The sequence below is a fragment of the Micropterus salmoides genome, unplaced genomic scaffold (assembly GCF_014851395.1).
Source record: "Micropterus salmoides isolate LMB-PRFRI ecotype aquatic unplaced genomic scaffold, ASM1485139v1 Ms_hic_scaffold_12, whole genome shotgun sequence".
NCBI lineage: Eukaryota > Metazoa > Chordata > Actinopteri > Centrarchiformes > Centrarchidae > Micropterus > Micropterus salmoides.
The window spans coordinates 12,177,847-12,249,935 of record NW_024040263.1 but is presented as its reverse complement, the minus strand read 5'-3'; the positions used below and the strand labels follow the sequence as shown (position 1 = coordinate 12,249,935).

At 42.0% G+C, this 72,089-nt stretch overlaps 2 protein-coding genes across 2 annotated transcripts; both read left to right on the top strand.

Annotated features, from left to right (window-relative positions):
- Positions 1-26,410: 26,410 nt before the first annotated feature.
- LOC119899178 (mucin-5AC-like) lies at positions 26,411-42,439 on the top strand (the record flags this gene model as incomplete). The annotated part of the gene is made up of 4 exons (XM_038713647.1): positions 26,411-26,541; positions 27,985-28,036; positions 28,127-28,162; positions 37,686-42,439. Coding segments are annotated over exons 2-4 (4,824 nt in total), but the record flags the coding sequence as incomplete, so codon positions are not given.
- Positions 42,440-42,576: 137 nt separating this feature from the next.
- Positions 42,577-58,626, top strand: LOC119899017 (mucin-2-like). Its single transcript, XM_038713394.1, has 13 exons — positions 42,577-43,256; positions 43,364-43,671; positions 48,763-48,827; positions 48,920-49,059; positions 49,185-50,213; positions 50,261-52,085; positions 52,176-52,464; positions 55,983-56,047; positions 56,140-56,279; positions 56,447-56,766; positions 57,358-57,422; positions 57,507-57,652; positions 57,874-58,626. The coding sequence occupies exons 1-13, from the start codon at positions 42,587-42,589 to the stop codon at positions 57,975-57,977; spliced, it is 5,166 nt and encodes a 1,721-aa protein (XP_038569322.1). The 5' UTR covers positions 42,577-42,586; the 3' UTR covers positions 57,978-58,626.
- The last annotated feature ends 13,463 nt before the right edge of the window (positions 58,627-72,089 follow it).

Sequence of the window (72,089 nt, the reverse complement as noted above, 5' to 3'; positions counted from 1 at the left end):
CTACATTAGCAAAGAGCTAGGCTCATTGACATAGTACTCAGAGTGCATGCTCATAGTAATGCTGCTTTCTTCACACAGTTTTCTCCTTCACCCTGTTTCAGGTAAACTACTTGGGGCTAATTGGTGGGACTGACGTACGTGACTGTACATGGCGTGTCCTTCGGCAGCTATTTGCCAACAATTTGGCAAAGCAGCTCAACTGGAGGGCGGTCAATGGCAAAATGTCTCTGGCCTCCCTTCAGTTGAAAGATGTTGTCATCGATAAGAATATTCTTTTGGATATAATGTATCTCTCAGATGACGTGTTTAAATTATGCTAAAGACATCATATTGACCTTATTACAATATATTAATTTACACTTTAGCTGCTGTTTGGAGAAACCCCTTCACCTCCAGTGCTGCTGAGAAAGAGGTAGAAGGGACAATGAAGAGGTGGCTTCAGCTGGCTGCTGACCGAGAGGGCGGGAGGAAAAGGAGGCTCCTTTCAAAAGAAAATGTATAGTGTGTCTGTCTTTGAAATCAGTGTCTTTAAAAATCAGTTTTTATGTTGTTGTTGTCTGCATTACTTTTGTTAACTGCAAATACAATTATTTTTTTTAAATGGATAACCAGTTTTGAATTTGTGTTTATTTTATAAGTACATTTGGAAGTGTTTTGTATGGGCCACATTTGGCCCGGGGACCAATCGACACTCAGCTGACACTCAGCCAGATCAGTTTTACAGTATGCGGGCCAGATCTGGGCCAAATAAATAAAAATAGTCTTTTTACAGTGTGTGGGCCAGATCTGGGCCAAAAGTCACAATAGTAGTAGTCATTTTACAGTGTGTGGGCCAGATCTGGGCCAGAGCAAATTATTTGAATCAGTTTTCAGTGAGTGGGCCAGTTTTGGGCCGGGGACCCAGCCAGCAGCGGGCCAGATTTGAAGCAAGGGTACGGCCCAGAGGTGGGCCGAACAAATTTTGCTATCTGGGATGCTTTTGTTGCGCCGGCCCGAACTCTTAGGGCGTTGCCGGGAGAGGGGGGGCATGCTGAGCGCATGCCGAAGAGCCATTGAAGAGCCCGGAACAAGCAGGGGACCAGAGCGAAGAGAAGAGTGGAAAAGAGTGAACACGCATGTGTCGCTGTTTTGTCTGTTGGGGCGTGGTTCCCAGGGGGCAGTCCTTCTTTTCCCTGGCTTGTTTCCGGTTCCCGAGGGACTGTCTTTCTTTAGACATATTAAAGCTCCTCCTTGGGGGTGCTTGACTGGGGGGGCTGGGCCCCTGTCCGGGGATAAGATCGGCCTAGGGGGCTGCTGTCACTGCCTGCACTGTAGGGAGGGATGCCTCTGGCTGGGCTGGGGGACCGTTGGCTTGGTTCTCCCGCGTTATTGCTCCCTAGCGGCAGGGAGCTTCCCGGCACGGCTTTCTGCTGTTCTTCCTTGGGGCGGGGTACAGCTTCCCCTGGGACATGCGGTCTGGGGTCCTTTGCGCTTTGGGGGGTCGCAGGGTGCCCTGGCTTCTGGGGGTGAGGGTCTCTGCGCGGGTTGATCCGATTGCGGTTTGGTGGCCTGCGGTGGGATTGTGGGGCGATTGTCGATGCATCTTGATGCATTATGCTTTTTCCCTGGGCAGGGTCTCTGAATGGCTGCTGGGCGTTTAGTTTGTGCATTGGAGTCCGGGGGAGGCATTTCCTCGTTGGCTTGGAGGGACCTGTTTGCGTCCCTGTTTTGCTTCGTTGGCCTCGGATCCATGCTTCCCCATTTCTCTGTCGGCCAGTTGTTGGACCCCTCTGGATACTGAGGTATATAGTTAGTTTTCGGGATGTGCAGTGTGGGTGCGGGGCAGGGCTGTGCTCCGGTTTGTTCTGGGTTTGTGCCTGGATTTCTCGGCCCTTGACGGGTGGGTGGGTTGTTGGTGGCATGCAGCTGAGCTAGTTGATTTTGCCTCGTTGCTGGTTTGGCTGGTGTTGCACGGTGGCCGGGGGGCGTGCTGGGCATGGGGGATGTCTGCTGGCGCCGGCGGCCTTAGTTTTTTCCAGCGGTTGGGGGGACGGCGGACTTTTATTGGCGGGTGCATGGTGACCTGTGCGGCGCGTTTGCTGCCGGGCTGGGACTTGCTGCTGGTGTTTCTCTCCGCTAGCTTTCGCTGTTGTGTTGTTCCGTTTGCTCTCTCTCGTTTGCCCGTCCTCGCACGCGGGATTCGCGGGGGGCTGCTGGGCATTGGGTGTCGCCGTGCTCGCGCAGTGTGCGCGTTGGGCTTGTCACTTGTGCATTGGTGTTGATGATTGCGTGGCATTTGGGCATTTTGGTTGTTCGCTGCGCGGCGGTGGGGTGCTGGGTGGGGGGGCACTGGTCTATGTTGTGTGCGCGCCGCGGTCGGTCCGGGCGCTGCTCTTCCATGGGTTACGCTTTTTGCGTTCCGTCGGCATTACGTTGTCAACTGGCATTTGGGTCGGGGTCTTCTGCGTTTGCATCGCGGTGCATCTGGGAGTCTTTGTTTTTTTTTTTATTGATTTATTCTTTCTTCTTATTCTTTCTCCCACCCCTATTGGCTACTGGGGTTCTTGCCTACCGGTTGCTGGGGTAGGTGTGGCACAGTCGTGGCATCCCACTCTCACTAACAACTACATTCTTTAACAGGCTTATGCGCACACACGTACACACACACATACAGACACATTCACCCACACACACACAGACACAATCAGTCTCACACATAGACACAAACAAATTTAGGTTGTCCCTGGAAGAATTATTCCTGATGCTTTTCTTTTGGTTACTTATTTAAATTAATTATTATTCCAGCTCTCGTGTCTGTGCTGTGTTGCTTATTTAGTGTGTGTGACTGTTTCTTGTTTTCATTTTTCTCTTAGTTGTCTTACTATGTCAGCTGTTCATTGCTGCTGTTCGGCTGGTTGTCTTTTACTATTATTATTATTATTGTTTGTTTGTTTTTGTTTGTGTTTGTTTGTTGTGTTTTTGTCCTCCCCAAGCCCCCCTCTCTGTTCTATTGCAGGTTTTGTTGCTTTCTGCAATTGGTGTTTCCCTCTGCTTTTCCCTGTTGTCCCCACCTTCCATCCCACTTTCCCCCTTCTCTTACAGGTGTTGTCCTTTCTCTGTGCTGTCTTTTTTCGAACCCACATCCCCGTATCTGCCCCCCTGTCCGGCCCGGTGACAAATCAATACATAATTAAATAAATAATAAAACAGACAAAGGAGTATTTTAATACTCTCTTGTTAAAGTCTGGCACAATATGGTATCCAGGTCATTATACTCTATACCAGGCTGCTGGGCAGGACAGGTTTAAAAAAAAATAATAATAATAAAAAAAAAATAAAAAAACATAGACATATTAATATTGTGTAATGAATGAAAATAAATAGGCCTACTAGGCTTCTCTCTACTTTGACATTTAAGATTAGCTTGTTTGATCCACCTTCATACACACGTGACATTACTGTACAACTTGAGAAAGGTGAGTTGTTTTCTGCTCCAGCCTGCCTAAAAGAAAAGCCTTTTTGGGATTAAATGGACTTTATTAGCTGCTGCAGTGCAGGATGAACTCAGAATAGACCCATTTCTCACCTTATTATTCTAAATCATGCAACGAAGAAGAAGAAATGCATAATAAATCCTGGGACAAAATCTGTCCACAAATACTGTACAGCATGTAGTCTGATGAACAAGATTTGTGTTGTAGCTGACTTGGGCAGTGAAATGTTTAATTTTTTTAATTCATGTGGTCATAGTTGTCCACAACTCAAATCAGAATATAAGAAGAAATGTTTTATACCACCTCAAGAAGGCTTCCTATCAGAAAGGTAGGAAGGTATTTCAAATGTACAACTGCAGTACTGAAATCTAAGTAAAGTAATTTCCCTGACATTTTTGTGTTACTTTACTTTTAATAGACGCATGTAACAGGTTTTATACTTCCTGTGAGTATAATCCAATCAATCTTATTTTCATACTGTATATCCGTTGTGTAATTTGATAAATTGTGTTGTATGTCGTGCTCGCATCGCATCTCAGAGAAGACTCTGACTGCAACATGCGTCTTTGTAAATAGAGAAACGGACAGAAAAAGTCTCTAACTCTGCCTGTCAGCTCACTCTGCTCTGTTAAAACTGAATTTACCATACAGAATTGAATACAAGTGCACTCCAGATTTAGCTGCAGCCAGCTGACCGTGTGCTTCTCCCTATACCGCAGTTCTGTGTCCATGCATGCAGCAAACTGAAAGCACTGTCTGTCGGAGCGTCTACATGAAAAGAGAAGGAAGACATTGCTGGTAGTATTGTCTTCAGAGTTGTTAAACACCTCAGCGCACTGAAGGAAGCCATCTGACTGTGTGAGGGGCAAGATCGTTGATGTCTGCAGGCAGAGTAGGAGCTCTCCTGTCTGACTGGTCCACCAATAGCAGAGAAGATGACCCCTTGAGTTATCAAGCACGTAAAGTTTGGTTCAGATGTGAGCATGTACACTGAAGTTACAACAACTTCCTGTGTCATGGCGAAGAGTTGATCTTTGACGCCACGCCATGGACATGCCCATTGACGAAAACTCACAGATAGCACAACTTTTCATCTTCAATGCCTTTAGAAGGCACAGCAGAAATTTGAGGTCGGTCGGACTAAATCCCTAGGAGGAGTTCGTTAAAGTACGAAGTGTGTAAATCATCCAAAATTTGACGTAAAATTCAAAATGGCCGACTTTCTGTTGGTTTTAGGGAATCGCTCCAAGAGGCTTTTTTGTGCGTCTGGACAAGATACACGTACCACAGAAAATTCGTGCACGTAGGTGAAACGTGTGGCGGGGGCTGCTTCGTTAAAAGTCACTTCCTGTTGCCAGCAGGTGGCGCTATGACTGTGGGTGAATGTCGGCATGTACATGTGTTCAGGGCGGGACTCTCATCCTACATGTACAGTTTGGTCCAGATGTGAGCATATACACTGAAGTTACAACAACTTCCTGTGTCATGGCGAAGACTTGATCTTTGACGCCACGCCACGGACACGCCCATTGACGAAAACTCGCAAATAGCACAACTTTTCATCTTCAATGCCTTTAGAAGGCACAGCAAAAATTTGAAGTCGGTCGGACTAAATCCCTAGGAGGAGTTCGTTAAAGTACGAAGTGTGTAAATCATCCAAAATTTGACGTAAAATTCAAAATGGCCAACTTCCTGTTGATTTTAGGGCATCGCTCCAAGAGGCTTTTTTATGCGTCTGGACAAGATACACGTACCACAGAAAATTCGTGCACGTAGGTGAAACGTGCGGCAGGGGCTGCTTCATTAAAAGTCACTTCCTGTTGCCAGCAGGTGGCGCTATGACTGTGGGTGAATGTCGGCATGTACATGTGGAAGTGACTTGTTAGGGACAATACAGTAAGAAGAAAGAAATATTATTATAATAGGTGACAACAACTATCGCCACTTCTCTAGCAAAGGTTGTGATCTATAAAAAACAAACTTGTTGAAGACATTACGCACATAAAGAGGAGAAATGAGAAATGACTCACATGGCAGAAGGATGAAACTGTCTAAAATGAATAGTCCTACATCTGTGTAAAATATATCAAAATATTACCTCTGAGTAGTATAGCTTGTTTGATTGATTCTCCCTGAAGTTTGCTATAAAAAATTAAAACAAACCCCCAACATAATTTAAGATAATTTGCGGCGCACAAAAAGAACCATGACTGAGGATAATAAATATAAGCGAAAAGAGATTCTCTTTCTGCAAAAGAACCCCTCAATCACCGTTTAACCCTGAATCATATTAATTACTTGTATGCAGTACAATTTATCCTCAAGATGAACAGGAGGACAAATTACATTTAAATTGAAGCCGTTTTGAATGCGTCAGTCATATTGTTATCAAATGTTCGCTTCCTAATCGAGCCAAACGCTGTGCGACAGCTTGTCTATGTGATGCGCTGTTTGTTCTGGAAAATAATACTATTTCATCGTCAATTCTTTTAACTCATTGCCATCGTTGTTAAGTGAGTGGATTGTTTGTGTAACCTAAATACATGTTTAAACACAAATGTAATGCATTTGGTTTACTCTCTTTTCAAACGGGGGAATCCATACTAATGCCAGGATTATACCGTCTTGTGGGTGTGTGAGTGGGTGTCCCCCCTTCGGTCAGTGACGTCACTACTCAGGAGGAATGGCCCCTTCCTGCAGATCGGTTATAAATGATAAACGACTAGCGCACGCATTTGTAAACATCATATGAGAGACATCTGTTTTGTGTTCTCAGGCATAAATCCATCCATTTCACTAACTATACCGTTTTGCTCCTCGTAACATTTAGTTCCTGATAACAACACCGCATCATCATGTCAAACCGGCAACTGTGTGGCTATTGACAGGCTTACAATATCAACACCCCTATCAAAGATAAAAAACAGATCTACCCCGTGTCTGATATTACGTTGATCAGACGGATGTTAGGTTTTCTAAATTCAAGATTCGCTCTTTCAGTGCAAGCGCCAGCTTTTCAGAGATTGATGGGCGCATTACTTTCTCCCTCCATGAGAAACTTCACAGAAATCATACACAACACATTAACTATGGATTGCTAGAAAAACCTGTCTATATGATGTGGGGGACGTATCCTATTCTTGCACCCATCAAAGCTATAAAGCGGATCAACCCCATAATAATATTCATATTGATTGACGTCACTTTTCCTCGAGAGCCTTGTGTTTTGGTGTTGTCATGCATAATCAGTTTAAAACAAGAACGATAAATAATCACACACGCATTTGTAAACATCTTGTGAGAGCCATCTGTTTTGTGTTATATGACAGTTTAACCACTGAGTTAAATCTCGTTGTGTTTGAGTTTGCCTCCTTTTCTTCCTGAAGTCAGTACATATTAATATTAATATTAATTCCACTAACCATTTATAGACAGTTGTAAGCGTTTGAAGGGATTGGATATGGCACTTCCTCACATAGGCCACATTTCAAGTTGATTGTGATTTATAAAGGGAACAAGCTTACGAGGGTGCCTATTCAGTTTTATAAGTCTGATTTTTTATTTATTTTTTTGCCGTAAGCCATTTTGTCTTTTGGACGCACACTTTTAGCGAGGTTTCTGGGTACGTTTTTATAATTGAGACCCCTGTTCTGCATCCCCCACAGGTCTTTACAGCCCCCTACAGGTACACTAGTCTATTTCATTGTTGTTTACAACAAGTCATGGGCTGTTTATTTTAACTCATTGCCATCGTTGTTAAATGCGTGGACTGTTTGTATAACCTAAATACATGTTTAAACACAGGAGGAAATGCATTTGGTTTACTCTCTTTTCAAACGAGGGAATCCAGGGGTCACCCCGTAGGGTCCCCCTTCGATCAGTGACGTCACTACTCAGGAGGAATGCGAACGAAAAATAACCACGCATGCATTTGAAACTATTGTTACTGAGAGTTTAAATCAAGAGCATTTGAAACTATTGTTACTCATTTTGTTACTGAGAAAGTTTAATTGTCCGCTATAAGACAATTTAGCCACAGTTAAGAGAAAGCATACATAAATCCACACTGAATCTCAGCACACCATCCTGCGTCTACATCACAATCTCACAATTAGATGTTACTGCATGTAAGAGACAGAGGCTCACACACCCGCAATGTCAGCTTTAAACGCCGTCCCTCAGACATCCTGTGATGCATTTCGACTACGGGAGATTTATTAAAAATTACTGAAAAAAACTCCTATTTGTATGAAATACAGAAGAAGCTTTGTAATTTATGTTTTCTTAAATGTTTCTGGTTAGAATATAATGTTTTTTGTCAGTAATGATCATTTACTATTGAAACCGTGAGTGAAGGGACTGTTTTATTTGATGGGGCTGGTGACCGGACGAATCCTTGATAAGTTACTGCATACAACTCTTAAGGCTGATTGTTCAGCTGGTCTGCTAAAGCGCAATCGTTACATTGCTAGCGAATACGTGCTGTGGACAAACTCTCGTAAACTCACATCGGGGATCGAGATGCTGTGTTGGCTCAGACTTGTTGGTGCAGTAATAATAATAATAATAATAATAATCTTTATTTGTAGAGCACTTTTCAAAAAAAGTTACAAAGTGCTTTAACAAGTGTAAAGACAATAATACCCAAGAGACAATAATACAATAACAATACAAGATAAAAGCATGAAAAACATTGAAAAGACTAAAATACACGTTTAAGATAAATATAAAATTAGTAAAATACAATAAAATAAAAGGGATAAAATAAAGTCAAATAAGATCGGGAAAGGCTCTCCTATAAAAGTATGTTTTAAGAAGGGACTTAAAAGAATTCACTGACTCAGCCGACCTGATTTCCTTGGGCAGGCTATTCCAGAGCCTCGGGGCCCTGACAGCAAACGCTCTGTCCCCTTTAGTTTTGAGTCGAGACTCTGAAACAGACAACAGACCTCTGCCCGAGGATCTCAAGGTACGTGCTGGTGCGTATGGGACTAAAAGGTAAGAAATATAACAAGGCGAGAGGCCATGAAGAGCTTTAAAAGTCAATTCTAAAACATACTGGGAGCCAGTGTAATGAAGCTAAAATAGGAGTAATGTGGTCATATTTCTTTGTTCTGGTTAAAAGCCTGGCAGCTGAGTTCTGGACAGTCTGGAGTTGATCAATAGATTTTTGGGTTAAACAGGTGAAAAGGCTGTTGCAATAATCCAGGCGTGATGAGATGAAGGCGTGTAAAATGGTCTCGGTGTCCTTAAAAGTTAACATAGATCGAATTTTTGCTATATTTCTAAGTTGATAAAAACATGATTGAACAAGCTTTGTGGTGTGCTGCTCGAAATTTAAATTACTATCAAACCAAACACCAAGGTTCTTTGCCACAGGCTTAATGTGATTTACTAGGGAACCAGCAGATGGCAGTATTTGATCTGCCATCTGCTGGGACCCAATGACCAGGATTTCTGTTTTGTCTGAGTTCAGCTGGAGGAAATTATTTGACATCCATTTTTTAACTTCACAAAGGCAGTTGTTAAGTGAACTCAGCATTCCAGGGTCTGTGGATCTGACGGCCAAGTATATTTGTGTGTCATCAGCATAAATATGAAAATAAATGCCATGTTTATGGATAATATGTCCAAGGGGAAGCAGATACAAGGAAAACAAAATGGGTCCAAAGACCGACCCCTGAGGCACACCATATTTAACTGGACAGAATGAGGAGACATAGTTGTTTACAGACACGCAAAACTTCCTATTTGACAGGTAGGATGAAAACCATTCTAGGGCAGTACCAGAGATTCCCACCCAGTGCCTCAGTCTGTCTAACATGATGTTGTGATCAATGGTGTCAAAAGTAGCGCTAAGGTCCAGGAGTACTAGGACTGAGCACGTCTTCATCAGCAGACATTAAAAGGTCATTGGTAACTTTAAGCAGGGCAGTCTCAGTGCTGTGGTACTTCCTAAAACCAGACTGAAACTTTTCAAATATTTTGTTATTTTCCAGTACAATGAGCAGCTGTTTGGACACAATTCTTTGTAGAATCCTTGCAATAAAAGGCAGTTTTGAAATTGGTCTAAAATTATGTGGGACGAAGGGATCTAAACCAGGTTTCTTTAAAAGTGGGTTCACGCAAGCCGTTTTAAAATAATCAGGGACACAACCAGTAGATAGGGAGCTGTTGAAAACAGAGATCAAATAGGGCCCAACAGAATCTGTTACTTTTAGTAAAAACCTTGTAGGTATTACATCAAGTGGGCTGGAGGACACTCTCATTTGTGATACTGTTTTTAAAAGCTCAGACAAGTCGATGGGATATAACTGGTTAAAACTCTCTTGTTGCTGGTGAGGAACCTCTGAGTAAGAGGCCGCGGGGGTAATAGAGCCTCTGATTGACACCACCTTATTGGTAAAATAAGATAAAAACAATTCACAGTCATCACTACTTCCAGCTGAGGCACAAGGAGGGGTTGGGTTTACCAGTTGATCCACAGTCTTAAACAGAAACCTGGGATACCTGGGATAATGAGTTCAGAAAAATAGTGTGTTCTCGCATCCATAACCAAGTTATTGTATTTAAATTAATAAATCCTTCAGACTGAGGTAATGGACTTGGAGACTGGATTTTTTCCATCTGCGCTCTGCTTTCCTGCATTCCCTTTTTAGGCTGCGAATGCTGTCATTTATCCAGGGTTGCTTACTAGCTTTAGACGTATGCCTAACCTTTAGAGGAGCAGTAATATTTAGTGACGACAGGCAGATATGATTGAAGTGATCGACCAGATTGTTGGTGTTGGAATCAGATAGGTGTTGGCTTTGGCTCTGAAAGAATGCGCAAAACTTTGAAACATTTTGTTCATTAAAGAAGCGAGAACACACAGGGCTTGGTGAGGCGGCATGAGTACTGTAGCCCCCTATGGCGGGCAATGTTAAATGAAAAACTTCAGAAAACAGTGCTACTCATGTTAAACTCTCTGAAACTTTGATCAACTAATATGGGTTAAGGTATATTGTTGAAAGAGACTCGTGATTGCACTGCTGTGGCCCCATGGTGGGCGATGTCAAAAGATCAACTACGGGAGCGCGCAAAGCTGCCTTTTATTTACTACTGATCATGCAGAGACTCCTTGTGTCTGCACCTCTCCAAAAAACACACACATCCGGTCTAGTTTAATAAATGATAGACCAACATATAAACTTCTACCTATAAAATAAATCAGAGATCAATATAAGAAAACACAATAATATTGGTTACCCCGAGTAATACAAAAATCATACTATCATAATCTCTCAGTGGACAAATGAATATTGTCTCCTTATAAACTCGCCTATTACCTTGTTTTAAGTAAATGAATCTTTAAGTTACTTAGTAGTTCTTGCCACTTCAACTGAGACATTATTACCCTGTTCTTGTTAAAAACTATGTTGCAAAGAAGGAACCACAAGTTAATTTAGCAATGCTTTTAATCTTCATCAATGCTCACCAACATTAATTATATTATATGATAAATAGTATGTGTTAAATAACCAATTTTCCTAGCTCCTGAACCAAGGATTGAGTTAAATATAGTCAGAAGGAGTCAGTGCCCGGACAGATTAAATATTACATGTCATTGTTTTAATGCCTCTCCCACTGTTTTAATGTATCACTCTGTATTTTATTGTTCGTAATCTGATGTTCGTATAACTTGCTTATATATTCTCTAAGTAAGAACGTTTAACAGCCAATATTGTCCAGGAAGTATTTAGTTAAAATGCTCTTTCATCTACTGTGATCCCTACGAAATGTTTTAACCATTATGTTTAACAATTGACAATACTTCCTTTCCTTTTATCAAATGCTTAAAACTAAGAACGGTAAGGTATTTGATTAAAATACGCGCAAATAGACATATTAAAGAAAGACACCAGAGTCTCAAGGGAAACAAAGCCCTCCCCCTTGGGGGATACGCCCCAAACAACAAAAACACAGCGCCAGACATGCGCTCTACCTTCTTCTCTCTTCTTGTCTCCTCGCTCTTGCTCTTGCGCTTACGGAGCATGCTCCGTGTCCAAGCAACACCAAGATTTTGGCCCAGCATTGTCCGTGAAATTTACTTTGTCTTCCAGCAGTACTAAGACATATTCCAGCGAACCTTTTTTGAATTTACTTTGTTGTGTTTGTTAAGAGTTATCAGTCAAGCAACTCTGAAGTCAGGGACAACCAAGTTCCCTTTTAGCATTATTTCAGTCGAACTAACTTCTGCTGCTCCCACCGAAGTTCGGACCCAGCCACGCGGGTCTGTTGCGCCAACAGTAATCCTGAGGACATCAAACCAACGAACTAAACCTGGGCTGACTGCTCGTTACTGCAAGCGTTTTTCCCACAACTACCAGCCAGCCAAAGGACTCGGATAATCCATCGGCCAAAACCCCCTCGAAGAGAAGTTGTGTGGCGTGCCAAGCCACAAAGGCCCTGACCACATGAACAAGCTAAGCCAACAGTGAGCCTCTGTCAGAGATAAACTGAGAAACAACAAGCAGTAAGGCTAAAACAAACTACATTCTGCAGTCGAGATGATATTTTTAATCCTTAATCATTTTAGCCTAAAACTCATAGCCAAATTTAACTTAGTTATTATCATAACTTGCGTTCATTAGTTCTCTTTCTCTCTTAGACTCAAATCCTTTCACAACAGACCAACTAAATTTACATTGAACTCCATCATCCTCATTGATTACATTTTGTTTGTTTAATCATTATCATTGTTTTATTTCTTTGATATACAGTATTTAACCTCACTGTGTATTCACTTTAGTTAGTTAATAAATTTCACCTAAATCACAGGAACTGTGTGTGTGTGCGTACTGTTTAAATCCAAGTCACTGGATGGAGGATTCACGACTTTGATATGAGATTGACTGATTAAATTTATAGAAATGATTAAGCAATTGCTAATAACTGATCACTAGGAATAATTCTGTAATTATTAAAACCATACCCAGGGAGTCCTGAGGCCCTGGGCGAACGGAATTTCAGGTGATGCCCCGAAAAAAAACAAGTTTTATGAATTAATATTTCCGAATATTAATATTCATAATTTTATTAACAGTAGTCACGTAGCTTCACTACAAAATCATTTTAATACAATTACAGTATCTTTATACTGAGGTAGATTGTGTACTGTAAAATATATTCTGAAAACATTATATAAAACATCAATAATCACAACATAATAAAGCTTAATTTAGAGGAAGCTCAGTAGCTACTGCTAAGTGTATGAATTTACTTAACAGAAACACCAAATAAAACTGTCCAGATGTGCCGGCTTAATTAGGTATCATTACATAATCTTCACAATATGTATGTTTTAAATAGATGCAAGACGTGTACATACAAGTATGTATGGAAATGTGAGGGTTCAGCTATATAAATATAGTACAAGCAACTTCAAATATATCCACAATCAACACAACTTTAGAAGCAGGAATCGAAATTTAGTTCAACAGAAGACATCACCACTAGTCAGTAAGACCTCACCTCGAAATCACACCACAGCTTCACCAACTGTCAAAAATTCGGTAACACAAGCCTACTTCACAATCAGTCAAGACAACTTCACTAGTGAAAATCACAACTTTACCACCAGTGAATGAACATATCCTTGTCTGCAAAAAATACTTGCACATGTCACCTGTGGCCATGATGACTATGAAAATGGTCAAGTGAGTAACCCTAAAGTTGAAAGTTGGATGTCAGGGTGGCACCTCGTACAGTTCACAGGCTTGATGGATTCAGGAAAGGTAGGCATCGGAATTGCTAAATGAAGAACAGGTGGCTGGTTAGTTGACTCAGGATAGGCGGGCTATAATAATTTCCAAAAAAGCCTGGCTTGTCCCCAAACAAAACATTGTTTGTGTCACTCCAAAGACATGCCATGAAAATGGCAGACAGGGCTGGTGACCGTCCATGTTTGACCAGTTCATTCTGTCACGCTGGGTTCTGCAGGGCAATGGGGATTTAACGTTTTCTGCTCAATTATGTTGCTGTAAAGCACTTTGGCACAAAACAGGCGCTATAAATAAATTCGAGTTTGACCTTGACTAATGAGCAAACTATGACAACAAGAAAACATTGCTCACAAAAGATCATGTAACCTGTTTGACCACTTTTTACCTTTGTTAACTGCATGGAACATGATTGCCACTGAAAAAAGGTAAGGCAAAGAAAGTTTATTTATATAACGCACTTCACATATAAGGCAATACAGATTGCTTAAGGGGGACATAGAAATACAGTAAAAAAATACATTCACAAAACCTAAAAACAAAATGACACAAACGAAAACAACAGAAAAAGAAATTTAATTTGAAAAACAATAAAAACTTGCTTTTGGAATACTTCAATGCCAAAAAGGCAAATGAAGACAAGAAAGGTATCAAAAATGTGTTGAAGAATCTCCCATTCGCAAAATCCATGTTTAAATGTTTAAAATGTCAACACTATGGCAGTATCTGGCCCATCAGTGAGAAAAAATGTTTTTTTTGTAGGTATTCTTGTTGATATTTGAGTCAATCTACGAAACCAATACGTTTTGGACTTTAACATTTTTAGATTTTTCATCAAAATGTATTACTTTTCTGAACATTCCACAACATTAACTTTCAGAAAAACATGTGTTCCCACCTCAGGTATCAAATCCCTATTATATTTGGTTATTACTTTATGATAAGTACACTATTAGTCTTCAACCCCATTACGGACACTATGGAAGCTGTCTGAATATGATTATAAAATGGATTTGTTATGAAATCAGCATTTGCCTGTTAATCAGATGCCCCTCACATTAATTCAGTCATTGCAAATATAAAAGCTACATGAAATCTCATACTTTAGCTTTATTAAAGCCTGAAATTGGCACTTTTTGTGACAGCAACCTTCTATTTCTTTTTAATCAAAGATGTGGTTTAATTTTAGAATTTTTTTATAAAATGTAGGTGTGACGGGGTTGAGATTGGTAACGGGGTTGAAGACACACACACAGCTTAGAAAATAAATTGTTCACTGTATTATTTTCTATAAACATTGTATTTAATAATTTAACCATTTAAGGACAATAGATAAAGTAATGTCCGCTCTCTGGCCAATAAAATGGATGAACTGCTGCTCCTTAACAGAACTAATTCAGACTTCTGCAGATCTGCTGTTTTACCGAATCCTGGCTCACCCCGCACATCCCAGACAGTGGACTTTACCTGCCAGGATTTAATCTTTTCTGTGCAGATTGTGTAACGGAGCTCATGGGAAAAACAAGGTGAGGCGGACTCTGTCTTTACATAAACAAAGGTTGGTGTACAGATGTCACAGTGTTGAAGAAATCATGCAGCCCTCACCTAGAGACATTATTCATAAACTGTTAACCTTTTTATTCACCGCGGGAGTTTCCTTCATCTGTTCTGGTCTCCATTTACATTCCACCTCAGGCCTGTGTTAGAGAAAACATCCAGACTCCCTGCTCATTGTTCTTGGGGAATTCAACAGAGCAAACCTCAGCCATGAACTTCCAAAGTACAGGCAGCATATTAAGTGTCCCACCAGGGACACTAACACACTGGACCACTGCTACACTACATTAAAAGACGCCTATCGCTCTGTCCCCCGTGCAGCCTTGGGACTCTCTGATCAACGTCTGGTTCATCTTATCCTGACATACAGGCATAAAATGAAATCTGCTAAACCTGTTGTAAAAGGGAAGAAAAGATGGACCGAGTTAAAGCTGGATTTACAGACTTTCTCTACGTTTCACCTAACATACGTAGTTTGCCTAAAAATAACAAACAATTAACTAATTTTATGTCAGCTATAAATCACACATTTTCTGTTATTGCTTTATCAGAAACATGGATCAAGGATGATACAATTAAAAATGTATTGTTTTCATCCTATTTTCATCCTCTCATATGCAAACCAACCAGAGTAACAAACAAAACCGCCACCCTAATTGATAATATTTTAACAAATTCTTTTGATTATGTATCCAATTCAGGAATATTGTGCACATACATTTCAGACCCCTTCCCCATATTTAATTTGAATTCAGGGATTAGTGATATTCCAAGAATTTCTACAAATAAACCACTGGTCCTGGGCATTGACGTTAAACTGCATCCGGGGCAGAGTGGGAAGGCTGTTCGTGGGGTTAGCTACACCCAGCTAACAGCTATAAAATGCGCACAAGAATCCATGAGTACCTAGTCTGTAACTGGCGAGTGCATGGTCGGCGCTATAAAACCGAGCAGACTCCCTCAAGGGGATTAGGGTGTCTTAGGCACTGGTAGCAGGGTGCCGGTTGGTGTGAGCAGCAAGGAACTCACTAGTCAATGGTGCAAACACAAGATGGTATGCGGAAGAACCACAACCATGGTCAACGGATGGCGTCAACAGCAAGAAAGATCCTACTGCGAGGCAGCCTCCTCGCCAACCTTGTTTGTTGCACCTTTGTGCACCAGAGAGGCAGTCTGGTGGGGGCACGACGGCTACTGCCTTTTTCACTGTGCAAGGCGTCTTTACTGGAGGTGTAGGTGGAAGCCCTGTGGGGAACGCAACATCAGCAGGTTGAAGTAGCTGGGAGCTGATAGTGGAAACCTTGCACACAGGTGGCTCACAGCTGATGGTCGCAGCATCACTGAATCCTGAGTGCCAGTGGGCTGAGGCAGCACTGTGAGCGTCTGGGCAGACCTTTTTTAGGGAAAGCACTACCTAATCCAGAAGGGGAAGCCTCTAGAAAAGGTGGGGTAAAAAAAGCATACTCAGAACACATCCTGGCTGGTTTACCGCTATTATGTACGCAAGTATTCTTGCATAATAATGGGTGGAGATTGGAATTGCACCACAAATTTTCTTTTGGACAGGAACAGAGAGGAGTTTCATCCACCGTCTAGTAATGCTCTTCAGAATATTATTAAAGAGTTTGAGTTGGTGGATGTGTGGAGGAATATGAATAAGAGAATTAGACTTTATACATGGGTTAAAATACTAGACTCTAATGTAACTGGAGCAAGATTAGATAGAATATATATAAGTAAAACAAGTGTGAATAGAGTATCTAATGCTAACATTTTCCCTAACGGTTTTTCAGATCATCATATTGCAACCATAGATTTTAACATTACTACTTTAGCACGCCCAAGGTTTTACTGGCATTTCAATATTAAATTGTTGCAGGATAGGTCTTTTTGTGAAAGGTTTGGTGATTTTTGGAAATTGTGGAAGTTGAATAAAGGTAATTTTGAAAATATAACAAAATGGTGGGAGGTGGGGAAAACACAGATAAAGGTTTTTGTCAAAATTTTTCCTACAATACTACTGTGTGTGTTAAAAAGAAAATTGAGCAGTTGGAGAAAGAAATTATTGGTATGGAAAATGTGATGGATCATGTAAATGTTTTGGGTGTATCCAATGATTTAAGGAACAAGAAACTTGAATTAAGAACCATCTTAGAGGAAAGAGCGAAGGGCGCTTTAATTCGAGCAAGAATTTCTTCTATCAAGGACATTGACTCTCCCACTTGCTCCCATCTGGAGTGGAAAGTTGCACAACAAAAGCGCATACTTCACCTGCGCAAGGAAAATGGAACTTTAACATCAAATCTGACAGAGATGAGGAAAATGGCAATGGATTTTTATGCTGACTTGTATGGACATATTGACTGTGACTCTGAGAACATGGCACAATTATTACAAGGACTTCCAAAGTTGCAACCTGGGGATAAGAAAGAGCTCGACACGATTATCAGCCTTATTAATGAACTTTCAGATGCAGTTCACCAACTCTCCACAGGGCGTGCGCCAGGAATAGATGGTTTGCCTGCTGAATTTTATAAAACTTTTTGGACTGTTTTAGGTGAAGATTTTTGTTGCGAATGTTTTGAAAAGGGATTGTTACCAACTAGTTATCAGAGGGCTGTGATCTCTCTTTCACCAGAAAGTGGAGATCTGGGTTTTTTTTTTAAATGGCGGCCTGTTTCTTTGATGTGCTCGGACTATAAAATACTGGCAAAGGTTTTAGCTAATAGGTTAAAAAAATACTTACATATTGTGGTAAAAGGAGAGCAAACTTATTGTATTCCGAGTCATACAATCATGGACAATCTGTTTTTAATAAGAGATGTTATTGATGTGTCTATGAATGAAAATTGTAATGTTGGATTTCTGTCTATTGATCAGGAGAAAGCTTTTGATCGGGTGGGTCATGAGTACATTTTTAAAGTGTTGGAATCATTTGGGTTTGGGAAATGTTTTATTTCATGGATCCAATTGTTGTATAAAGGGGCTTCAATAATGCTTAAGATGGGAAATGGTTTGACTTATCCATTGCCGGTGAAAAGGGGTATTCGACAGGGATGTCCTCTCTCAGGGCAACTCTACAGCCTAGCAATCGAGCCCCTGTTATGCAAATTAAGAAATGGATTGAAGGGTTTTATGGTTCCAGGTGATCCAAGGGAGTCGAGATGTTCTGTGTCGGCTTATGCTGATGATGTAACTATTTTTGTTACTGAGAAAGAAGATATGTGAATATTATGTGAGAGTTTGCATGTTTACGAGAAAGCGTCAATTGGGGGAAAAGTAATGGTTTTATTGTGGGCCAGTGGGAAAATGGTGGGCCACCTCCACTTCCAGGGGGTTTGCATTGGGGAACAGAAGGTATAAAAAAAAGTGTTTTTAGGAGTAGAAAACTATAGAAAAAAGAATTGGGAGGGTTTGCTGGAGAACGTGTCTGCTAAGTTGTCTAAATGGAAATGGCTATTACCAGAGCTATCCTACAGGGGTAGAGTTTTGGTTACAAATAACCTGGCCGCCTCCATGTTATGGCACAGACTTAACGTTTTAGAGCCACCAGATGATATTGTTAAAAGTATCCAGAGGAAGCTGGTGGAGTTCTTTTGGTCAGGACAGCACTGGATTCCTGTGTCAGCTCTGTTCCAACTCAAGAGGGGGGACAAGGTCTGATTGACATAAGGAGCAGGATCGGCACCTTTCGATTACAGGCAGCGAAGAGACTGCTGTATGAGGAGGACGTGGGGTGGACAGATGTGGTGTGCGCTCTGTTGAGAAGAACATCGAATCTGGGATATGACAAGCAGCTGTTTTTACTGAAAGTTAATGAACTGGATTTTAATCATTTGACTTCATTCTACCAGTCCGTGCTAAAAGTGTGGAACAGGACATTTTCTGTGACCAGAGAGATTTTGCGACCGCAGGACTGGATTATGGGAGAACCCCTGTTTCATAACTCTTTGATACAAACAAACATTTTGTCTTCAAGCAGTGTGAGGAACTGTCTGATCAGAGCGGGATGTACGAAGATCGAACATCTAAGGGATGACAATGGGTGGTCAATTCAACACAAGACAGGAATACGTTCTTTACGTCTCTTGGATCAGATGTTGGATGAAGTGCGCTCAGCACTGCCTGGAGCCTGCAGAGAAGCATTACGAGCGCCTTCGCAGGGATGGAGCTACAGCTTTCCAGCAATACGGGTCTCTGCTGCACAGGAAAGGCCGGATGATGAAGATTCTTTTGTGTCCTTTAAAACTCCAGAGTTGGGATTACTTCAAGACATTAACAAAAAGGCACTATACACTATGTGTGTTAAAGTGTCTCATCAAACTGTTTTGAGAAGAGTTAAAACATGGAGGTGGACAGAAGTGTTTGGGCCAGGCTTCAGAGGATGCTGGAGATCTCTGTACAAACCTCCTATTGAGAAACGTACAGCAGATTTACAGTGGAGACTGATGTATGGTATAATAGCTACGAACAGACACGTGGCGCACTTGAATCCAGAAGTAGGGAGGGAATGTCCTTTTTGTGGAACGGAGGAAACGGTTGATCACTTGTTTATCCAGTGTGAAAGGTTAAGAGATCTTTTTAACTTTTTAGAGGTTTGTTTTGAAAGCATGGGTGAGGAATTTTCCTATCAAGTTTTTATTAGTGGTCCAAAGTACAGAGTCAGTGATAGAAGAAAGGTGGTTTTGTTAAATTACCTTGTGGGAACAGCCAAGATGGCAATTTGGAAGACGCGAAAAAACAGGATCTTGGGAACTAGTTTAGTTGATGCAGAGAGAGTTCTGAAGGGGATGGTGGTTGCTCGTATTAAAATTGAGTTTGGTTATTTCAAATTAGTCAATATTTTTCTGCAATATGGTCAGTGGGGAGGTTTTTGTGTGAGGTTGGGGAGGATGAAATGTTGATTTTAAAGATGTAATGTAAGGGCTGCAATATGTATTGATTGTATTGTGTTTTTATTTATTTATATTTTTGGAGGGTTTTTTTTGGATGACATATTGGAATGACATGATAAAATAAATATGTTCTCTCTCTCTCTCTCTCTCACACACACACTCACTCATAGATATATATGGCTCTCCAAAGAAGGGTGTTCAAAATGTAAACATTTGTTGGCCATTGGCTGTCAGAGATATGGCAATGTAGTGGAATGTGCGCACGGTGAGTAAAATATAAATAACACCCTCAAAAAAGAAACACTCCTGCATTCGGCAATGATGCTCAGAAGTCCCTATGCTAACATGACATTTGCATGAAAAATGTTGCCAACTTCCTCCTTCAAACAATAGAGGCTGTAGACTCATACCCAACAGTCCATTTCGTATTAAGCAGTACTTATACTGTGCATGTGATTTTTGTTTGCCCAGATTCACGATTACCAATTGATTCAAGGTTGTCCCTATCTTGTAAAAAGTAAAAATTTAAGTAAAACATCCTATTTAAGATAAAGACATTTTGATTTCATTTTACAGATTTTTCCTAAACTACTACATCTTCAATATAGTGTTAACACATGCTGATTGTAAAATCAGTTTTATTTTAGAAGACAAAATACAAAGAAATTGTTAATACTGTACAAAACTGTCAAATATTTAATATTTTAACTACTGTACTGATTAACAATAGAAACATTTCTTCCAAGTCTCCTAAAATATAAACTTTAGGATTACTGTGAAAGATCCTTCACTTGAAAAAAATAATGACAAAATACAAAACAAGTTGATACATCTTCAAGATTTTCACTGTGTCAATTATAGTGGGGTTGGAAATGTAATTACAAATAATACTACCACAAATATTAAATGTTTTATATAATTATAATGTTTGTTACAAATAAAGCACATGCCACTATTTATTCTAAAAGAGTTGTATTTAATTTATTCAGATGTAAATTTACTATATTAACGAATAATTATTCAGTATATAATAACATATCTTATATCTTCAGAGCTCCCCAGGAAGAACTTGAGCTGAAAGTGTAATTTCTCCATGTGTTTAGCTTGTCTGTTAGGTTTACTATGACGAGGTCATGATTTCACCATTAAAATAAGTGGAGAAAGCAACAAACTGTGTTGAGCTGTAATGGTCTGTTGTTTTTTAGCTTGTATTTTCCAGTTCCATTTTATATTGTTTACATGACGGTCTTCTCAGTCACTTTACTCATTTCCCTCACTTTTCATGCAGTTTGTTTGAGCTTTAAACTAGATGACAACATTAACACATATTAACAACAAACAGTTACATTAGCTGCTACTACATATGAAAAATTAAATAGGTGCTAATGTCATTAGTGCAGTAATGTGCCAATAACGATTAGCAAAACACTACATTCATGAAACAGTACAAAAATACACAGAGATGTATTTACTTTCTGCAGGTTACAATGTGTCCATTATTCAGCTGCACACTAGGATAATTGGGACGATTTTGGTTTCTGATTTGCCCCTCCTGACAATTGCAGGGGTGTTACTGATCCAAGGCCGGACCAGATTATCGGCCCAAATGATCCTGTAGTGGGAGGGTTTTATAGACGTAATCTTAAAGTTACCGACTCCATTGGAGGCACCCCGATTTAAATACAATTCAAAATCGGGTTGTTAGTGTCTATAATTCTAAAAAGTTTTGTAAAACTACTATAAAAATTTTATTTTCTGTAATATTACTACAGCGTAGGTCCTTTCTTGCACTGGCTTCACTACCTTCATAAACATAACATTTCTGTGGCACATGTATCATGTCCAGATGTACCATAAGCCTCTTGGAGCAATGCTCCAAACCCAACAGGAAGATGGCCATTTCGAATTTTATGGTCATTTTTGGATGATTTACAGGCTCCATACTTTAACGAACTCCTCCTACAGAAGTAGTCTGACCGACTTCAGGTCTACTCTAAACCCGTTGACGATTAAAAGATGTTCAAACGAAGTTTTCGTGGAACGGCGTCCCCGTGGCGTGGCATCCAAAATCGATGATTCGCCATGAAACAGGATGTTTGTTCTAGTAATTTCAGTGTACATGCTGACATCTGCACCAAACTTTACGTGCTTGATAAGTCTCGCCCCGAACACATCTACATGCCAATATTCAGTTATAGTCAAAGAGCCAAGTGCTATGCAGCGCCACAAAGGGGATGCAATGATGATTAACACCTTTATGCAGTGTACAAAGCACGTGGCAATTTCACAGCCACACAGGCAGATCTCCAGAATCTGCAAGGCAGCCGCCTCACACCTCAAAGTGCTACACGTGCAAGGGCCCGCCCAACGCTGCTTGCAGCTTTAATAAAAAAATTATTTTTCTGTTGTAATGTTTTCTACAAGTTAATTTACCCTCATTTGATAATTTCCCTTCGTCAAATGTGTGTGCTGTTGGCAATTTTAAAACTTCTTTATTAAGGTAACCAATACAATCTCATTGTATGATTGTATGATGATGGATACAGTTCTCCAGATTCTCCAGTTTCTCCAGTTATAGTTTCACTGTGTGTTCAAGACCCCCAAACAAATCATGCCATGATAAGTGTTATGTTTAGAGACACACAGATTGATTGTGTGGGACTGAATTTTTCAACTGTTCAAGCACCATCAAGTTACACAAGTCAAAGTCTTTTACATCTGAGGCCGAGCACCATCAATTGAAGTGAGTTACCAAATCACGGGCAAATTCAAGATATGGTTTATCTCCCTTTTTCCAACTTCTAAAACACTGACGGTATGCTTCAGGGACTAATTCATATGCTTTCAGTACAGCCGCTTTAGCCTTGGCATAATCACCGCTGTCTCCAACGGAGCACGACCAGTTAACACACATTGTAGCAAAACTATACGATCTGAATCAACCCAGCCCCTCGCGTCTGCAACACGCTCAAACAAAGTGAAAAATACATCAATATCCTTCTCACTAAATTTTGGCACCAAGCGCAAACTATTCAAAATATCACGTGAATTATCGCTAGACAACTCTTCTTTCCATGACAAGGCACATAATTTACCTTCTTTAATCAACCTCAGTTTCTCATTTTCTAGATATAACTTTGCCCTTTCCGTTTGCTGCCTCATTTGTTCTAGTGCTAATACTTTATCAACTTGTGCTTGCTGCCGCATCTTTTCTAACTCCTTCTGTTTCTCTAACTTCACCCCGCAAAATCAACATTTCTTTCTGCTGTTCAAAATTTAAAGCTACATGAGGAGATCCTGAGGAAAAACCACCCAAAGCCACATTGGTAGGACTGATTTTTGTACAGGTGTTAAAACACCCATGTCATACAAATGTGCCTTTATAATAGATCTAACATTTTCCTTTAACCTCCTGTCACCTACGCTGATTTTATAATGATCAACTATCTTTAACAACTGATCCCTAGTACACTGATCCAAAAATTCCTCCGAAGGAATGTCAATGAAATCATCTACTCCTGCCATGATTAACACCACCTGATCAATGCACAAACAGCAATCAGTCCCTGGCAAACAAAAGAATGTACAGTATTGACCTAACTAATGCGCAACACAGGCCACAGAGTAACCTCATAAATTGAGCGTCCCCTCTAAACTGCCTAACCCGATCTACATAACTCAACCCTGGTCTTCAGGAGTTACTGGTGGCGGATATTTACGCACCAAAACCCAGTAGTTTGGCCAAGCGACCAGTTAGCTGGCAACTTCACCACAACCACTGACGTGCTCCCCGAGACAACCGCTCCAACCACTTTCACCCCACACTACATTCGTATGCACACGAATCCAAAAGAGGAAAACGCGCTATACCTACAGGGGAGTTAGCTCAATATATACATTTGCGCAAAAAAAGGTCAACACTTACCTTTCTTGTCCTGTGACTATTTTGTAGACAGAAACAAATTTGTACCAACGATTCCATCACCCCACAGCACCAAATTACACCTCGTTAATTCCCTTACATACGTTTCCATTAAAAAAAAAGAACGAATTGAAGGGAATCCCAGACTACACGTCACCACCTGGGGAAACCTCCAGGGAAGGCACGAATTTACAACAACGCACTCCTACTCACCGTATTTACGGTCAAAATTGGATCCATTAACCACTGTTAATAGCATAATTCATGACTTTGACGAGCCCCCAATTTGTTATGGCCATAACAAATATAGGAAACCATATTTAAGGGATTACCAGAAAAGGATGTTTATTAATAAAAGTAATTAAATTTAACCAATATAACAAATAATTTTAAAGCTTAACAAATGTGGGTGGCAAAACATAGCGCCAGATTAACTAAATTAACAAAAGCACAGCAAAGCAACACGCAGTGGCGCTGGGGACCAGGAAAAAGCAAGCAGTCAAGGCCCGCAACAATCAGGGAGGGGCAGGTTTTATGCAATCTGGAGACAGTGGCCAGCTGCCTCTGGTCTGCCTGATTGCCTCAGCTCCACTCCACCAGGAAGTTCACCCTGTAACAAAACACAGAAGCGCACACACACACACACACAAACAACCTGGCAGAGGCCCTGGGGCCGTCACATCATTCATTTTCTTGGCTCTTTATAATTATCTTCATTGTTTTCATGGTCATTATTTGTATTGCCATTCTCTATTGAGCTGAAAATAACCATGGTATCTCAAATCAGGTGTTTGACATGAAGAGATGTTTGAGATGAATCTGAATGTCCCACATGATGATATTATGTTGTGCAGAGCATACACCTGCAGTTGGAATTTTGAACAGAGGTGTGGTGCTACTTTATCAGATGTGACAAAGTTACCCAAACTTGTTTTTCTAGAATACTGGCATTACCCAAGCATCTGCTGAGTATAGAGTCCCTGCCATACACAAGTAGAGGATGGCTGGGGCAAGCATTAAGTCGTTAAGTCAGAATCACTCTTGTTCTGTTATTACATTTGAGTTGCTACATATAGAGGGTATGCGCATGATGTCACAGAATGCAGTTACGCTCACTGAGTGGCAGAAAGACGAGCAGCAGTGTTAGCTTGAATCAGCTAAAACACAAACAACACATCTAAAATGGGAACGAGCTGGATCACTGGTTCTTTGTTGAGCAGTAAGTATCACTGTCAAGTCCGACTGCCTTTAATTTGAGCAAATAATCACTTGTTTCGCTCCCGGTTTGCTAAACGCAGCCATGGTAACAGATGTTTTGCCACTCAGTCCAGCGTGTTCCGGAAGGGGAAGTGACATCAACGCATGCCCTCTATAGACTTAGTTGTCAATTTATTAGGTATACCTTGCTATAAATAATAGAGAATAATGTGACAGTACAATATATCCTACTTCCACATATTTTCATCTTTTTGTGGAGACAATTTCAGTCTTTTCAGGTACATTTCTGTGGTTGATTTGTATCATGTTATACGGCGAGGCATTTTTAATATTCAGTACAATATTCAGTTATGAAGGCAGTGGCTTCACTGCCTTCTAATTCATAAATCTAATCTAATCTGAAACATCCGGGCCGGTATTTATCAAGCTTCTCAAAGTGCAATTTTAGTCTTAAGTGCTGAGAATTCATAAAATTTACTCCTACTTTCAAACTTAACTATAAAAGCAAGTTATCAAATTTCTTAAAGCTAAGAATCACTCTTACTCACCCAGTTATTTAAGACAGCGCAAGAGGTCTCTCAAGGGGTTAGAAGTTGCCAGTATGGACCTGTGATGGCACCAGAGACAGAGAAATCTTTCAGGAGAGGTATAATATTTCTGAATAATTTGATGACGCACAGCTAATTATACAGTAATGTTTGGACAGAGCAGGCATCATCTTTATCAGCGAGTTGGTGAGGGATGTCACAGCAATACGTGTTCAGCTGAAATGAACGTGGTGCTGAAACTTTGTTTCTTTGCCACAGGACAAATGCAGCAAGGCAATGTTGATGATTTATGAGGCCATCACAACCATCAATAAGCCGAATTGTCATGGAAAACATTACGGCACTTACAGCTCCACACATTGTCACGTGTTTCATCGACTTCCCAACAACAGCCTTCGTAATCCAAACACAATTCATGCAAATAGCTGGTTTCCCAGGAGTAGTAGGCGCAATTAATGGTACTCTTATAAAGATCAACTTTTTCATTTCCAATGTGTATATCATAACGTATGTACTAGAAATAGGTTAATTTATATAATATATTTTAAAATAAAATATGCTTATAACCCTATCCTTACCACACTTACATTGTCATTCTGTGGGAAACGCTGAGCCGTGTAATACTGCAATTTATTTTCAGTTTGATTTTATTTGTACAAAGAAGTTCTGTTGAGTAGCCTAACCTGGGGCACTTTTAATTTCGAGATGTGTCTGAGTGTGAGTGAGAGTAATAACCAGCGCCAGGATACTACTCTCAAACATTTCCAGCTTTCAACAAAATTTAGAACTTTGTAACAGTCAATGTTTTATTATGAACATGCAATTTAATGGACCACAGGAAGAATAACCAATGCTAATTGGATTAATATAGAAAGAAAGAAAGAAAGTTTGAAATAACAAAGTTACTTCCATCACTCAAACTCAATCATCCTATTCCATCCTTGGAGGAAATGATGCACAGCAGAACAAGTCCAGCAAGTTAAGTCAGACATCTAAAATTGTAAGAATTTCTTCACCCACACAATCCTCACTCAATGAAAAGTCTTCACTTCAACTTGTTGATTCAAGAGAATAAGGTGTCTGAAGCCTTCTTAGTGTTAGCTTGAACCATTTATTGAACAATTGCAGTGAATATAACAATATTGCTGCACAGTTGGACAGTTGAAGGTAAGAAATCAAATGTTTATATTGACATGGAATCACTTTGTATTACCAATGTGTACTTTATGTCTGCTAATTTACTTTTGAAAAGGCTGTAAGCCACACATATTGCAATTTTTTAAAACAATGTTTACTACTCTTTTTGGGACTGTAAATTGAATTCTGTGATTTGGAATGAAGGATTTCTATTTGGGTTTAGGGGAAAGGCTATCAGACAAATTCTAATCATAATTTATACCCTCTAGGTTTTGCCATTGTTATGTGTACTGCTTTTAAGTCACACAATTTTATTGAGTGACTTTTTTAGCTATTTGCTCAGACACACAGCAAACATGGTCTAATAAGAATTGCAATGAATTCAACCATTGCACAGGAAATTTATTTTAAGTATCTACCAATATTGATTATGTGAAAAAGGATACATACAATAAAGCATGAAAATGTATTCTGATACAAATTACATCAAATACATAAATTAAATATATAACAGACATGTGAATCTCAAACTGAAAGTCTGATACATTCATGGCATAGACAGATCAATACTGCGTCAGGAGTTTTAGTGAGTCTTAAGGAGTTAAGTAATTATTTGTGTAATTTGATAACTTGCCCATAACCTATTACTAAAATATTAGGTTGACAGAAATTTTAATTCAATCCACAAATAAACACAAGAAATGTATGCCTCCTAAACATGTCAGTAGTAACACACAGGATTTTCTTGGAGATGAATCTGAATGTCCCACATGATGCTATTATGCCGTGCATAAATTTTAGTCTTGTAGCAGAGCATTCACCTGCAGTTGGAATTTTAAACAGAGGTGTGGTGCTACTTTATCAGATGTGACAAGTTGTTTTTCTACAATACTGGCATTACCCAGGCATCTGCTAAATAATAAGGATGAGTACTGAGTCCCTGACACACACAAGTAGAGGATGGGGCAAGCATTAAGTCAAAATCACTCTTGTTCTTAGACTTAGTTGCCAGTTTATTAGGTATACCTTGCTACAAATAATGAAGATTAATAAAACAGTCCTACAATATATCCTACTTTCCCATATGTTCAGTTTTCAGACAATTTTAGTCTTTCAGGTTCTGTTGATTTGTATCATGTTATACTGCGAGGTATTTCTAATATTAAGTACCCGTATTGATATAAATGGGGTGAAGATTAGAAATGCCTCTCAGTATGATGCCTCTCAGTATGATGCAATGCAGTTCAACAGCACAACAAACTACAACTTCAACGCTGACCATTAAGTTTAATCAATGTTATAACCTTCATGTTTTAATGATTTATTGCGGTTTTAGACTGTATTTGTTTTAGCTAGGTGTACCTAATAAACTGGCTAGTAAATGTTTATAAGAATGACATCAGTCTTCATATTTGTTCTGCATACTAAAATGTATTCAAAATGTATTTATAATTATTTCTCAATATTTTACAGGAATAAAACACAGGGAGGATGGAGCCTCTCAGATTCCTTCTCCTGTTAGCAGGTATTTGTTGGAGTTCATCCATCTATGAGATTGTGGGAAACCTGAATTGGACTAAATTTAGTTTTGATCATTATGACATTTTCCCTACAGGACTAGTGGGAACAGCTACAACCAATGTCACAACAGGTAACATAATGATACAACTATACATTCTTTAACGATAACAAATTGTTTTCACATGATGTCAAAGGCAACCTATTATTTACTTTATTGTATGTCATCAAGTGTAGCTGGTAGAGTTGTCAATTTTGTCCAAACCAAGCCGCTTTCATTTATAAAATGTTTATATTACTTTTCATAAAATGAATGTGGGGATGGAGAAATACTTTTATTTAGGTTGATCTAAACAGTACAATATACAATGTACAATATGAACAGTATGAACAGCTCTGAAATAGAAAATGATGAATAAATAATAAGTGGTAGCCAGTAAAGGTGGCTGATTAGAGGCAGAGTTACTGGGTTATTGCACAGTAGAGTCAGCTTGTGGGAAGAAACTGTTCTGAGTATGTTGGTTTTAGTGTACAGTGCTCTATAGCACCTACCAGAGGGGAGAAGCTGGAACAGGTTGTGTCCGGGGTGAGATGGATCTGCAGTGATGTTTCCTGCATGTTTCCAGACTCTCGAAATGTCCTGAATAGAGGGCAGGTTGGCACTAATGATCTTTTCTGCAGTCCTGACTGTTCGTTGTAGTCTGTCCCTGTCCTTTTTGGTGGCTGATCCAAACCAGACAGAGAACAGACTAGATGATGGCTAGAACAAGCGGCAACCTTCCGGTCTCCCGCCTGACGCCAATACAGAAGTATCTGAAACTGCAATTCATCGAGTGGCCACTTGAGGCTGGCTGCAGAAGGGAGTCAATCTCCTCTGACCCCATGTTAAAATGCCCAACTTTACAGCAGAATAAAACATGTTTACTGCCTGGTTCAAAAAATGGTTTTAGTGCATATCGCTAATTTTGCCCTTTGTGATGTTATATTAAGCCAATTTAAGTTCTGCATTATTAGGGGCGTGGCCGCTTCAGGGTTCTTGCACCATTTTAAAAGTAAAATTTAATGCTTTTTAAGACATTTTAAGACCTCAACAAATATAAATTTACGACTTCAAATTTTGAAACAATTTCTTTGATAGAAAAGAGACGTGCGTTTGATCTCTTAATGAACGACGCAATGCCATATTTGGCAGTTTGATTTTCACCACAGGTGAATGACTTTGCATATTCCGAATCAGGGAACATAGAAGCTGTTTACACCTGGCATTAAAATGTATTTTAGGTGATCAGATTGTGATGTAGCACTTGACCACATGAAAGTACATGTGTAAATGCACCTGAGACACATTGAGGACAGATCTTGATCCAATCAGCAAAACGACCTCTGGAGGTGGTCAGAGACACTTCTGCAAATAAAATACAAAAGTCTGACAGCACAGACAGGCGCCTAGACAGTGTGCTGATTATTGATCATGCTCATGTTTTTGGTGAACTGATCGTGTCCATTTCTGAATGTGAACTAGGGCTGGGCAATAAAACAATAATGGTAATTATTCTGATACAGTTTTCCTCAATAACAATATAACATGTTCAATAAATATTTGATTTTATTCATTTGAATCACAAACGAATTAGCATTTTCTTTTCTATTAAGATATTTATTGTGTTGAGGAAAAGGGACTGAAAAAAGATTTTACTTTATTTTTCTCATGCATATTTGTTGTTTTATACAGTCAATGGTTCTACCTCAGATGTGTGAAGTGATCCACTGTGTGTTTGTTCTGACCATAAAGAAAAATTTAAAAGCAGTTAGCCATCTGGTTTATTCAAGAGCAAAAATCAGCCTTTAAACTTATAATAAGAAAGATAATCCTGGGATGGACTGGCGACCTGTCCAGGGTGTACCCCGCCTTTCGCCCAATGCCAGCTGGGATTGGCTACAGCCCCCCGCAACCCTGTACGCAGGATAAGCAGTTGACGATGGATGGATAATAAAGATAATGATTTTACTATTTTTGTCCATATCAGCCAGCCCTTACTCATACACTGCTGTGTTAAACTCAATATAAACTATGTAGCAAACCTAGATTTAGTTATGCATTTTAATAAATTTATGAGAATTAATACCCAATTATGAATTTTAATATTCATAAAATCAACAATATTCCTCGTTTAAGGGCACCACCGGAGTTGTTATAATCCTAGAGTCTCCGGACCTCTAGGTAGTTTTTAATAATTATACAATTATTACTAGTGGTCAGTTAGTTAATAATCGCTCAATTATCTTAAATCACTCAGTCAGTCTCAAATCTGAAGGGTTAATTCTCTTGGCAGGGACGTAGAAATAGGCAACAGTTCTTGATTATATTACAGTGAATTTATTCTCTAACTAATGTGATAAAAAAGAGTTAAAAGGAAATCTCTGACCACAGAATGTTGGTTAGGTCTTACGGCTTGTCGATGGCCTACTTTGGCCTGTTGCACGGGTCCCACGCTAGCTGCCCGAGCCTGGCTTTTTGCTAGGGATTCTCCGGGGTTCTCCGTGTCTGACTGAAGAAAACGCCGTCCTCCGTCTGGCAATTCGGCTGTTTTCAGGTTTCCTTTGTTGCCGCTGGCAAGACCACGTGGCTTGGTCTGACCTCGGTGAAGTTGGCTCGACGACAAAGCTTAAAAATGGAACTTGGTCGTTCCTGAATTAGTCCAGTGTAGCTTAACGGACTGATAACTTTAACAAAACAAAAGGAAGAAAGAAAATAAAACAAACTGAGGGGCAGATCAATGTCGCGGCACTTCGCGTGTATAGCTTCAAGCGAACAAAAGGCCTATTTCGCTGGCCGACTCTGAGAGCGTTGCCTGGCGAGGCACGCTGGACGCGTGCCGAAGCGTCCAGAGGGCAGAGCGAGCCGAGAGAGCAGAGAAGAGCGTGAACGACGTAGCGTGTCGCTCTTTTGTTGCCTGGGGCGTGGTTCCCCAGAGGGCGTTTCAGGTTTCCCAAGGGACTGCCTTTCTAAACTTAATGTCTAAAGGAAAATAAATCTTTGCACGTATTATAATCAAATATTTTCCACAATCAAGCCTTAATTGTCGAACAGTTTTACTGTTCTAAGTTAAGCATTTGGTAACAGGAAACAATTTTCACATTATTGGTCAGGATAATTATACATTTAACGGCATTTCCAACGATGGTATGTAATACTTATTTCGTCTACTTGGGGGAGCTCCGGTTACATGAGGAAAGCTAATCCAAGATCATCTCTCATTAGGAACCGGGGAATTTAGTTATTCATCCTTAAATTCAAGCTGGCGATTAAGAGTATAGTAAAACATTTCTTTAACATCATTTCTAAAGGAATTTTGTAGGAAAGTATTATGAACAAGCATTGATTACATTAGATGAGGGAGTGTCTTGCTGAAAATAAAAACACTGCAAAAGTAACTTATTTAGATTCTTTTCAGCACTAATATCAACAACAGATAGCAACAACATGTTAACATAACTACTCAAATAGAGGCAAACGTAATCAGGTAACTGAAGATTTAATTAAACTTAATTAAATGCTTTCGGATCTTTGGAGACTTTGGTTATTTAAAGTTCGGCTTTCTGGATTATGTCACAACTTGGGGAGACAGGGTATCCCTTTGATTGGGTAATGAAACACAGAGCACTGAAGTTCGACCGACTTCAAATTTCTGCGGTGCCTTCTAAAGGCATTGAAGATGAAAAGTTGTGCCATCTGTGAGTTTTCGTCAATGGGCGTGTCCGTGGCGTGGCGTCAAAGATCAACTCTTCGCCGTGACACAGGAAGTTGTTGTAACTTCAGTGTACATGCTCACATCTGAACCAAACTTTACATGCTTGATAACTCTCCCACCCTGCAGACATCTACATGCCAATACCGATTTATATTCATAGCGGCAAGTGCTATGTAGCTCCACATAGGGGACACAGGAAGTGACATGTAGCACCTTCATGCAGCGTCGGAACCGCGTAGCAAATTCACAGCCGCACTGGCAGAGCTCCAGAATGTGCAACGCGGCCGGCTCACACCCGGACGCGCTACAAGTGCGAGGGCCCGCCCAACACTGCTTGCAGCTTTAATTTTTCTCTATTCTTTTATTATTCTTATATAACTTGCATTTATTTATTCCATATTTATATATTTGTAGATTTATTTATGTCAACTGTATATTTGTCAACGTGTAGCACCTTATCACCAAAGCAAAAACAGTGTGTAAAACACTACTTGGCACTAAAGCTCCCTCCGATTCTGTTCTACCACTACTGCTTCTGACTAACCAGCAGGAGGCACAGCAGAGGGCAGTACAGATGGTGCTTCTGTCAGTGTCAGAGCCTCCGTGTAAGATGCTTCCATTGGGAAACGCGTTTTTAAAACTTATTTCGAGCACTGCTCACTCTCTCTCTGTAACAGCACCATACTGGTCTACAGTGTTTGTGCTCTGAAAGACATCACTTTGCGTATCTAAAGTCACCCAGCTGACGGAAATTAGGCCTATTCTATCTATTCCAATTCCACCCAGGTGTCATGTTTCCATCACTGCTGTGACTATGTCATCATTTGACACAGGATTTAATGCCAAACCCACCCTTTCCTACTGAATACAAAAACCAGATGTGTTTTGTCAAGTGTGAAAGGGGCATGAGTTTCATTGTACATCAAGGTAACAAGTGATCACCAGAATGCAGGAAATGTTGTTTAATGCTTGAACAAGTGTTCAAGTGATAAATCTGGGTCGCACAAATGGCTCACGGCTCAGGGCATCCGCTACCACATTCTTAGGGCCGGGGATGATTTCAAAATTATATGGGGCCATTTATATGGGGAAGTTGGACACCCTCCTCTGCTCACAGGTAAGAGTTAGTCGGTTGTTGTAAGTCCTTACAGAGAATGTTTGACCTCTCAACCAGTGGCTGAATTTGTCACAAACAGCCCACTAAAGTAAGAGGAATTCCGGCCTGTGAGCTGGATAGCGTGACTGGGCATAGTTGAGTGATTTGCTGGCAAATGCCATGTGCAGCGTCCTCGCCGTCGACCAGCTAAGACAACAAAGCCCTGAGGCCATTAGAGGAGGCATCAACTGACAGCAGGAATGGCTTACTGAAGATGGGTTGTGCATGGGTGTAAATTTCTCACAGTAGGGGGGGGGACAATAAACATAACATAACATTTCTCAAAAGCAATTTTTGAAAGGGATACAAATAATACAGCCAAAATTGTACTTTTATAGGATACGTGTACACAGAGAAGCCTTACTACAATTTTTCTGACCAACAACACAAAGCAATAGTTGTTTATATACATATATTTAACGGCAGCAGGCGAACTGATCTCCCTCTACAACGGTAGATCTACGGTATTAGCCTAATATTGGTTCACACAAAGGATTATCGCTGTAGTAAGCGATGCACAGGTTACATTTTTCCTGGCTGATTCCAGTCACTGATTTTTTAAAAGGTCTGATCTGCCGATTCCGATTTTATTTCTTTCTAAGATCTATATTTGACAGCATACACAAATATTTTTGTAAGTATTTATTGGAAAAATCTATTTTTATTAGTATCCCCATCAGCATAAGTAGAAATGTTGGCTATTCTCACTGATCTCAATTGTATGGTCATAATGAAACACTGATTATAAAATAAGATTAGCATTTTCACTGTAAGGAGCTGAAAATAAATTGCACACATTATATTCTCAAATTTATTTTTGTGTTTAATCACAAACTACAGTAATCTGCTCACCTTGCTTTTCCTGTCACACACACAAGCACTCACGTTTGGTTTTTCACCTGCAGCAGGTGAGCTGCGTGTGGAGGAGGCTTGTTGTTAATTACCAATAGAGACCACCGTGGTATGAATTACATCGTCACCAACAGCCCTGTTAACTGTTGCTTTACCTGCTCCCTGCTTTACATTATCCATCGTTGTCTTCTTCACTCGTGAATAATTTCAACACACCTAAGACATGTTTTAGCCTGTGTGTGTGTGTGGATGCGACATGAGGTTACTTTCTGTGCACACATGTGAAACATGGCGCCACGCAGCCTGTTTGTAGCGTTCAGTGTCACCGGCAGAGAATTGGATATTTGACACTGCTCGCCCCGGTCACCGGTCAGAGCCCAGTAAGCGAAAATAAACGGCCTATTTCAGTCCCCAGCTGATCAATCTGCACATCTCTAGCTGTAGAAAATGAGTTCCAGTCCAATAAGCTGTTAAACAAGCTACCAAATAAGCTAGGCAATGACAGAGTGGGCTCATGGAAAAATAATTGGTTATCATAACATTTTGTCATGATAAATGTATTAATGACTCAGCATCATCTGTATTAAAGACAAAAGAATCAGCTCATCCAATGTTTAAAGTGCATAAAACCACCCTGCCAGCCTACTTAACATTACTGGAGCTCCACAACTACTGACGGATTTGAACTGGTTTTCTGCCACCGGACTCCTAAACTTATAAAGCACTGTAATTGCCCTGTTTGTATTGTTTTACTATTTACACAATGCTATTTTAAGTATATATCATTATATTATTTGTTGGTTTTTAAGGGGGGGGACACCCCTCCAATGGGGGGGGGGACATAACCCCCCCCGTGATTTCTGCCTATGGGAATGTGCAAGAGTGACATTATCCAACAATGCCTGCTTCAGCTTCTAGAAAGCTCCACTACAATCCGGGGTCCAGTCAGTAGAGGAACGCTCCCTGGACACAGGTGGGCTCTTTTTTCCCTTGGCTCGTCTGGGCTTCTTCATACCAGACGTCAGCGAGAACAGGCTTGCTCATTTGGGAGTATCCCTCAAAGAACTAAAATCCCACCATTCCGAGGAAGGATCTTATTTTGGAGATTGAGGGGATCTTGGTGCCCTCTTCCTTCTAATCCTTCTCATCCAGGTCAACAATGGCTTTGACATTTTCCGGGTGAGTAGAGATGCCATCCTTCCTCACAATATGACTTCACAGATGATCTCATGAGGTAGCACTTCTTGGGAGCAAGATTCAAGTTGTGCGTTTTCAACCTCTTGAATACCATCTCCAACCCCTGCGGTGCCAACTGCTCATCAGGACTAAACACAATTACGTCATCCAGCTAACACAAGAGGCTCAAGAAAATTTGATCACCAAAGACGGCCATCATTATCCTTGTGAATGTGGCCGGGCTGTTGCTATTGACCTTGTGGCAGTCTGTTGTACTCATATCGCTCAAACGTAGTTGAATGCAGTAAACTTCTTGTCATCCCTGTGGACCTCCACTTTAGTGCATCCAGGGCATAATCCCGGTGAGGCAAGGGATGTGCATCCCTGACAGTGCTAGCATTCAGCCATTGAAAATCAGTGCAGAGCCGCAGGTCGCGGTTCTTTTTGCAGACGAGGACAAGAGGTGAGGCTCAAAGCTATCATTAAGTGTCTGGTAAACCTTAGAAAAGTCATCTGGATCCAGCACCACCCAGTAATCCAAATATGGTCATTTCTGGTTCTAAAAAAGCAAGATTGCGACAGCCAAAAGGCCAATCTTGAGACTAGTCGACAAACCAATGGGTTTCAGCACAGTGACTGCTTCCACTTCTTTTACAGTTATTGTTCACAGCTTACGTTTTCAGGTTGTCCATCCTCGTCTGTCCCATTCTCATGAACACAATATCTCAGCCTTGAGGCAATTCCTACAACAGTCAAGATGTAGGTGAAGTAATTCTGAAAAAAAACATACATGCTGGTTTTGGGTGTGTTGTTAATTATTTTTGTGGGATTTGATCCAAAACTGAGTTAAAAAGAAAATGTTGTTCATACTGTACAAGTTACAGCAAGATACTGAATATCACTGTAGACTCACCGTTTGACCGACCTGAAAACCCTTTGAAACACTTGTGTTTGAAGAAAGACTTGTGGAGATATAGATGTTAATTGAATTAGCATATTCTGAAAAAGTGACTGACTTTTGAACTGATCACATGTCAGTGGATGTGCTGAAAACGTTTCAGCTCTATAGGACTTATGGATGATTTTCTTCAATTTTTTGAAGTTAGGAATGAGAAATGTCAAGAAATTTACATTTCTTGTAATAAGCCACACCCACTTTGCGCAATCATTACCAAATTTTTTACATCATCGGTTGATGATGGATGGATGGATGGACTTCATGATTGGCTGAGCTGATCGTAGTGAAACCTGACTGGAAAACTAGGTGAGAAAGGCCATAGTCAGGACTACTTGAGTCTGGCTAATTTGCTTTACTGCTGCTAAACAGTTTGTTTCGCCCTCTGCCTGGCGTCAAGTGTCTCAGATGCATTTCAGGAACGGAGAGCATTGCTGGCTTGTTGTTAGTCCTTTTGTGCTTCTACTGGCAACTGTGACCCAGTTTTGTTCCGTTGTCTGCATGGCTTACTTTTTTTGTTTGTTTATTTTGATTTTTGATTGTGAGTTGCACAGGGTGTTTTATTTTGAAAATTTACCAGATTCTCTATGCTGTTCTGTGTCTGACTCCCTGCACGGCTCAATCTGCTCTGCGCAGCTTGATGCTGCTACCGTCAAAAATAGACACGCACGACCTGTTGCCGCGCTGCATTGGCAGACTCAGTGGACTTTGCAGGCTGCCACAAGGAAACACAATCTCGTCAATAGTCCACATAACCTCAACACCTGTCAATGCAACCTCACCACCTGTAAAAATAACCTCACCACCAGACCACATGACCTCACCACCAGTCAATGCAACAGCAACACAAGTGAATGTTGCTTGGCTTACATGAGTCCCATTTCGTCCAGACCGGACATTAGCCAGAAGCAACCTGTCCAAGTTCAAGCTAGGCCAGCATGGCTCCCATCCTGACGCTCTTCCCTCTCCTCCTCACAGCACCTGCCATGGTGCCTGGTCCAGTGGATTTGGCTGGGTGGATCGTCTTAGGGGCAGCTGTTTCTTTATCCAAACCAAAGCTTCCTTATGCGAAGACTGCATTTCTGTCATACGTAATATGTGTTTCAGCATCCTGATCCAGTCGATCTGAACAATTATAGCTTAGGCTATTAAATCAAAATCCAACAGACATCATTCAATGATATTTCAGCAATAAAGTCAAAAAACAGTTTAAAACAAGTGTTAAACAAAGTATTCACCCTAAAATTTTATGATTTATGTTATGGGGCATTGCATTTTGTCTCCATAGGGAAGGTGAGTCCCCACAATGTCAGCAATGTATGTGTACACCTACATGCACCGCCATTGCCATGATGTTTGAAAGAAAATGTAAATGTGGTTTTGTATCTTTGTTTGTAGCTAATGATTGGCGCTTAATTATTTGCAAATGAGTTTTATTGAAGCAGTGCACACATCGCCTGTTAATGTAAAGGCACACTGTATGTATGTGGAAGTGGAAACTCATTTCATTTCAAATAAAACGTCCCTATGCCCAAAGCATGCACCTCTTCAGGAGAGGGGTAATCAATTGAAGCATCTCACAGAAAAGGTTATTTTACTCACTCTTCATCACTTACATTTGATTGTATGAATGATATGCTATATACTGTTCCACCTTAAAGTAATATATAAACAACCTTAATATAAAATAACTGTATGTTATTATTCAAGATTAGCTGGACTGACAAACTAAACTTTTATGTGTAACTAATTATTCTCGTTGCAGTGCAAACAACCTCACTGCCAGTAAACACGACGTCAGAGCCTCTCGACCTGACCGCAGAGACACTCTACATGACAGCAGAGCCATTTAATATGACAGCAGAGCTACTCGATACGACAGAGCCACTCGACACAACCTCAGAGCTGCTCAACATGACCGCAGAGACATTTAATACAACGGCAGAGCCACTCGACACAACCTCAGAGCAATTTAATACGACCGCAGAGCCACTCGACACGACCGCAGAGCCACTCGACACGACCACAGAGCCACTCGACACGACAACAGAGCCACTCGACACGACCTCAGAGCTGCTCAACACGACCGCAGAGCCATTTAATACAACGGCAGAGCCACTCGACACGACCTCAGAGCAATTTAATACGACCGCAGAGCCACTCGACACGACCGCAGAGCCACTCGACACGACCTCAGAGCCACTCGACACGACCATAGAGCCACTCGACACGACAACAGAGCCACTCGACACGACCTCAGAGCTGCTCAACACAACCGCAGAGCCATTTAATACAACGGCAGAGCCACTCGACACGACCTCAGAGCAATTTAATACGACCGCAGAGCCACTCGACACGACCTCAGAGCCGCTCAACACGACCACAGAGCCACTTGACACTACCATAGAGCCACTCGACACAACCGCAGTGACACTCAACACGACCGCAGAGCCATTTAATACAACAGCAGAGCCACTCGACACGACCTCAGAGCCACTCGACACGACCGTAGAGCCACTCAACACGACTGCAGAGCCACTTGACACGACCATAGAGCCACTCGACACAACCGCAGTGACACTCAACACGACCGCAGAGCCATTTAATACAACAGCAGAGCCACTCGACTCAACCTCAGAGCCACTCAACACGACCGCAGAGCCGCTCATCACGACCGCAGAGCCACTCGACACGACCTCAGAGCCACTCAACACGACCGCAGAGCCGCTCAACATGACAGCAAAGCCACTCAACACGACCGCAGTGCCCCTTAAAACAACCTCAGAGCCACTCAACACAACCGCAGAGGCCCTCAACACAACCTCAGAGCCACTCAATATGACCACAGTGCCACTCAAGACGACCTCAGTGCCACTTAACTCAACCTCAGAGCCACTCGACATGACTTCAGAGCCAATCAACACGACCTCAGCACCACTCAACACAACCTCTGTACCACTCGACATGACCTCACCACTATTCACCACGACCGTGCTGCCACTCAACACGACCGCAGTGCCACTCAACACGACCGCAGTGCCAGTCACCACAACCTCAGTGCCACTCTACACAACCTCAGCGCCACTCAACATGACCTCACCACCAGTTACCACAACCTCAACTCCAGTCACCACAGCCTCACTGCCACTCAACATGACCTCAGTGCCACTGAACATGACCTCAGTGCCACTGAACATGACCTCACCACCAGTCACCACAACCTTACCACAAGTCACCATGACCTTGCTGCCAGTGAACACAACCTCACTGCCAGTAAACACGAGCTCAGCTCCACTCAACATGACCTCACCACCAGTCACCACAACCATACCACCAGTCGTCACCATGACCTCGCTGCCAGTGAACACAACCTCAGTGCCAGTGAACACGACCTCAACTCCAGTCACCACAGCCTCACTGCCACTCAACATGACCTCAGTGCCACTGAACATGACCTCAGTGCCACTGAACATGACCTCACCACCAGTCACCACAACCTTACCACAAGTCACCATGACCTTGCTGCCAGTGAACACAACCTCACTGCCAGTAAACACGAGCTCAGCTCCACTCAACATGACCTCACCACCAGTCACCACAACCATACCACCAGTCGTCACCATGACCTCGCTGCCAGTGAACACAACCTCACTGCCAGTGAACACGACCTCAGCGCCACTCAACATGATCTCAGCACCACTCAACATGACCTCACCACCAGTTACCACAACCTCACCTCTAGTTACCGCGACCTCGCTGCCACTCAACATGACCTCAATGCCACTCAACACGACCTCAGTGCCACTCAACACGACCTCAGTGCCACTCAACACGACCTCAGCGCCACTCACCACGACCTCACCGCCACTCACCATGACCTCGCTGCCAGTTAACACAACCTCACTGCCAGTAAACACAACCTCAGCGCCACTCGACATGACCTCACCCCCAGTCACCACGACCTTGCTATCAGTGAACACAACCTCGCTGCAAGTAAACACAACCTCATTGCCACTCAACACGATGTCACAACCAGTCACCACGACCACGCTACCACTCAACACGACCTCAGCACCACTCAACACGACCTCAGCACCACTCAACACAACCTCAGCGCCACTCGACATGACCTCACTCCCAGTCACCATGACCTCGCTGCCAGTTAACACAACCTCACTGCCAGTAAACACGATCTCAGCGCCACTCAACACAACGTCACCACCAGTCACCACAACCTCGCTGCCACTCAACACGACCTCACAACCAGTCACCATGACCTTGCTATCAGTGAACACAACCTCGATGCCAGTAAACACAACCTCAGTGCCACTCAACACGACCTCAATGCCACTCAACATGACCTCAGCGCCACTCAATACGACGTCACCCCCAGTCACCATAACCTCACTGCCATTCAACACAACCTCACCACCGTTCACTACAACCTTGCTGCCACTCAACATGACCTCAGTGCCACTAAACATGACCTCAACGCCACTCGACATGACCTCACCCACAGTCACCATGACCTTGCTGCCAGTGAACACAACCTCACTGCCAGTAAAAATGATCTCAGCACCACTCAACATGACGTCACAACCAGTCACCACGACCTCGCTGCCACTCAACACAACCTTAGTGACACTCAACACGACCTCGCTGCCACTCAACATGACCTTAGTGACACTCAACATGACCTTAGTGACACTCAACACGACCTCAGCACCACTCAACATGACCTCACCACCAGATACCACAACCTCACCTCCAGTCACTATGACCTCGCTGCCACTCAACATGACCACAATGCCACTCAACACAACCTTAGCGCCACTCAACATGACCTCGCTGCCAGTTAACACAACCTCACTGCCAGTAAACACAATCTCAGCGCCACTCGACATGACCTCACCCCCAGTCACCACGACCTTGCTATCAGTGAACACAACCTCGCTGCAAGTAAACACAACCTCATTGCCACTCAACACGACGTCACAACCAGTCACCACAACCACGCTGCCACTCAGCTCGACCTCAGCACCACTCAACACGACCTCAGCACCACTCAACACAACCTCAGTGCCACTTGACATGACCTCACCCCCAGTCACCATGACCTCGCTGCCAGTTAACACAACCTCACTGCCAGTAAACACAATCTCAGCGCCACTCAACACAACGTCACCACCAGTCACCACAACCTCGCTGCCACTCAACACGACCTCACAACCAGTCACCACGACCTTGCTATCAGTGAACACAACCTCTCTGCCAGTAAACACAACCTTGCTGCCACTCAACACGACCTCACAACCAGTCACCACGACCTTGCTATCAGTGAACACAACCTCCCTGCCAGAAAACACAACCTCAGTGCCACTCAACACGACCTCAATGCCACTCAACATGACCTCAGCACCACTCAACATGACCTCACCCCAAGTCACCATAACCTCGCTGCCAGTCAACACAACCTCACTGCCAGTCAACAAAACCTCACCACCGTTCACCACAACCTTGCTGCCACTCAACATGACCTCAGTGCCACTAAACATGACCTCAGCGCCACTCGACATGACCTCACCCACAGTCACCATGACCTTGCTGCCAGTGAACACAACCTCACTGCCAGTAAAAATGATCTCAGCACCACTCAACACGACGTCACAACCAGTCACCACGACCTCGCTGCCACTCAACACAACCTTAGTGACACTCAACACGACCTCAGCGCCACTCAAAATGACCTCACCACCAGTCACCACAACCTCACCTCCAGTCACCACGACCTCGCTCCCAGTGAACACAACCTCTCTGCCGGTAAACACGACCTCAGCGCCACTCAATACGACCTCAGCGCCACTCAACATGACCTCACCACCAGTTACCACAACCTCACCTCCAGTCACCACGGCCTCGCTCCCAGTGAACACAACCTCACTGCAAGTAAACACAACCTCATTGCCAGTAAACACGATCTCAGCGCCACTCAAAATGACCTCACCACCAGTCACCACAACCTCACCTCCAGTCACCACGACCTCGCTCCCAGTGAACACAACCTCTCTGCCGGTAAACACGACCTCAGCGCCACTCAATACGACCTCAGCGCCACTCAACATGACCTCACCACCAGTTACCACAACCTCACCTCCAGTCACCACGGCCTCGCTCCCAGTGAACACAACCTCACTGCAAGTAAACACAACCTCATTGCCAGTAAACACGATCTCAGCGCCACTCAACACAACGTCACCACCAGTCACCATGACCTCGCTGCCACTCAACACGACCTCACAACCAGTCACCATGACCTTGCTATCAGTGAACACAACCTCTCTGCCAGTAAACACAACCTTGCTGCCACTCAACACGACCTCACAACCAGTCACCACGACCTTGCTATCAGTGAACACAACCTCCCTGCCAGTAAACACAACCTCAGTGCCACTCAACACGACCTCAGTGCCACTGAACATGACCTCAGTACCACTCAACATGACCTCACCACAAGTCACCATAACCTTGCTGCCAGTGAACACAACCTCACTGCCAGTAAACAAAACCTCACCACCGTTCACCACAACCTCGCTGCCACTCAACATGACCTCAATGCCACTCAACACGACCTCAGTGCCACTCAACACGACCTCACCCACAGTCACCATGACCTTGCTGCCAGTGAACACAACCTCACTGCCAGTAAAAATGATCTCAGCACCATTCAACACGACCTCACCACCGTTCACCACAACCTTGCTGCCACTCAACACGACCTCAGTGCCACTCAGCTCGACCTCAGTGCCACTCAACATGACCTCACCACCAGTTACCACAACCTCACCTCCAGTCACCACGACCTCGCTGCCAGTAAACACAACCTCACCGCCAGTCACCACAACCTCACCACCAGTCACCACAACCTCGCTGCCACTCGACACCACCTCAGTGCCACTCAACACCACCTCACTGCCATTCAACACAGCTTCACCACTATTCACCATGACGTCGCTACCACTCAACACGATATCAGAGCCACTCAACACAACCTCACCACTATTCATCACGACCACACTGCCACTCAACATGACCTCAGTGCCACTAAACATGACCTCAGTGCCACTCAAGATGACCTCACTACCTGTGAACATGACCTCTGCGCCACTGAACACGACCTTGCTACTAGTGAACACAACCTCACTGCCACTCAGCAGTACCTCTGCACCACACAGCACAACCTCGCTACCAGTCAATGTGACGTCACCGCAACTCAACGTAACCTCAACACAAGTCGGTACAATCTCAGTCCAACCAATCTCCACCATTTCAAACCCAGGTAAACAAAGTCTCCCACACTTAATACCCCACTACGAGTTGATGCAGATGATGCAAAGAACATAATTGTAAACTTGTAATATTTGATACCTCTTAATATACTTTTAGGCAGTGCAACGTCTCCACCCATAAATGGAACATCAGCTCAACTAGATTTCACAAGTAGTGTTCTGGTGACAACAGCTCCTCTTAATGCTACAGCTGGCACTACTGCTGCCACAACTACAGTGCTCAGTGAAACAGCCACTTCCACTGCTGCACCAGTTATTTCAACCACCACTGCATCAACAAATCCACCTTCATCCAGTGAGGGAACCCTGGGTCTTCATTTTAGACTCAAACGAATGTTTACACCGGATCTCTCCAACTCATCCTATGCAGCGTACCAGACATTAGCCACATTAGTGGTCAACGTGGTAAAATGCCCATACAGTATCACAGCATACTTTTTACTCCCAAAACATTCTATGATCATCATGTGCTCAGGGGCAAATTCACAAAAGGATTGCACAGCTTTTCAAATGGGTAGCAGGAGGAAAGAGAACAGACAGTAGCACAATGCAAGTTCCACATAGTTCCAGTGATGACATGTATAGCCGCATGTCGTCATTCCGCTGCTGGTTGTCGAGGTGGTGTCCAGCAAACGATGTGGGCTTTGTAGATCATTGGCAGACCTTCTGGGGAAGACCTGGTCTGATTCAGAGAGACGGCATCCATCCCACTTGGGAAGGAGCAGCTCTCATTTCTAGAAATCTGGCCAAGTTTATTAGTGGACCAAATCCATGACAACCCAGAGTTGAGACCAGGAGGCAGAGTCGCAGTCTAACACACTTCTCTGCCCTTCTAATTCAGCAGTTACCCACCCAAAACTCTACGCAGAGTCGCAGTCTAACACACTTCTCTGCTCCTTCATTTCAGGAGTTACTTAGTGAAAATCCTATAGTGACAGTGTCTGCCCCCCGACCATCGAAATTATTTAAATCAAAGATAAACAGAAGAGGAGCTGTACATAAAAACCTAATAAAAATTAAAACCACAAGAGCAATAGTGCAAACTAATTAAAAATTAAATGTGGACTCTTAAACATCAGATCTCTCTCTTCTAAAGGTGTACTAGTAAATCAGATTATGATATTGATTTATTTTGTCTTACTGAAACCTGGCTGGGTGAAGGAGAATATGTTAGCCTAAATGAATCCACCCCTCCCAGTCATATTAATACTCACATTCCTCGAGGCACAGGCCGAGGAGGTGGAGTTGCAGCTATCTTCGACTCTAGCCTACTAATCAGCTCTAAACCTAAACTAAATTATAACTTATTTGAAAGCGTTGTTCTTGGTCTTTCGCACCCAAGTTGGAAATCACTGCAACCAATTCTTTTCGTTATAGTGTACCGAGCACCTGGTCTGTACTCTGAATTTTTGTCAACTTTATTGTAGGGGATTTTAATATTCATGTTGACTTTGAGAATGACAGCTTTAGTACTGCGTTTATCTCTCTGTTAGATTCCACTGGCTTCTCTCAGAGTGTTCATGAACCGACTCACTGTTTTAACCAGACCCTTGACCTTATTTTGGTATATGGTATTGAAATTGAACATTTAATAGTGTTCCCACAGAATCCCTCTTTGTCCGACCATTGTTTGATAACTTTTGAGTTTGTATTGCTGAACTACACTCCATTGGGCAAAAATTTCTATACAAGCTAAATTTAAGGATGCGATTCCATCAGCTCTAAATTCATTATCAAGTCACAAAGTAACAAAGGACTCCTATGCTAATTTCAGTCCCTCCCAAATCGATCATCTTGTTGATAGTGCTGCCGGCTCGCTGCGAATGACACTCGACTCTGTAGCCCCTCTAAAAAAGAAAATAATAAAACAAAGACGGTTAGCTCCATGGTATAATACTGAAACTCGCAAATATCGCGGAAACTTGAGAGGAATTGGCGTTCCACCAAACTGGAAAATTCTCGTTTAATTTGGCAAGATAGTCTTAAAACTTATAGGAAGGCTCTTTGTAATGCCAGAGCAGCGTACTACTCATCATTAATAGAGGAAAATAGGAACAACCCCAGGTTTCTTTTCAGCACTGTAGCCAGGCTGACAGAGAGTCACAGCTCTATTGAGCCAAGTATTCCCATAGCTCTCAGTAGTTACGACTTCTTGAGCTTCTTTAATGATAAAATTCTAACTATTAGAAACAAAATTCACCAAGACCTGCCCTCAACTGGCACCAACTTATCTCTAAACTTAGGAACCTTAGAAACAGCTTTGCTTCCCTCAATCTTTACCAACCAACTTCAATAATTTCTTCTTCTAAACCATCAACCTGCCTCTTATACCCCATCCCAACTAGGTTGCTTAAAGATGTTTTACCCTTAGTCAGCACTTCTATACTAAATATGATCAATCTAAAAAACTGAAGTTATTGTTCTGGGGCCTAAGCACCTCCGTGACGCATTATCTAAAGATATAGTTTCCCTTGATGGCATCGCCCTGGCCTCCAGCACCACCATGTGGAATCTTGGAGTTATCTTTGATCAGAACATGTCGTTTAAGTCTCACATTAAGCAAATTTCAAGGACCGCCTTTTTTCACCTACGTAATATTGCGAAAATCAGGAACATCCTGTCTAAAAATGATAAACTAGTCCATGCATTTGTTACTTCTAGGCTGGATTACTGCAATTCCTTATTATCAGGCTGCTGCTCGAAAAAGTCCATTAAGACTCTTCAGCTGATTCAGAATGCTGCAGCACGTGTTCTGACAGGAACCAGGAAAAGAGATCATGTTTCTCCTGTCTTAGCTTCTTTGCATTGGCTTCCAGTAAAATCCAGAATAGAATTTAAAATCATTCTCTTACCTACAAAGCTCTTAATGGTCAGGCACCATCTTATTTTAAAGAGCTCATAGCACCTTACTACCCCACCAGAGCACTGCGCTCCCAGAATACAGGGTTACTTATGGTTCCTAGAGTCTCCAAAAGTAGACTAGGAGCCAGAGCGTTCAGCTATCAAGCTCCTCTCCTGTGGAACCAGGTTCCAGTTTGGGTTCAGGAGGCAGACACCATCTCCACATTTAAGAGTAGGCTTAAGACTTTCCTCTTTGATAAAGCTTATAGTTAGGGCTGGCTGAGGTGAGTCCTGAACCATCCCTTAGTTATGCTGCTATAGGCCTAGACTGCCGGGGGATTTCCCATGATGCACTGAGCCCCTCTCTCCTCTACTTTCTCTCCCTCTGTATGCAACCTCATCCCATTATTGCATGTTACTAACACAACGTCTCCCCTTTCCGGTAGTCTTGTGCTTTCTCGTCCCTCTCCTCTCTCCTCCTATCACTTCCTGCAGGCGTTTCTGGCTCTGGAGCTGTGGAGTCTGGATCTGTGGCTGCGAGTAACCTGCTGCCCCCGTGTTCCTGCTCAACACCCACTGCTACAACAACTGTTGTTACTAGTCCTATTATTATTGTTATTATAATCATTAACATTACGATTGTTATCATTAACACTTCTATAAATATCTATACCATTTTTCATTTAGTCTATAGCAACATCACCTTTACTGTCTGTACCTCTGTGTATGTATATTGTATAGGCTGCCTCCCTCCCCTCTCTCTCCTTCCATCCCTCTCTTTTTCTCTCTGTTCCTCTCTTGCCCTCTCCCTCTCTCTCTCTTGTCATCTTTCTCTCTCTCTCTCTCTCTCTCTCTCTCTCTTTCTTCCCCTCTCTCTCTCTCTCTCTCCCTCTCTCTCCTTCATCCCCAACCGGTCGAGGCAGATGGCCGCCCACCTTGAACCATGGTTCTGCTCGAGGTTTCTGCCTCTTAAAAGGACGTTTTTCCTTGCCTCTGTCGCCTAGTGCTTGCTCTTGGTGGGAATTTTTGGGCTTCTGTAAATAACATCATATGGAGTATGGTCTAGACCTGCTCTTTTATGAAAAGTGCTGTGAGATAACTGTTGTTGTGATTTGGCGCTATATAAATAAAATTGAATTGAATTGAACATAGAGATTTAACATCATAGTAATGGTAAAGGTATTAATACAAATAAATAAAATAAAGGAAAGTGATAATAATAATTGTAGCAGTGGGTGTCGAGTAGGAACATATTATATAGACTATTTGCATGTATTTAAATTAGGTATTGCGAATATTCACACATTTGGTGCAGAATTGGCCCTTTTCTAACCAGATTCACAAACACCAGCACTAATAACCACACACACAGTTAGAGTAATTATTAAATTATTAGCGTCTTTAGAGAAGTGCATTTATAAGGTGTGTCACGGCCAGACTTTACTGTGATCGTGGCAGTGGTGATTGTAACCAGGCGAAGCAATAGTACATAAGGGCACAGACAGTTCAATACCTAATATTGACCAAGATGGAATGAAACTGGAAAACAACATAAAACCTACTGCTGTGAGAAGCATAGATGATTGTTACGCACAGAGTAAAGAAAATGGCTCTCCATGACTTGGAGCGCACAGTTAAAGCATCCCAAACAACAATCACTCTGACAAAACAGAGACAAAACTCAATATAGACAACCTGCAAAAAGAAACAAATTAAAGAGCATGGGGAGTTATAAAAATATAATAGTTATTGTAATTAGAATACATTCTCTTTCAAAACAAACATTTAAATATATGAGTTGATAGTTTTGTTATTACAGCTTTAATTATAACATTTCTTGACTCAAGCGTTGCTTAACCATGTCATGTGATATGTTACTTGAGTACACAAGAACAAATATTATTAGGACTACTAGAGAAAACTGCAGATGAACATTTAACAGACACAGAACAAGAGCAAATTGCACTTGCTGCAAAACCTTATGGGCGTGTTTGCACTGTAATATCATAAGTGCATTATCTTTTGTGAATCAGACCTTGAGACAGGGCAGGTAGCGTTGCAAGTTTTGCAAAATTCCTCGCGCTATTAGCGGCCTCAGTCCATTCTTTGTGAATTGGCCCCTGAACATACTCATGTTGCTAACATTCTTGCATTGATGTAGATCATAATTTTGTCCACATAATTGTCATTGAAAAGTTAATGTTATTGTTGAAATAGACTACCTTTCATTCAATACCTTTATTAATTAATTTGCCCAATATTTTGGTACTGTAGTAGATTCTGAAATTTTGTATCATTTATAATGTATGTATAACATTTTATATGTACAGAAGATGACAAACGTATGACGGCATATTAGGGCGATTGTAGGTTAAAAAAATGTTTTAATCAATTTAATTAATGACTGAAAAGCATTCTCGTGAATTTAAGACTTTAGTCTCAGAGAATGTTCAGAGTTTTTTTATTGTAAATTAACAACTTTGATCTCGGGAATTCTTCTCTAAATATTACTCACTTGCGCAACTCAGTAATTTAAAATAAATTATAATGGCCCTAATAAGCCATCATGCATATGTATGAGATCTATCTGCCTCCAAACCAAACAGAACAAAATATGGTGTAAGCCATTAAATTAAGTAACAGTAATGTTTTCAGATAAACATGGAATGTGCAAAGCTGTTTGGACCATCTTTCAGTCGCTCCCTCATCAACTCATTCAGGTAAGACAAAATGTCGATCACTGACAAACCTTTGCTAGACACGTGTTGTTGACTTGCTTTAAAAAAGTGTTGCTTTCTCTCTGTCATTGTAGGAATGGATCAGTAGTCGTTGACTCGACCCTTGTATTCGCAAATCAAAGCTCAGTTCCTCCACCAAGCAATGCAACTTCACAACTCAGGATTGCACTCAACTTTACATCTCTGGACATAATACTAGACAGCATTAATATAAGTAAGTAATTAATAAGAAATACAAATTAAAATGAATCAATCTATCAATCTATTTAAATGATTTTATTTAAATTAACTGCATGTTACAGTGTTATATTAATTGATAAACCATTGGTATTGGTACAGCTGCTTCTCCTGCTGCTTCCACCGCTGCACCTAATGTTACAGCTGCCCCTATGACAGCTGCCCCAACTGCAACTCCTAATGCTACGGAATCTCCTACTGCTGCCCCGACAGCGGCTCCCAGCATTACAGCAGCTCCAACTGCAGGTCCAAATGCAACAGCTGCCCCTACAGCAGTTCCTAATACTACAACTACCGTGACAGTGGCTCCCAACATTACAGCGGCTCCAACTACTGCTCCTAATGCTACAGCTACCCCGACAGCAGCTCCTAATACTACAGCTGCCCTGACAGTGGCTCCCAATATTACAGCGGCTCCAACTACAGCTCCTAATGCTACAGCTACCCCGACAGCAGCTCCTAATACTACAGCTGCCGTGACAGTGGCTCCCAACATTACAGTGGTTACAACTACAGGTCCTAATGCTACAGCTACCCCTATTGCAGCTCCTAATGCTACAGCTGCCCTGACAGTGGCTCCCAACATTACAGCGGCTCCAACTACAGCTCCTAATACTACAGCTGCCCTGACAGTGGCTCCCAACATTACAGCGGCTCCAACTACAGCTCCTAATGCTACAGCTACCCCTACAGCAGCTCCTAATACTACAGCTACCTCTACAGCAGCTCCTAATACTACAACTGCCCTGACAGTGGCTCCCAACATTACAGCGGCTCCAACTAAAGGTCCTAATACTACAGCTACCCCTACAGAAGCTCCTAATACTACAGCTGCCGTGACAGTGGCTCCCAACATTACAGTGGTTACAACTACAGGTCCTAATGCTACAGCTACCCCTATTGCAGCTCCTAATGCTACAGCTACCTCTACAGCAGCTCCTAATACTACAGCTGCCCTGACAGCGGCTCCCAACATTACCGCGGACACAACTACACCTCCTAATGTTACAGCTACCCTGACAGCAGCTCCTAATACTACAGCTGCCCTGACAGTGGCTCCCAACATTACAGCGGCTCCAACTACAGCTCCTAATGCTACAGCTACCCCGACAGCAGCTCCTAATACTACAGCTACCCTACCCCTACAGCAGCTCCTAATACTACAACTGCCCTGACAGTGGCTCCCAACATTACAGCGGCTCCAACTACAGCTCCTAATGCTACAGCTACCCCGACAGCAGCTCCTAATACTACAGCTGCCATGACAGTGGCTCCCAACATTACAGCGGCTCCAACTACAGCTCCTAATGCTACAGCTACCCCTACAGCAGCTCCTAATACTACAACTGCCCTGACAGCAGCTCCCAACATTACAGCGGCTCCAACTACACCTCCTAATACTACAGCTGCCCTGACAGTGGCTCCCAACATTACAGCGGCTCCAACTACAGCTCCTAATGCTACAGCTACCCCTACAGCAGCTCCTAATGCTACAGCTGCCGTGACAGTGGCTCCCAACTTTACAGCGGTTACAACTACAGGTCCTAATGCTACAGCTACCCCTACAGCAGCTCCTAATACTACAACTGCCCTGACAGTGGCTCCCAACATTACAGCGGCTCCAACTACAGGTCCTAATGCTAAAGCTACCTCTACAGCAGCTCCTAATACTACAGCTGCCCTGACAGTGGCTCCCAACATTACAGCGGCTCCAACTACAGCTCCTAATGTTACAGCTACCCCTACAGCAGCTCCTAATGCTACAGCTGCCCTGACAGTGGCTCCCAACATTACAGCGGCTCCAACTACTGCTCCTAATGCTACAGCTACCCCGACAGCAGCTCCTACTGCTACAGTTACCCCTACCCCTACAGCAGCTCCTAATGCTACAGCTGCCCTGACAGTGGCTCCCAACATTACAGCGGCTCCAACTACAGCTCCTAATGCTACAGCTACCCCTACAGCAGCTCCTAATACTACAACTGCCCTGACAGTGGCTCCCAACATTACAGCGGCTCCAACTACAGCTCCTAATGCTACAGCTACCCCTACAGCAGCTCCTAATACTACAACTGCCCTGACAGTGGCTCCCAACATTACAGCGGCTCCAACTACAGCTCCTAATGCTACAGCTACCCCTACAGCAGCTCCTAATACTACAACTGCCCTGACAGCAGCTCCCAACATTACAGCGGCTCCAACTACACCTCCTAATACTACAGCTGCCCTGACAGTGGCTCCCAACATTACAGCGGCTCCAACTACAGCTCCTAATGCTACAGCTACCCCTACAGCAGCTCCTAATACTACAGCTGCCCTGACAGTGGCTCCCAACATTACAGCGGTTACAACTACAGGTCCTAATGCTACAGCTACCCCTACAGCAGCTCCTAATACTACAACTGCCCTGACAGTGGCTCCCAACATTACAGCGGCTCCAACTACTGCTCCTAATGCTACAGCTCCTAATGCTACAGCTACACCGACAGCAGCTCCTAATACTACAACTGCCCTGACAGTGGCTCCCAACATTACAGCGGCTCCAACTACAGCTCCTAATGCTAAAGCTACCCCTACAGCAGCTCCTAATACTACAGCTGCCCTGACAGTGGCTCCCAACATTACAGCGGCTCCAACTACAGCTCCTAATGTTAATGCTACCCCGACTGCAGCTCCTAATACTACAGCTGCCCTGACAGTGGCTCCCAACATTACAGTGGTTACAACTACAGGTCCTAATGCTACAGCTACCCCGACAGCAGCTCCTAATGCTACAGCTACCCCTACCCCTACAGCAGCTCCTAATACTACAGCTGCCCTGACAGTGGCTCCCAACATTACAGCGGCTCCAACTACAGCTCCTAATGCTACAGCTACCCCTACAGCAGCTCCTAATACTACAGCTGCCCTGACAGTGGCTCCCAACATTACAGTGGTTACAACTACAGGTCCTAATGCTACAGCTACCCCGACAGCAGCTCCTAATGCTACAGCTACCCCTACCCCTACAGCAGCTCCTAATACTACAGCTGCCCTGAATGTCGCTCCCAACATTACAGCGGCTCTAACTACAGCTCCTAATGCTACAGCTACCCCTACAGCAGCTCCTAATACTACAGTGGCTCCCAACATTACAGCGGCTCCAACAGCAGGTCATAATACGACAGCTGGCACTACTGCTGTCACGACTACAGTTACCAGTGAAACAACCACTTCCACTGCTGCACCAGCTATTTCATCCGCCACTGCATCAACAAACCCACCTTCATCCAGTGAGGGAACCCTGGGACTTCATTTTAGACTCAACAGAATATTTACACTGGAACTCTCCAACTCATCCTCAGCAGCATACCAGGAATTAGCCACATTAGTGGTCATCGTGGTAAAATGTCCATACACTATCACAGCACACTTTTTACTCCCAAAAAATTCTGTGATCATCATGCACACTGAGGGTCGAATTCACAAAAGGATTGCGCAGCTTTTCAAATGGGTAGCAGGAGGAAAGAGAACAGTCAGTAGCGCAATGCAAGTTCCACATAAAGAGTTAACATAATAGTAATGGTAGAGGTAATAATACAAATACATAAAAATAATGGGGCGGGCCCTCGCACTTGTAAGCGCGTCCGCGTGTGAGCCGGCCGAGTTGCACATTCTGGAGCTCTGCCGGTGCGGCTGTGAATTTGCTACGCGGTTCCGACGCCGCATGAAGGTGTTATATGTCACTTCCTGTGTCCCCTATGTGGAGCTACATAGCACTTGCCGCTATGAATATAAATCGGTATTGGCGTGTAGATGTCTGCGGGGTGGGAGAGTTATCAAGCACGTAAAGTTTGGTTCAGATGTGAGCATGTACACTGAAGTTACAACAACTTCCTGTGTCGTGGCGACGAGTTGATCTTTGTCACCATGCCACAGATACGGCCATTGATAAAAACTCACAGATAGCACAACTTTTCATCTTCAATGCCTTTAGAAGGCACAGCACAAATTTGAAGTCGGTCGGACTAAATCCCTAAGAGGAGTTCGTTAAAGTACGGAGTGTGTAAATCATCCAAAATTTGACGTAAAATTCAAAATGGCCGACTTCCTGTTGATTTTAGGGAATTGCTCCAAGAGGCTTTTTGGTACGTCTGGACATTATACACGTACCACAGAAAATTTGTGCATGTAGGTGAAACGTGTAGGTGAAAAGCACAACTTTTCATCTTCAATGCCTTTAGAAGGCACAGCAGAAATTTGAGGTCGGTCGGACTAAATCCCTAGGAGAAGTTCGTTAAAGTACGAAGTGTGCCCATTGACGCACGGACACGCACATTGACGAAAACTAACAGACAGTACAACTTTTCATCGTCAGTGCCTTTAGATAAAGTCAGTCGGACTAAATCCCTAGGAGGAGTTCGTTAAAGTGTACCCCCTGTAAAGCCCTGGATATACTTGCTTTTTAACAATTCGTAGGTGTAGACAGGCGTCGGTGATGCAAACGCCTTTGGTCACATACTTGCCTGCGTACTTTGCGTGTACCTGGAGGATTATACCTGAATCCACTAGGGGGCAGACCAGGAACGGATCATCCCTCGCCAACACCGGATTATCTTCCTTGACAACTTCCAAATTTGCACATCATAAACAAACCAAACATAGCGACACTCGAGCAGGTTGTGATTTTAATGACATCATAACTACCTCTGTAATTGCGGACTAGCTCCAGGAGTCAATATTATATAGCTGAAGTACCGGAGACTGCAGTTTCAGGACCCCACAACCCTGGGACCACCGCTCTAGGACCGTAATTCTTTTGAGACAGTGCCATCTAGAGGAGTGGTGGTGGTAATGCATAGCAACACGAAGGAGGTTAACCCTGTCTGCTAGCACGTCATTCACAAACACCAGCAATAATAAACACACGCAGTTAGAGTGAAATTATTAGTGTCTTATCTCTACATTTTATATCTCCATAACCACAAGTCCGACTGACACCAAATTGGGTCATTTATTCCCCATGGGCCCCTGATGACACCTGAAAAACTTTGTGCACTTCGGCCTATAGTTGGGACTATAATTGAAGCTGAAATAGCCTTGGAAAATCCTATTCATTTCAAAGGCATTTTCAACCAAAGGACATTTAGCCTTTGACCCAATTTACAGCTGCCTGCAGTTCAAGTAGTTATTGTAATAAGAGTATATTCTCTTTCAAAACAAACATTTAAACATATGAGCTGATAGTTCTGTTCTTGACTCAAGCATTGCTTAACCATGTCATATGATATGGTACTTCAGTACACTTTAAGAACAAATATTATTAGGACTACTACAGAAAACTGCAGATGAACATTTAACATACACAGAACAAGGGCAAATTGCACTCAGCTGCAAAACTTTATGGGAATGTTTGCGCTGTATATCATTAGTACAATATCTTTTGTGAATCAGAACTTGAGACAGGGCAAATAGCATTGCAAGTGATGCACTATTCGTGGTGCTTTCAGAGGCTGCATTCTTTGTGAATTGGTCCCTGAACATACTCATGTTGCTAACATTCTTGTATCGAAATTTGGTAATTCTATCTGTCCAAATACAGTATCTAACAAAAGTGAATACATACCTCACATTTTTGTAAATATTTGATTATATCTTTTCATGTGACAAATTTGTTTTCCCCTCAAACTAACACATCACACTGCCGTTAATGTCTAAACCCCTGGCAACAAAAGTAAAAGGGAGTACACCCCTAAGTGAAAATGTCCAAATTGGGCCCAAAGTGTCAATATTTTGCGTGGCCACCATTATTTTCCAGCACTGCCTTAACCCTCTTGGGCATGGAGTTCACCAGAGCTTCACAGGTTGCCTGTGGAGTCTCTTCCACTCCTCCATGACGACATTACGGAGCTAGTGGATGTTAGAGACCTTGCGCTCCTCCGTTTTTAGCAAGGCAGTTCTCGTCTTGGAGTGTGTTTGGGGTTGTTATCATTTTGGAATACTGCCCTGCAGGCCTAGTCTCCGAAGGGAGGGGATCATGCTCTGCTTCAGTATGTCACAGTATATGTTGGTATTCACGGTTCCCTCAGTGAACTGTATCTCCTCAGTGCTCATGCAGCCCCAGACCATGACACACTTGTCTTTGTACTCCTCCTCCTCCTGAGCACTGACAGGCTGACTCCTCACCCCTTCAACCTCTGTAGCAATCTTTGGTTATCACGCTGTTCTGAGTGGAACCTGTCCTGTTGAACCGCTGTATGGTCTTGGCCACCGTGCTGCAGCTCAGTTTCAGGATCTTCTTATAGCCCATACCATCTTTACGTAGAGCAACAATTCTTTTTGTCACATCCTCAGAGAGTTATATTCCATAACGTGCCATGCTGAACTTCCAGTGACTAGTACGAGGGAGTGTGAATGTGATAACACCAAACTTAACACACCTGCTACCCGTTCACACCTGAGATCTTGTAACAATAACGAGCCACATGACACCGGGGAGGAAAAATGGCAAATTGGGCCCAATTTGGACATTTTCACTTAGGGGTGTACTCTTATAGCCAGCGGTTTAGACATTAATGGCTATGTGATGTGTTATTTTGAGGGGACAGTGTCTCATTTATAACGTATGTATAACATATTATGTGTACAGATGATAACATATGTACCACGGCATATTAGGTCTATTGTAGGTTCAAAAAATTTACACAGGGGTACAAAGCGTACCCCTGTGTACATTGTGTGATCTTGTAAATAATTTTTTTCTCTGAATATTACCCCCCTCATGCAACTCAGTAATTAAAAAAATATTATAATGGCCCTAATAAGCCATCAAGCATATGTATGAGATATATCTGCCTCCAAACAGAACAAAATGTGTTGTAAGCCATTAAATTGCAAAATCACAGTAATGTTTTCTTTCAGATAAACAAAGAGTGTTTAAAGCTGTTTGGACCATCTTTCCTTCGCTCCCTCATCAACTCATTCAGGGAAGACAAAATTTTGATCACTGACAAACCTTTGCTAGACATGTTGTTGACTTGCTTTTAAAAAGTGTTGCTTTGTCTCTTTGTCATTGTAGAAATGGATCAGTAGTTGTCAACTCGACCCTTGTGTTTGCAAATCTAAGCTCAGTTCCTCCACCAAGCATTGCAACTTCACAACTCAGGATTGCACTCAACTCTACGTCCCTGGACATAATAGAAGACAGCATCAATATAAGTAAGTAATTTAAGAAATACAAATTAAAATGAATCAATCTATCAATCTATTTAAATGATTTTATTTAAATTAACTGCATGTTACAGTGTTATATTAATTGGTAAACCATTGGTATTGGTACAGCTGCTCTTCTTCTGCTGCTAATACTGCTGCACCTAATGTTACAGCTGCCCTGACAGCAACTCTTAATGCTACAGCTTCTCCTACCACTGCCCTGACAGCGGCTCCCAGCATTACAGCGGCTTCAACTGCAGGTCCACATGTAACAGCTGCCCCTACTGCAGCTCCCACTGTTACTTCAACTGCTGCTCCTACATCTCCTTCCACCACTACAACAACTACCACCACCGCTGCATCAACAAATCCTCCTACCTTCAGCGAGGGAACCCTTGGCCTTACGTTTCGTCTTAACCAAGAATTTACATCAGATCTCTCCAACCCATCATCAGCAGCGTTCCAGACTTTAGCTGCATCAGTTGTCAGAGGGGTAAGATGTCTATGCACTATAACAGTGTGCTTCTAACAACAAAACTTTTTACTGCAAAGAATTATTTTCAATGGGCATCATAAGACTAAGAAGGAGACTTTTAAGTGCAGACATCTCTTAAACGTTCAAATATTTATGTAAAATAATAATTTTGAGGAATCTGATCAGCACATACATAGAATATAAGAACACTCACATTTTTGCCAATTTATCATTCAGTCTGTCCCTGTAATTTTCATTTGGAAACAATGAAAGCTAATATTATTCTTTTTTTCTTAATTAGGCCAATATTTTGGTAAATTAGCAACCCTTCCTTGATCTTGGACGCAAATGCAGATAATGATGGCTTGTTTTAAGATTTGAATGTATTAGGCATTATTGCAGTATATTGGAAGGTGGATTTTTCTGTTCTTACTTGCTGCAATTTAGCAACATCTACTAATTGTGAGGCTGAGCAGAGATCCTAGTAGGGCTAACTCTCCGTCATCTGCAAACCTTTGCAATGCCTCTGCTTTGTGCTAAACTGTTCATTGGTGCTTGTGGCCATTTGTTGTATTTTTATTTGCAAATCACAGTAATGTTACCTTTCAGGTAAACAGAGTGTGTGGAGAGCTGTTTGGATCATTTTTCCGTCGCTCCATCGTCAACTCATTCAGGTAATGTCGATCACTGACATGTTTGCTAGACATATGTGGCGACTTGCTTTTAAAAAGTGTTGCTTTCTCTCTTTGTCATTGTAGGAGTGGATCAGTGGTTGTCAACATGACCCTTGTGTTCACAGATAAAAACTCTGTTCCTTCAGCAAGCACTGCAACTTCACAACTCAGTAGTGCACTTACGAGCACCTCTACGTCCCTGAACATTATACCGGGCAGCGTGTCTGTGGGTAAGAAACTTAAATGTCAAACATTATGATTTTATGGTTTACATTTATTAAATTATTAAATGCATGTTACAATCATATTTGCAATTATCTGCTAATTTTTAAATTGGAAAATAAGACGAGGGCTCAAAGTTGGGATGAAGCTACCTGTAAAACATGCATTTTGAACTTCTGAAGTTACTTTTAGGCACTGGCTGATACCTCTGCCTTTTCTTATATTTCAGAGTCAACATCAACATCAAGCAGTTCTCTTCGTCCCACAGTGGGCTCATTGGCAGTCTTTTCCCTAACACTGCTGGCTGTGGCACAGATACTGATAGACTTATAGCCTGCAGGCCAAAAGCTTTTATCAGCTTTATCAGCAGAAAAAAGCTGTGTACCAACAAACAAAAGACATAACAAGTGTGCATTATGAAATTTACCAATATTATGACATGTAGTAAAAAGATGTGGATTTTGTGCCAAAATTGAGAGTTTCTCAGTATTCTCAACATTTGATTTTGGTACTTCACTTCCATTTTATTTAAAGAACTAATCATTAAGATTACAAGATCAAAAACAGTATATTTTATATGTTTTGGGCATTTGTGTAGCAGTTGCCATTCAATGTATTTGTTTTGTGAATGCCTCTTTATATGCTATGTTTCATGTGGCATTGTTAACATTTAAAAAATGCAAATACATGCTGTAGAGTAAAATGTACTATATTTATTTCCAATAAAAAGCATTTTACAATTCAGCAGGACACAGTTTACACCCAGTGACATTGTTCAGTGCGAATGTGCAAGTGCAATGTGAAAGTGTGCAGTTAACTTTGTGTGGTGGAGTTTTAAACCTATTTAACCATGACGAACTTTCCCTAAATATAACCATGTAGTTTATTCTCTCTTACTATGTTTATTATTATGTGCCAAAACACCAAGCAAATTCCTTGTATGTGAAGACCTACTTAACAATAAACCCAATTCTGATTGTGATTTTAGGTAGCTTACCTTAACTACTGAACTGTAGTAAAACATTGTGTAATCCATCCATCCATCGTCAACCGCTTATCCTGTGTACGGGGTCACGAGGACACTGTGTAATTGAACATCAAAATAAGTCGCCATTGTAGTTTAATTTAGTATCAAGTGACTAGTGTGGCAAGTGGATGGCTGAATGCTAGTCTAAAAATGTCCAGGTACTATCAAAACATTTAGCAAGTAGAAAGAATATTTGATTTTAATTAATTAGCAGTTTTAATATAATACTGGTTCCTGTATGTTTTGTATAAAAATGTTAGTTTTTCTAATTCTTATTTTTGTCTAAATAGGTGAAATTAAACATATATATCCTTTTTGTAAAAATAGGCAGATTTGAACATTTAGAAGTAGTGGTGTGATGGATATACTACATTTGCTGTTTATGATCACTGCCAACAAGGATGTACTGGAACTGAATTTCAGTCCGGGACTTTGAGACGGAGAGGCCTTTCATGCGAGCGCCGCGTTAGGGCGTGGACAAAGATTTTTGCAGTTATATGAATAATTAAAGCTGCAAGCAGCGTTGGGCGGGCCCTCGCACTTGTAAGCGCGTCCGCGTGTGAGCCGGCCGAGTTGCACATTCAAAACTGAAAGCACTGTCTGTCGGTGCTTCTACGTGAAAAGAGAAGGAAGACATTGCTGGTAGTATTGTCTTCAGAGTTGTTAAACACCTCAGCGCACTGAAGGAAGCCATCTGACTGTGTGAGGGGCAAGATCGTTGATGTCTGCAGGCAGAGTAGGAGCTCTCCTGTCTGACTGGTCCACCAATAGCAGAGAAGATGACCCCTTGAGACACAGCCCCTCCTCATATGCATAATGAGGCAGAAATGCATACAAAAATTTAAAAAAGACAGGCAGAAATAAATACCATGGGTGAAAATAAATAAGGTAAATAAATACAAAGGAAGAATAAAACAGACAAAAATATTAAAACACACACATAAATTAAAGCTGCAAGCAGCGTTGGGCGGGCCCTCGCACTTGTAAGCGCGTCCGCGCGTGAGCCGGCCGAGTTGCACATTCTGGAGCTCTGCCGGTGCGGCTGTGAATTTCCTACGCGGTTCCGACGCCGCATGAATGTGCTATATGTCACTTCCTGTGTCCCCTATGTGGAGCTACATAGCACTTGCCGCTATGAATATAAATAGGTATTGACGTGTAGATGTCTGCGGGGTGGGAGAGTTATCAAGCACGTAAAGTCTGTTTCAGATGTGAACATGTACACTGAACAATAATGTACCCAAACAATAAAATAAATTCCTTTTATATTTCCCTGCCTTGTTGTTTATGTGTACATACAGAGGAAGAATGTGAGAACAGCACACATTTCATCGTTACTGTGTGTTAGAGCATGGGAGAACAGTGGATACTTTTAATACAGCCCACACCCCTAATACTGTGTAACTATAACAAGTAGAGAACAGAAGAAAAAGATGTTCTTTCTTTACAACTGTCTGCATAGCTTATTCATATTGTGTAATGAATGAAAATAAATAGGCCTACTAGGCTCCTCTCTACTTTGACATTTAAGATTAGCTTGTTTGATCCACCTTCATACACATGTGACATTACTGTACAACTTGAGAAAGGTGAGTTGTTTTCTGCTCCAGCCTGCCTAAAAGAAAAGCGTTTTGGGGATTAAATGGACTTTATTAGCTGCTGCAGTGCAGGATGAACTCAGAATAGACCCATTTCTCACCTTATTATTCTAAATCATGCAACGAAGAAGAAGAAATGCATAAGAAATCCTGGGACAAAATCTGTCCACAAATACTGTACAGCATGTAGTCTGATGATCAAGACTTGTGTTATAGCTGACTTGGGCAGTGAAATGTTTTTTTAATTCATGTGGTCATAGTTGTCCACAACTCAAATCAGAATATAAGAAGAAATGTTTTATACCACCTCAAGAAGGCTTCCTATCAGAAAGGTAGGAAGGTATTTCAAATGTACAACTGCAGTACTTAAATATAAGTAAAGTAATTTCCCTGACATTTTTGTGTTACTTTACTTTTAATAGACCCATGTAAGAGGTTTTATACTTCCTGTGAGTATAATCCAATCAATCTTATTTTCATACTGTATATCCGTTGTGTAATTTGATAAATTGTGTTGTATGTCGTGCTCGCATCTCAGAGAAGACTCTGACTGCAACGTGCGTCTTTGTAAAGAGAGAAACAGACAGAAAAAGTCTCTAACTCTGCCTGTCAGCTCGCTCTGCTCCGTTAAAACTGAATTTACCATACAGAATTGAATACGAGTGCACTCCAGATTTAGCTGCAGCCAGCTGACCGTGTGCTTCTCCCTATACCGCAGTTCTGTGTCCATGCATGCGGCAAACTGAAAGCACTGTCTGTCGGTGCTTCTACGTGAAAAGAGAAGGAAGACATTGCTGGTAGTATTGTCTTCAGAGTTGTTAAACACCTCAGCGCACTGAAGGAAGCCATCTGACTGTGTGAGGGGCAAGATCGTTGATGTCTGCAGGCAGAGTAGGAGCTCTCCTGTCTGACTGGTCCACCAATAGCAGAGAAGATGACCCCTTGAGACACAGCCCCTCCTCATATGCATAATGAGGCAGAAATGCATACAAAATTTAAAAAAGACAGGCAGAAATAAATACCATGGGTGAAAATAAATAAGGTAAATAAATACAAAGGAAGAATAAAACAGACAAAAATATTAAAACACACACATAAATTAAAGCTGCAAGCAGCGTTGGGCGGGCCCTCGCACTTGTAAGCGCGTCCGCGCGTGAGCCGGCCGAGTTGCACATTCTGGAGCTCTGCCGGTGCGGCTGTGAATTTCCTACGCGGTTCCGACGCCGCATGAATGTGCTATATGTCACTTCCTGTGTCCCCTATGTGGAGCTACATAGCACTTGCCGCTATGAATATAAATAGGTATTGACGTGTAGATGTCTGCGGGGTGGGAGAGTTATCAAGCACGTAAAGTCTGTTTCAGATGTGAACATGTACACTGAACAATAATGTACCCAAACAATAAAATAAATTCCTTTTATATTTCCCTGCCTTGTTGTTTATGTGTACATACAGAGGAAGAATGTGAGAACAGCACACATTTCATCGTTACTGTGTGTTAGAGCATGGGAGAACAGTGGATACTTTTAATACAGCCCACACCCCTAATACTGTGTAACTATAACAAGTAGAGAACAGAAGAAAAAGATGTTCTTTCTTTACAACTGTCTGCATAGCTTATTCATATTGTGTAATGAATGAAAATAAATAGGCCTACTAGGCTCCTCTCTACTTTGACATTTAAGATTAGCTTGTTTGATCCACCTTCATACACATGTGACATTACTGTACAACTTGAGAAAGGTGAGTTGTTTTCTGCTCCAGCCTGCCTAAAAGAAAAGCGTTTTGGGGATTAAATGGACTTTATTAGCTGCTGCAGTGCAGGATGAACTCAGAATAGACCCATTTCTCACCTTATTATTCTAAATCATGCAACGAAGAAGAAGAAATGCATAAGAAATCCTGGGACAAAATCTGTCCACAAATACTGTACAGCATGTAGTCTGATGATCAAGACTTGTGTTATAGCTGACTTGGGCAGTGAAATGTTTTTTTAATTCATGTGGTCATAGTTGTCCACAACTCAAATCAGAATATAAGAAGAAATGTTTTATACCACCTCAAGAAGGCTTCCTATCAGAAAGGTAGGAAGGTATTTCAAATGTACAACTGCAGTACTTAAATATAAGTAAAGTAATTTCCCTGACATTTTGTGTTACTTTACTTTTAATAGACCCATGTAAGAGGTTTTATACTTCCTGTGAGTATAATCCAATCAATCTTATTTTCATACTGTATATCCGTTGTGTAATTTGATAAATTGTGTTGTATGTCGTGCTCGCATCTCAGAGAAGACTCTGACTGCAACGTGCGTCTTTGTAAAGAGAGAAACAGACAGAAAAAGTCTCTAACTCTGCCTGTCAGCTCGCTCTGCTCCGTTAAAACTGAATTTACCATACAGAATTGAATACGAGTGCACTCCAGATTTAGCTGCAGCCAGCTGACCGTGTGCTTCTCCCTATACCGCAGTTCTGTGTCCATGCATGCAGCAAACTGAAAGCACTGTCTGTCGGTGCTTCTACGTGAAAAGAGAAGGAAGACATTGCTGGTAGTATTGTCTTCAGAGTTGTTAAACACCTCAGCGCACTGAAGGAAGCCATCTGACTGTGTGAGGGGCAAGATCGTTGATGTCTGCAGGCAGAGTAGGAGCTCTCCTGTCTGACTGGTCCACCAATAGCAGAGAAGATGACCCCTTGAGACACAGCCCCTCCTCATTTGCATAATGAGGCAGAAATGCATACAAAAATTTAAGACAGGCAGAAATAAATACCATGGGTGAAAATAAATAAGGTAAATAAATACAAAGGAAGAATAAAACAAAAATATTAAAACACACACATAAATAAATACATTAAAAAAATTAGTAATAAATAAAGTTGAATAAACAAATAAGGTAATTATAACAAAGGTGAATAAGTAAAGGCACTAATTAAAATATATACATTTATGTCTCCTTGTATAATTTAATTACTACCTACATTTATTTATTAGGGCCCGAGCACGACCGTGCGAGGTCCCTATTGAATTTGCTCGGATTATTTTTAGGGCCCGAGCACGACCGTGCGAGGTCCCTATTGAATCTGCTCGGATTATATTTAGGGCCCGAGCACGACCGTGCGAGGTCCCTATTGAAATTGCTCGGATTATTTTTTTTTTTTAGGGCCCGAGCACGACCGTGCGAGGTCCCTATTGAATTTGCTCGGATTATATTTTTAGGGCCCGAGCACGACCGTGCGAGGTCCCTATTGAATCTGCTCGGATTATTTTTTAGGGCCCGAGCACGACCGTGCGAGGTCCCTATTGAATCTGCTCGGATTATATATATATTTAGGGCCCGAGCACGACCGTGTGAGGTCCCTATTGAATTTGCTCGGATTATTAGGGCCCGAGCACGACCGTGTGAGGTCCCTATTGAATTTGCTCGGATTATATATATTTTAGGGCCCGAGCACGACCGTGCGAGGTCCCTATTGAATCTGCTCGGATTATATATTTTTAGGGCCCGAGCACGACCGTGTGAGGTCCCTATTGAATTTGCTCGGATTATTTATTTATTTATTAGGGCCCGAGCACGACCGTGCGAGGTCCCTATTGAATCTGCTCGGATTATATATATTTTTTTTTTTTTTTTTTTTTTTTTTTTTTCTGCAAAGTAGGCCCAAATGACATGGCCTAAACATACTCGAAAACTCACCAAAATTTGCAAACATGTCAGAACCGGTGAAAAATTTCGTATTCTACAAGTTTCGCACATGGGCGTTGCAAAATGACTCGCTAGCGCCACCTAGAAAATTGGAAAAAATTAGCCCCTCGTTCACGTTCAACCTACATCTACGAAATTTTCTGGGGACATGTATCATGTCAAGACGCACAAAAAAGCCTCAAGAACCCATAGCCTAAAGTCAACAGGAAGTCGGCCATTTTGAATTTTATGGCCATTTTTGGATGATTTACACACTTCGTACTTTAACGAACTCCTCCTAGGGATTTAGTCGGATCGACGTCAAATTTCTGCTGTGCCTTCTAAAGGCATTGACGATAAAAAGTTGTGCTATTTGCGCGTTTTCGTCAATGGGCGTGTCCGTGGCGTCGATGATTCGCATGAAACAGGAAGTTGTTGTAACTTCAGTGTACATGCTCACATCTGGACCAAACTGTACATCTAGGATGAGAGTCCCGCCCTGAACACATGTACATGCCGACATTCACCCACAGTCATAGCGCCACCTGCTGGCAACAGAAAGTGACCTTTAACGAAGCAGCCCCCGCCGCACGTTTCACCTACGTGCACGAATTTTCTGTGGTACGTGTATCTTGTCCAGACGCACAAAAAAGCCTCTTGGAGCCATAGCCTAAACCCAACAGGAAGTCGGCCATTTTGAATTTTACGTCAAATTTTGGATGATTTACACACTTCGTACTTTAACGAACTCCTCCTAGGGATTTAGTCCGACCGACCTCAAATTTGTGCTGTGCCTTCTAAAGGCATTGAAGATGAAATGTTGTGCTATTTGCAAGTTTTCGTCAATGGGCGTGTCCGTGGCGTGGCGTCAAAGATCAGCTCTTCGCCATGACACGGAAGTTGTCGTAACTTCAGTGTACATGCACACATCTGGACCAAACTGTACATGTAGGATGAGAGTCCCGCCCTGAACACATGTACATGCTCACATTCACAGACAGTCATAGCGCCACCTGCTGGCAACAGGAAGTGACTTTTAACGAAGCAGCCCCCGCCGCACGTTTTACCTACGTGCACGAATTTTCTGTGGTACGTGTATCTTGTCCAGACGCACAAAAAAGCCTCTTGGAGCGATGCCCTAAAATCAACAGGAAGTCGGCCATTTTGAATTTTACGTCAAATTTTGGATGATTTACACACTTCGTACTTTAACGAACTCCTCCTAGGGATTTAGTCCGACCGACCTCAAATTTGTGCTGTGCCTTCTAAAGGCATTGAAGATGAAAAGTTGTGCTATTTGCAAGTTTTCGTCAATGGGCGTGTCCGTGGCGTGGCGTCAAAGATCAACTCTTCGCCATGACACGGAAGTTGTCGTAACTTCAGTGTACATGCTCACATCTGGACCAAACTGTACATGTAGGATGAGAGTCCCGCCCTGAACACATGTACATGCTGACATTCACAGACAGTCATAGCGCCACCTGCTGGCAACAGGAAGTGACTTTTAACGAAGCAGCCCCCGCCGCACGTTTTACCTACGTGCACGAATTTTCTGTGGTACGTGTATCTTGTCCAGACGCACAAAAAAGCCTCTTGGAGCGATGCCCTAAAATCAACAGGAAGTAGGCCATTTTGAATTTTACGTCAAATTTTGGATGATTTACACACTTCGTACTTTAACGAACTCCTCCTAGGGATTTAGTCCGACCGACTTCAAATTTGTGCTGTGCCTTCTAAAGGCATTGAAGATGAAAAGTTGTGCTATTTGCGAGTTTTCGTCAATGGGTGTGTCCGTGGCGTGGCGTCAGAGATCAAGTCTTCGCCATGACACAGGAAGTTGTTGTAACTTCAGTGTACATGCTCACATCTGAACCAAACTTTACGTGCTTGATAACTCTCCCACCCCGCTATGGAGGACCGATCCTGACACAGTCAGAAATAAATACAGAAATAAATAAATGCTCAATAAATAAATAAGCATCCAATTAAATACACAAAAAAATAAGTAAATAAATAAATGTAGGTAGTAATTAAATTATACAAGGAGACATAAATGTATATTTTTAATTAGTGCCTTTACTTATTCACCTTTGTTATAATTACCTTATTTGTTTATTCAACTTTATTTATTACTAATTTTTTTAATGTATTTATTTATGTGTGTGTTTTAATATTTTTGTCTGTTTATTCTTCCTTTGTATTTATTTACCTTATTTATTTTCACCCATGGTATTTATTTCTGCCTGTCTTTTTTAAATTTTTGTATGCATTTCTGCCTCATTATGCAAATGAGGAGGGGCTGTGTCTCAAGGGGTCATCTTCTCTGCTATTGGTGGACCAGTCAGACAGGAGAGCTCCTACTCTGCCTGCAGACATCAACGATCTTGCCCCTCACACAGTCAGATGACTTCCTTCAGTGCGCTGAGGTGTTTAACAACTCTGAAGACAATACTACCAGCAATGTCTTCCTTCTCTTTTCACGTAGACGCTCCGACAGACAGTGCTTTCAGTTTGTTGCATGCATGGACACAGAACTGCGGTATAGGGAGAAGCACACGGTCAGCTGGCTGCAGCTAAATCTGGAGTGCACTCGTGTTCAATTCTGTATGGTAAATTCAGTTTTAACGGAGCAGAGCGAGCTGACAGGCAGAGTTAGAGACTTTTTCTGTCCGTTTCTCTCTTTACAAAGACGCATGTTGCAGTCAGAGTCTTCTCTGAGATGCGAGCACGACATACAACACAATTTATCAAATTACACAACGGATATACAGTATGAAAATAAGATTGATTGGATTATACTCACAGGAAGTATAAAACCTCTTACATGGGTCTATTAAAAGTAAAGTAACACAAAAATGTCAGGGAAATTACTTTACTTAGATTTAAGTACTGCAGTTGTACATTTGAAATACCTTCCTACCTTTCTGATAGGAAGCCTTCTTGAGGTGGTATAAAACATTTCTTCTTATATTCTGATTTGAGTTGTGGACAACTATGACCACATGAATTAAAAAAACATTTCACTGCCCAAGTCAGCTATAACACAAGTCTTGATCATCAGACTACATGCTGTAGTATTTGTGGACAGATTTTGTCCCAGGATTTCTTATGCATTTCTTCTTCTTCGTTGCATGATTTAGAATAATAAGGTGAGAAATGGGTCTATTCTGAGTTCATCCTGCACTGCAGCAGCTAATAAAGTCCATTTAATCCCAAAACGCTTTTCTTTTAGGCAGGCTGGAGCAGAAAACAACTCACCTTTCTCAAGTTGTACAGTAATGTCACATGTGTATGAAGGTGGATCAAACAAGCTAATCTTAAATGTCAAAGTAGAGAGGAGCCTAGTAGGCCTATTTATTTTCATTCATTACACAATATGAATAAGCTATGCAGACAGTTGTAAAGAAAGAACATCTTTTTCTTCTGTTCTCTACTTGTTATAGTTACACAGTATTAGGGGTGTGGGCTGTATTAAAAGTATCCACTGTTCTCCCATGCTCTAACACACAGTAACGATGAAATGTGTGCTGTTCTCACATTCTTCCTCTGTATGTACACATAAACAACAAGGCAGGGAAATATAAAAGGAATTTATTTTATTGTTTGGGTACATTATTGTTCAGTGTACATGTTCACATCTGAACAAACTTTACGTGCTTGATAACTCTCCCACCCCGCAGACATCTACACGTCAATACCGATTATATTCATAGCGGCAAGTGCTATGTAGCTCCACATAGGGGACACAGGAAGTGACATATACACCTTCATGCGGCGTTGGAACCGCGTAGCAAATTCACAGCCGCACCGGCAGAGCTCCAGAATATGCGCCTCGGCCGGCTCACACGCGGACGCGCTACAAGTACGAGGGCCCGCCCAACGCTGCTTGCAGCTTTAATTAGGGCCCGAGCACGACCGTGCGAGGTCCCTATTGAATCTGCTCGGATTATATTTTTAGGGCCCGAGCACGACCGTGTGAGGTCCCTATTGAATTTGCTCGGATTATTTTATTAGGGCCCGAGCACGACCGTGTGAGGTCCCTATTGAATTTGCTCGGATTATTTTTTTTTTTTTTTTTTTTTTTTTTTTTCTGCAAAGTAGGCTCAACTGACATGGCCTAAACATTCTCGAAAACTCACCAAAATTTGCAAACATGTCAGAACCGGTGAAAAATTTGTATTCTACAAGTTTCGCACATGGGCGTGCAAAATGACTCGCTAGCGCCACCTAGAAAATTGGAAAAAATTAGCCCCTCGTTCACGTTCAACCTACATGTACGAAATTTTCTGGGGACATGTATCATATCAAGACGCACAAAAAAGCCTCAAGAACCCATAGCCTAAAGTCAACAGGAAGTCGGCCATTTTGAATTTTACGGCCATTTTTGGATGATTTACACACTTCGTACTTTAACGAACTCCTCCTAGGGATTTAGTCGATCGACGTCAAATTTCTGCTGTGCCTTCTAAAGGCATTGACGATGAAAAGTTGTGCTATTTGCGCGTTTTCGTCAATGGGCGTGTCCGTGGCGTCGATGATTCGCTATGAAACAGGAAGTTGTTGTAACTTCAGTGTACATGCTCACATCTGGACCAAACTGTACATCTAGGATGAGTCCCGCCCTGAACACATGTACATGCCGACATTCACCCACAGTCATAGCGCCACCTGCTGGCAATAGAAAGTGACTTTAACGAAGCAGCCCCGCCGCACGTTTCACCTACGTGCACGAATTTTCTGTGGTACGTGTATCTTGTCCAGACGCACAAAAAAGTCTCTTGGAGCCATAGCCTAACCCAACAGGAAGTCGGCCATTTTGAATTTTACGTCAAATTTTGGATGATTTACACACTTCGTACTTTAACGAACTCCTCCTAGGGATTTAGTCCGACCGACCTCAAATTTGTGCTGTGCCTTCTAAAGGCATTGAAGATGAAAAGTTGTGCTATTTGCAAGTTTTCGTCAATGGGCGTGTCCGTGGCGTGGCGTCAAAGATCAACTCTTCGCCATGACACGGAAGTTGTCGTAACTTCAGTGTACATGCTCACATCTGGACCAAACTGTACATGTAGGATGAGAGTCCCGCCCTGAACACATGTACATGCTGACATTCACCCACAGTCATAGCGCCACCTGCTGGCAAAGGAAGTGACTTTTAACGAAGCAGCCCCCCCGCACGTTTCACCTACGTGCACGAATTTTCTGTGGTACGTGTATCTTGTCCAGACGCACAAAAAAGCTCTTGGAGCGATGCCTAAACCAACAGGAAGTCGGCCATTTTGAATTTTACGTCAAATTTTGGATGATTTACACACTTCGTACTTTAACGAACTCCTCCTAGGGATTTAGTCCGACCGACTCAAATTTGCTGTGCCTTCTAAAGGCATTGAAGATGAAAAGTTGTGCTATTTGGAAGTTTTCGTCAATGGGTGTCCGTGGCGTGGCGTCAAAGATCAAGTCTTCGCCATGACACAGGAAGTTGTCGTAACTTCAGTGTACATGCTCACATCTGAACCAAACTTTACGTGCTTGATAACTCTCCCACCCCTATGGAGGACCGATCCTGACACAGTCAGAAATAAATACAGAAATAAATAAATGCTCAATAAACAAATAAGCTCCAATTAAATACACAAAAAAATAAGTAAATAAATAAATGTTGGTAGTAATTAAATTATACAAGGAGACATAAATGTATATATTTTAATTAGTGCCTTTACTTATTCACCTTTGTTATAATTACCTTATTTATTATTATAATCTTCAACTTTATTTATTACTAATTTTTTTAATGTATTTATTTATGTGTGTTTTAATATTTTTGTCTGTTTTATTCTTCCTTTGTATTTTTTACCTTATTTATTTTCACCCATGGTATTTATTTCTGCCTGTCTTTTTAAATTTCTGTCTCATTATGCAAATGAGGAGGGGCTGTGTCTCAAGGGGTCATCTTCTCTGCTATTGGTGGACCAGTCAGACAGGAGAGCTCCTACTCTGCCTGCAGACATCAACGATCTTGCCCCTCACACAGTCAGATGGCTTCCTTCAGTGCGCTGAGGTGTTTAACAACTCTGAAGACAATACTACCAGCAATGTCTTCCTTCTCTTTTCACGTAGACGCTCCGACAGACAGTGCTTTCAGTTTGCTGCATGCATGGACACAGAACTGCGGTATAGGGAGAAGCACACGGTCAGCTGGCTGCAGCTAAATCTGGAGTGCACTCGTATTCAATTCTGTATGGTAAATTCAGTTTTAACGGAGCAGAGCGAGCTGACAGGCAGAGTTAGAGACTTTTTCTGTCCGTTTCTCTCTTTACAAAGACGCATGTTGCAGTCAGAGTCTTCTCTGAAGGGCATGAAGTCTCAGTAGTACCCGATGCGAGCACCACATACAACACAATTTATCAAATTACACAACGGATATACAGTATGAAAATAAGATTGATTGGATTATACTCACAGGAAGTATAAAACCTGTTACATGCGTAACACAGTAATGTCAGGGAAATTACTTTACTTAGATTTAAGTACTGCAGTTGTACATTTGAAATACCTTCCTACCTTTCTGATAGGAAGCCTTCTTGAGGTGGTATAAAACATTTCTTCTTATATTCTGATTTGAGTTGTGGACAACTATGACCACATGAATTAAAAAATTAAACATTTCACTGCCCAAGTCAGCTATAACACAAGTCTTGTTCATCAGACTACATGCTGTGGACAGATTTTGTCCCAGGATTTATTATGCATTTCTTCTTCTTCGTTGCATGATTTAGAATAATAAGGTGAGAAATGGGTCTGTTCTGAGTTCATCCTGCACTGCAGCAGCTAATAAAGTCCATTTAATCCCAAAACGCTTTTCTTTTAGGCAGGCTGGAGCAGAAAACAACTCACCTTTCTCAAGTTGTACAGTAATGTCACATGTGTATGAAGGTGGATCAAACAGCTAATCTTAAATGTCAAAGTAGAGAGGAGCCTAGTAGGCCTATTTATTTTCATTCATTACACAATATGAATAAGCTATGCAGACAGTTGTAAAGAAAGAACATCTTTTTCTTCTGTTCTCTACTTGTTATAGTTACACAGTATTAGGGGTGTGGGCTGTATTAAAAGTATCCACTGTTCTCCATGCTCTAACACACAGTAACGATGAAATGTGTGCTGTTCTCACATTCTTCCTCTGTATGTACACATAAACAACAAGGCAGGGAAATATAAAAGGAATTTATTTTATTGTTTGGGTACATTATTGTTCAGTGTACATGCTCACATCTGAAACAAACTTTACGTGCTTGATAACTCTCCCACCCCGCAGACATCTACACACCAATACCGATTTATTTCATAGCGGCAAGTGCTATGTAGCTCCACATAGGGGACACAGGAAGTGACATATAGCACCTTCATGCGGCGTCGGAACCGCGTAGGAAATTCACAGCCGCACCGGCAGAGCTCCAGAATGTGCAACTCGGCCGGCTCACGCGCGGACGCGCTACAAGTGCGAGGGCCCGCCCAACGCTGCTTGCAGCTTTAATTAGGGCCCGAGCACGACCGTGTGAGGTCCCTATTGAATTGCTCGGATTATTATTTTTTTTTTTTTTTTTTTTTTTTCTTTTTCCAAAGTAGGCCAAATGACATGGCCTAACATACTCGAAAACTCACCAAAATTTGCAAACATGTCAGAACCGGTGAAAAATTTCGTATTCTACAAGTTTCGCACATGGGCGTGCAAAATGACTCGCTAGCGCCACCTAGAAATTGGAAAATTAGCCCCTCGTTCACGTTCAACCTACATCGAAATTTTCTGGGGACATGTATCGTATCAAGACGCACAAAAAAGCCTCAAGAACCCATAGCCTAAAGTCAACAGGAAGTCGGCCATTTTGAATTTTATGGCCATTTTTGGATGATTTACACACTTCGTACTTTAACGAACTCCTCCTAGGGATTTAGTCGATCGACGTCAAATTTCTGCTGTGCCTTCTAAAGGCATTGACGATGAAAGTTGTGCTATTTGCGCGTTTTCGTCAATGGGCGTGTCCGTGGCGTCGATGATTCGCATGAAACAGGAAGTTGTTGTAACTTCAGTGTACATGCTCACATCTGGACCAAACTGTACATGTAGGATGAGAGTCCCG

Excerpts from the sequence above, each read along its gene's own strand:
- LOC119899017 (XM_038713394.1), top strand. The coding sequence starts at position 42,587 with ATGACCTTGCTGCCAGTGAACACAACCTCACTGCCAGTAAAAATGATC. Across the intron at positions 48,828-48,919 it reads TCCCTCATCAACTCATTCAG|GAATGGATCAGTAGTCGTTG; the intron begins GTAAGACAAAAT and ends CTGTCATTGTAG. Across the intron at positions 52,465-55,982 it reads CCACATTAGTGGTCATCGTG|ATAAACAAAGAGTGTTTAAA; the intron begins GTAAAATGTCCA and ends GTTTTCTTTCAG.